The sequence below is a fragment of the Strigops habroptila genome, chromosome 1 (genome assembly GCF_004027225.2).
Source record: "Strigops habroptila isolate Jane chromosome 1, bStrHab1.2.pri, whole genome shotgun sequence".
Lineage (NCBI taxonomy): Eukaryota > Metazoa > Chordata > Aves > Psittaciformes > Psittacidae > Strigops > Strigops habroptila.
In genome coordinates, this window is record NC_044277.2 from 110,758,740 (window position 1) to 110,830,828 (window position 72,089).

General features: G+C 38.5%; 1 long non-coding RNA gene across 1 annotated transcript; it reads right to left on the reverse strand.

Moving 5' to 3' along the window:
* Nucleotides 1-3,998: 3,998 nt before the first annotated feature.
* LOC115617612 lies at nucleotides 3,999-35,529 on the reverse strand. Its single transcript, XR_003994639.1, has 8 exons — nucleotides 35,127-35,529; nucleotides 34,292-34,382; nucleotides 28,711-28,821; nucleotides 23,123-23,210; nucleotides 20,496-20,667; nucleotides 16,113-16,220; nucleotides 7,948-8,044; nucleotides 3,999-4,328 (listed from the first exon to the last, which is right to left on the reverse strand). It is a non-coding gene; the product is annotated as an uncharacterized LOC115617612 (long non-coding RNA).
* Between the last annotated feature and the right edge of the window lie 36,560 nt (nucleotides 35,530-72,089).

The following is a 72,089-nucleotide window of genomic DNA, read 5'->3' on the forward strand; positions in this document are numbered from 1 at the left end:
GGGAAACGGGAGCAGTGTTAAGTGTTTTAGGAAAGTCACTGTAGTGCATTGTTTATAAATACACAGCTCAGACTTTTACAGATTAAGTTCAACACCTGAACTGAAAGTCACTGAGTAGGCTGATCAGAAGATATAACATTTAATTGCTCTCCTTACTGGGTAGATGCACATCATCAAAAATTCTTAAAATATGGAATACATCCAAAGCCCTTCTTCTCTCTATATATTTTTTTTTCTTTTAATGATCTTTTAAAGGAAATCACTACTCTCAAAGAACTGCAAAGTGAGATTTATATATTTAGGTTCACTAAGCTTAATATAAAAGTATTCCAAATGAGAATATGCACTAACAAAGATTGTCCTGTTTTCTGAGAAGGGAAGTTATGTCTTTCAAATGTGCTTCCCCATGCAGATAATTCTGTGAGTGACCATAGAGGTTCCTGCAGTTGTAAATAATTTGAGACCACCTGGACATGTCTAATACATACAGCCTGGGGAAATAAGTCATTTGAAAAGAAAAATGAAGTCTTCTTATTTGAGTCCTTCAGTACAGACCTGTAGCTCTACAGCTAATCAGTTAGCTCCCAGAAGAATGGATGGCTCTGTTCTGGAGTACCAGCTTCAGTGCCTTTCCAAACAGTGGAAGAGGCCTGTCATCCTACTGTAAATAAGGAACAAGCTTCACCACTGAGGACAAAAATACGGTTTAAACAAATAGTTTATTAAAGGAGCAATTGTAAAAGAAAAGATTAATCTTTCTTTTTAAGGAGTATTTGTTGCATCTGAGAAAAATAGCTACTATGAATTGCCTTTTCCACAACAGTGAGCTTCTAATTATTACAGATTTTTTTTCCTCAAAGGGAAAAAAAAAACAGAAATGAAACCAAAACCATCCACCACTAGAAATGTTGAGAAATGCAAATGCTGGACAGACCATATTCAAGATGATGATTACCACTGGAGTTGGAGAAAACAAATTTACCTGGAAAAGTAGCTCTCTTGGCAGAATAGAAACATTAAGTCCATAAAACTGCAGGCTACTTGAGCTGCTTTTAAACCCTTTAAAAACTGTCCTATTCACTACCCTCCCATTTCTCACATTTGCTTTAGACTTTATTCTACAGTAGGTGTTAACATAGCAGTCAAATCCTTACAGAATCTCACATCTCATGACTTAAGAATATTGTCAAAAGCCTCTGAGGAATTTAGGAGCCAATATTACTGATTTTCAGTGAGTTTTGGGCTCCTGTGACAAGATTCAGAAGTTGGTTTAGAGAATTTCTATTCTGAGAGTCAGAGTTCCCACTGCTCTGTCCCAGCTGGTGATGGCCCTGGAGGCCACAGTTCTCAGTAGCACAGGAAGCATTACTGGCTGCACAAAACCAGCAGAAGCCTAGAGAAGGAATTTGATGCTACAGATGGAAATGCCATAACTTGTCCTCTCAGTTACCGTTAGCATGGTTTGTCTATCTGCAGTCTGCTGCATTTGTTTGGCTACTGTAATAACATTCTGATTCAGTTGCAAATATGTCATTTTGTATATAACTTACAAGTTATACCTAGCTTTACAATTTCAGATTTATTGACCACAAATCTAAAATAGCTACTTAAGTTGTGCAATTCCTTTGTACAATTCCTGGAACAGTGCCTAACATAAACACCTCCCCAGTTAATCAGCAGCCATGTAGAGGAGAAATGTTCCACAAGGCTGAGCCAGAGAACGCTTTGTGAGCTTAGCTCTAACTCACAAGGCAAGAGCAAAGCTCCTAGGTCCATCGGTGTTTCATAGCCATGAACTTTGAAGAAGTAGGGAGCTAAGCCATACACAGAAAAATGGAGAGGAAGAAGGGAAAGGTAGAAGCAAAAACCTCCCTTATAGTGTTATGATTTATTTCAAAGATCCACATTCATATCCCTCTTTGGGTAATTGAATTTGAGCCCGAGCCTCTCTATGCATATGCTTTTGGGTATCTGGGGACAATGCTTCTCAATTCCTCAGATCTTTCCCTTTCTGTTAATTAGGTAGTCTGCACTTCAGGGTAGACGGAGGAAAGCAAGAAATAAAGTGAAGGAAAAATCTGAAGTTAAAAACCACCCCCTAAACTTGCCAAACAGAACATTTTCTTGAGAAGTAGGACACCTGGAGCTGAAACAAAGTTGGACACATCCTACTCTCCAGAGCTGCATTCTCTAACCAGGCCATTCTCCTGCAGCTGAGAGATACTATAAAATATGTAGGAAATTTGAGACTGGACTGAGTGCATCTACCCAGCAGAAAAAAAGATATATTTAAGGATGAGCTACGTGGACCAAAGTACTACTACTGCACAGATTTTAAATAGGTCTATACCAGAAGCAAAACCAGAGAGGATTTTCATAGTGATGCACAGACAGCAAGGATGGTCTCTGGATTTAGAAGAAACAGACTGGTGATGCGGATCTATACTTTAATCATGGGGGTTTAGGCAGGGTCCCTTTGCAAAATGAGCCTCCAAGTACCCAAGTTCTTTTTGAACTGGGACATGGGTGCTTCTGAACTTGCTTTCACTGTGCAGAAGTGTTCTGCAGAGATATCCCAATGAGTGCTAGACCGGTATGTGCTATAGCTGTGCTATGTAGGTCCAGCGATCTTCAGTTCTGACAGCATTGGACTTGGTGGATGGCCTAACTTGGATGAACATGACTCAAATTCTGTTTTGTGTTTCTGATAGTTAATTACTACTTTTTATGCCTATATCTAAAATCTAGCTCTCAGGTGCTTTTTAATTATGCTTCCCCATTGAAAATATTAACTACAGTCCTTCAGTCTTTCATACCCGTCTTCCCTGCAAGTTGTTTATGGTCATTTGGTGCAGTAAGCACAGCTAGTCTGAGTAACTAGCAGAAAATTTAGAGGAAAATGCAATTCCCTTGCAAATAAAACATTTGGTGAAAATGGGGAAAACTCTCAATGTTGTAATATCTTATTTCATACAAAATATTTTTTTATTAGTTATTATTTTAATAGCTAAAAACATAATAATAAAAACCACCAACTCTAAACCTATTTTTTCCCTCAAAAAATTGTAAAACTTTGAGAGTTTTACCCCACTTAGAATAATGTCAAATTTTTGAAAACTTGAAATATTTTATATAATAAAAAGTCAGCTTTCCTCCTACATATAGTAATATGCAATTTAGTCCCCTAGCTGCAGTGAACTATCTGGTTTTATGAGGTCTGTCTAGATAGTCTAGATTCCTTGGTCTGCAAATGTTTTTACCCATGCTCAACTTTGCTGTTGTGTGTGGTCCCACTGAAATCAATAGGACTCTTCACAGTGATTAAATTAAACATGAGTGTGAGTTTTTGAGTGTGAGTGTCTTATGGCCTGAGACTGCATATTCCCAAGGAAAAGCACATGTTATCTGGGGAGAGGGAAGGTCCTCTGAATTACCTTACATTATCTATCACTCTGTGTAAACAATACAAATGAATATAATAGTGTCACATTTTCAACCTCAAACTCCAGATCTGGAGGCTTCCTTATATGATGCCAAGAATCATAATAAGTCAAGAACCTTAGAATAGGCAATGAGTGTTTCAAATTATTCCCTTATTTTCTTAAATTGACTGGACAGGATATTTTACATGGCCCTTAATTTATTATCTTTCATAATAAGGAATGTTACTGCAGAAATACAGCATTATGGAATATTGCTAAACTTATTATTAAATCTAATCGTGGTAAATGGGTTTCCTTTCCAAAATTGTACAGTCCTGTCTATCTTTCTCTAAGATATTTTGATGACTAGCAGTTAAATTCTTCATATATTTCAAGCTCTACTAAATATGTTATGGAAAGGTCTTTACAAAGTGGGTGCTCTGGTGGGTCAGCACTGCTTCTCCAGAGTGGAGGTTAACTAGTGCTGAAGCAGAGGGACCATACTGCTGAGAAATTCTAATGGTCCAGGCTTTTATGTTCATCTTAAATGAGACAAAAAGTCTATTTTTCAAAGAATTATTAGTATCAAGAATACTGTTCCTTTTTATTACTGTTTGAGTTTTAAATAACACCAGTTTTAAAACAGTCACCCTTTTTATTTTACCATTAGAAAAAAAAATTACACAGAATCACACAAAATCAAGTTTAGTACGGAGTAATGACTGGTCCCAAACCTCACATTATACAGAGGAAAATTCTGTAGTCAAATAACAGCTGCCAGATGTGATTTCGAGCCAGAACAACAGCTTTTCTCAGCAATGCGCTGGGAGGTATCCCCAGAGTGTGTGGGATGGTGTACAGTGCTCAACGGGAACAGGCTGTGTCACTTCTGCGATGATCTAAGCACTGCGAGGGAAAGTGGAAGTAGAAAGACAAGGACAAAAATAAAAACCTGTGCCCTGGCTTGCCTCAGTGTAATCCAGAGAATGTAAATCATCTGCATTGCAGCCATTTTTAGGATTTTTGCCTGCCTTTCACTACCAGGCTGGAGCAGCAGCTTATGCAAGTGTGTCTTAGGTCTGAAAGGAGAGAGGAGTGAGAGCAGGGGCAGCCATATGGGCCAGCCGCTAACAAAAATACTTCCAAAAGTCCCCATGAAATATTATCTCTCGCAGGCAGCTGTTCAATACCTCATGATGTGTGCTAGGCACTGCTTTCCTGCCAGCCTACTAGACTGCACAGCACGTTCACCTCATATTACTTTACTTTATTAGATTGTGAATTAAAAAGCATTATTCTCATTGCTCAGCAGACAGCTTCCTTTACCAGTGACTCACTGATGCTCTCGTAACTCCCATGTACCCTCAGCACCACCCAGGCCATAATTTGTCTCAATATATACTAAGTAGTGTCAAGTGCCTGGGAATGTAGTGATCTGTTACATCCAAATAAAACAAAGTTTTGTCTTATGCATATATATGTGCTAAACAGAGAGTAGATCACTTCTGATGAGATGACAAAGCTAAATTTGTCACCATTTTAGCTGGAAATTTCTTTTATCTGCCTGCATGGAAAGTTTCTGTTTGGTGACATTAGGACTTTCAGGGATTTAAAGCCAGATGGAAAAAGTAGATCCTGGATGTCCCTGCTCATTGCAAGCAAGCCCCTCTTACCATACCATTACCCCAGTCTGATCATGTGCTGTTACACAAGCATACAACATACAGAAGAGTGCGAGTCCAGCAGAATCCAAATAGCATCAACAATTGTTAATCTGCTGTGGTTTTTTAACAAAATAATGTTTTTTAACAAAAACAAATCTTCCATGTGAGCAAGATGAATACATAAATAAGACCCGTGAGGAATAATTCAAAAGAAGTTTGCAATAATTTTCTGCTGTTTGGATTAGTTAGTCCAAATAAAAATCTCTTTATTCACAATCTTAAATCCAGGCTATCAGTGAAGGCCTGTTTCATAAGGCTCAATCTCCCATATAACTGGAGTTTGGAGGCTGGGTTGAACAGATCTCAGAGAAAATTTTATTGTTCATCTTTTAGTATGCCAAGCATCATTACAGGCCAAATCTGCAAACTCTCCTTTGAGTAGCCTCTTCTTTTACTGACTATAATGCAGATTGTTTTCACTTGGAGAACTGAAAATAGAAGGCAATAATTCTTTAGTTAGTCAAGCAGAAATTCTCTGAATTATTAAACAGTTATTTAGCCAAAGTCCAAGACCACCTCTGAGTCCAGCAGAAGCTCACACATAACGTGGAGGAAGGGTGTAGTTTTGAGATCTGTGACCTTCTCCAGTTTTTTCAGCTGCATGGTGTAATAGTTACACTTGCTGGTAACAGGGAAAATGAGTGTCCTGAAAAACACAGACAGCAGCAGCTTCTTTTGCCTGTGCTGCAGCTGCTCACCACCTCAGGGGGTCAGAAAGGAGTCCTTATTTCTGCCACAGCCATGACGAATGTGGGGAGACACATACCAGTCTTACCACACAAGTCAAAGCATTAACCAAAAGATGACTATAATGAATGTCGGGAAGATCAAATTAGCACCAAGATAGCTTGATGTTCTGCTTGCTCGCTGCTTACTCAGAAATAATTTCCTGTTTATGTGAGTTATCTGCTCAAATGAGGTTTGTAAGAGCTCTTATCTGACTCAGTCTCTAGGGAATGATGTCTGCTTTGCTGGGTCAAATCAATGCAGCCGCTGAAATTAATGGGAACATTCCTTGTGATTTCAAATAGGGGCAAAGCCTGAGTTACCATCTACTATAGTATATATTTTCCTATACAGTTACTATGTACTAGGTACTCCCCACAAAGAAAAAAAAAATGTAAATCTGCCATTAATAACAATTAAAATTAACTAAAATTATCTGAGCTGCAACAGCTATTTTCTTTGTGAAATGATAATTTGTTCTGAAGAGAAGCCTACCCATATAACTAGCTTTATCTGTTCTTTGAACTGTATTTCCCCATTAAGGTTGAGGACAAATATTGCATTAGCTGCTAAGACAACTATATCAAGAATCTGATGATTTATTGTATTAAGCAGATTGATTCAGGTTTTCACAGAATTTCTGCTGAGTTTTCAAGCCCTTTTAGACTTTCATTTCTCTGGTTTTCCCATTTCAATTTGGAGCCACTTGCAGAAAGACAGAAGGAATCCCGTATTTGCCATGATACATGACATGTAATTATACTTCCATTTGTATCTTAATCTCCTAGTGTCCCACTTGTCCATCATCCTCAAGATGCTTTTAGATTCATTTGTTTGTATATCTCTTCCCTATTTTGAAGAACAGTCTGCTTGTCTTTCTTCATTCCATTCATTTTTGTGTCCTCCATTAGCCTTCAGATATAAGTGCCTTGTTTAATTTTATAAGACTATGCAACAAGCACCATCATATGAACTTTTTTGATTTTTTATATATATAGCATTTTCATTCATTAGTAGGTGTTGGCAACAGTAGGTGCTCCTTATTTCATACTGAAGCCTGTAGTCTTTTATCTTTGTTCACAAAAACAGAGTGTTTTCTGCAGTAAGCCTCACTGAAGCAAACGGTTGGGTCAGTGCCACCCAAAAGAAATTAAGGTGGCAGAAGAGAGCCCCATCTGAGTACGCTGTTTTCTAGCTTGAATCTCCATTAACAAGATTGGTTTCTCTTCCTTACATTCTTGATACACGCCTATCTTCCTTCCACATACAAACCTTGCTTGCACCAGATTCACTGATAGCTCTTGCCTCTATTTAGAATCATAGAATCATAGAATGGTTAGGGTTGGAAAGGACCTTCAGATCATCTAGTTCCAACCCCCCCCAGCCATAGGAAGACCTCACACTAGACCAGGTTCTCAAAGCCCTTGAACAGACTTCACTGATTTCATGCTGCCTCTTCCACTGTCTATGCAATCTTTTTCTTATTTTATGTTTTAAAAGTGCCATGCTTTTACAGTAGTCATGCATGGTGGAATCTTCCCTGGGGGGGACTGTACTACTGGATCATTGGCAGCATAACAGCAGAAAGGAAAGCTACTGGAAAGCTACATACAAAGTGCAACCTCAATAAGAATTCTCCTCCTCTGGGAGAGTTCTGCATTTCTGCCAGGGCACAGATAGCAGTACGAGCCCAGTTCACCTGGTCCAACCAACCTGCTGTCCTGGTTTGATGCAGTTCCTTGGTAATTGTTTCTTTACTCAGAGACAAAAAAGACCACCTATTAGAACCTCAGTCCCTAAAGTGTTAATATAGAACAGATACCATAGAAATCTGGAATTTCTGTTTGGATTTGTTGGGGTTGGGCTTTTTTTGCACTCAGTGACTAGCCATCACTGCAGGAAAACCTCAATTCCTTTTAGCCTCAGAATTTAATTCTTTATTCACCCTATGTATGTTCCTCAATAAATATGTTCATTTGGAGTGCTAGTTTTATCCAGCTAATACCCAACTGCTGCTGAGTTAGTCAAACAGAAGCAGCAAGGAGGCAAAGGCATAAAACAGACCTGCTACTTACACACTTTGCAGCCAGTGATGGGCGGGCACCCAGCCTTGCTTCAGATAAACAGCTCAAAAATTAGATCCTTATCCAGACTACATTTCTGTTTCTTTGTCTGAAAAAAAAAACCAAAAACCTAAACAGACTGAAAAACTTGAGAAATGAGGCTTTGATGCAGTATTTTGGAAATATATTTTTTAAAATAAAAATTAAAAAAGAAAACAAAACTAGCAAATAAAAGCTATCAATCTCCAAGAAAGTAATGCAGAAATGCAAGACATGCATTTTTTGTAAGTTTTCTGCTTTGCCTTTCCCCACCTTCCCTTCATTTCTACCCAACTGCCAAATGATTTTGTTATAGGTAGAACAAGGGGAAAGGAATTTTCCATAGAAATGGAATTTCTTAGGGAAATGATTACTCACTGACCCAAAATGTGTCACAGAAAGACCTCTCTGTGTGTGAAATTCAGCCTGACTATGAGCACACTTCTCGAAGGCTTGCTGCTTCATCTGAGATCCTACTCTGCTGAGACTCACAGATTACACTGCTCGAGCAGCCCTATTAAATCTCAAGACAGTGCTTTCATGTTCCCTGGCCATCTGAATCTCCATCTCACTCAATTTCTAGAACTCTTCAGAGAAGAAATGAAAAGGGCAATATTTCACCCAACAATTGCTACGATCAGATGCAGCTGAAAGAGGCAACTTCAAAAAATGTTGCTGTCACTGTTGTTGAAGGTGCCTCCTTCACAAGCATCTTTTTTGTAATTATCTTCCAAATATTCCTGGAAAAAGATTTACAAATACTGAAGCTTCCCCTGAGCCATAAATTCTAATTTTTAGTCATCTCTGGGTAGAACAGATTCATAGTCAAATGCAAAATCTGTCTGATCTAACTAAGTGATGGATTTTGACTTTCCCTGTTTCACCCTTTTCTATTCAGTCCTGTGCAAGGTGGAAGAGAAAACTTAACTTTAGATGTTGGAGACGAGCAAACCGAATAACTGTTAAAGAAATCAAGCAGGCCTCTTAAAGACACTGATATTCCTTCCATCAGACAAATCCATATGTAACGGAGACCTGTTAAATGAATACCTGAAGAAGCTGGTCTCTAGCACATCCAGCACAATCAATAAAAGAACACTGTTAAATTAATCTGTTTTCAGCAAATAAAAACGAAATATATTTCATATAATGTGATAGCCTGGTTAAATGAGCATCACTCACTCAAGAAAACTGCTAAAGTATTTTGGTGCAATGTAGATGTATATTTAACAGATTTATACTTCAGATGTAATAACTTTTTAGAGATTTACCATGCGTATGGCTTCAAAATCAGGCTTTAAGACTACTGGCTACTAATAGGGACTTTATTGATGTCTTTTCCTGTGTAGAAGAAAAGCTGTGTAGTACACTGATATTGACTTTCACAGCTCTGACTACTTTATGTATGTATTTTTTTCTGGTTTTGAGAGGACTTCTGACTTCACTGTATGTCTTATGCAAAGCCGGTAGAGTTGTCACCAAAGGGACTTTGGGTAATCAAAAGGTTATTTGAAAAAGAAACCAAAAATCTATTTAAAACCCCATAATTTTTCATCTTTTTCCTTCTTGAATTAAATTGTTTGGGATAAAAGGATGATTCTGGTGTGAATGTGATCTCTATAAAATTATTGAGTTTATTAATTTTATAAAATTTGTAAATTACAAGTTCCTTAAGCTCCTCTGCAATGCCCCAAATACATTGTATAAGTCAGGAAAAAATATATCAGTCAACATTCCATCTTTTACAAATTATGTGCATATCTTTCCTGAAGAAAGTTCTTGAAAAGAGAGATTCCCTGAACAGGAGCACTAAGACCTGCTGGAGGACAGCATTCAGATCCTTTCCTGGAAATCCCCCACTGCAGTCATTTATAATGCAAATCACTCAGATGAAATAATGTCAAGTCAGCTGACCTCTACTGTCAACAAGGAATGAAAAAATTATGCAGCCTCTTAATTAAGGAGGCTCCAAATCATATACAAATTCATTAAATCAATGGCAATCACTCAGAAGCTGATAGGGAACCAGGCACTTATCAGTGAATTAATGTAACTCACTTCATTCGGCCGACACTCTTAAACAATTTCTGTCACATACTTTCTACCAACTTTCAGGTATAAAGCATATTGCATGATGCAGTTTGGAAATCCCAGGGCTATGGATAACTGTGGCACCATTAGAGATTGAAGATGCCTTTCACACATACTCACATTAATCATTCTTTCTCCTAACCTTAGCACAATTAAAGGACACAACACTTTTTAAAAGGTATATCTCTCTGACAAAAAACTTTATACCTGCGGGGACCCTGATTTAAAGCAGAATTAAAATTTGAAATATTTTCACAAGAAGAAATTTCCTGGAAAAAGAAATGAAAAAAAAATATGTCTCTGCTTCCCAGTCAATAAAAATTTTCCACAGAAAATGAAAATGCCAAAAGCCTGTTTTTATGGTAAGTCTGAGAATTCTGACTTTTTTTTCTTACCTGTGAAAAATATTGGTTTTGAAAAAAAGAACAGTTCTCTTCCAGATAGTCACTTCCACAGAAAATCCCTGCTCAGCCCCTGTTAAGCACAAGAAGCTATCCAGATTCTCTAAAAAGGTGACATAAATCGCATTAAAAGGTGCCATGAATTATTTGGTCCATTTCATTGTAACTCAAAATGTCTCACTATCTCTCTACAGTGGATAGTAACACTTTCTTTTCTTACTGGAGAAATGCAGTGGAAAAGACAATTCCCAGTCAATCATCTTCAGAAAGTACTGATACCATGAGGTGATATTTCCTAGATGTGCTGACATAAAATACAGTAGCAGTGTGGAACTTCCCATTTCAGCAATGTCAGAAATTTTTCCCTCAGAAATGCTGAAGTTTCAGGAAAATACATATGATTTTGTAGTGTGTTTGTATTTCACTTGAAAAAAAAAATGAGTATGATGAGTGTTTCCAGAGATGTTCTGCTAAAGAGTGAAAATGGTTGGCAGAAGTTCAATTCTAAGGCCATTTCTTGTCCCCTTGGGACATACATCTACCACTACAGAAGCAGACACTCTCCAGATCTGATCTGTGAAAGCAGTAAAAGATCATCACAATGAGAATAATCTGACTTTGCTCCCACAGAGAGAAAACACAGATTCACCAAGCTATATACCACCTGGAACGGCTTTACAGGTCAAACTTCAAATATATTAAATGAGAGAAGACTTTATTTAACTTTTGCCTCCAAGAAGCTCCTTATTAAAACTAGCTCTGTGGAATTTATTGCACGTATACCCATTGACAAAGTCTGCACAAAGCTACTTGTGTGTTGTGAGGCCATTAGGTATGCTGTTAGATGAAGGTACAAAGACATCACCCATGCAATAGATTTCTTCACCCCACCTGATGGCCTTTCATTGGTTCCCCATCTGGAGATAGAATGAATACACCAAGGATCTTAGGAAACAACTCTATGAGATAAGATATAAAGGGGCTTTTGCCAACTTAAGCCAGTACAAGGTGCAGTGAGATTTGCCAGCTGGAAGTTGCTTTTTCTGCCTCTTGTATGAACACTCATAGCCAGTGTGTGAATTTGTCATCAGGCTCTAACAAATTGCTGTTTGTTTTGCAGACTGCCTATGTCATCCCCAGCAGGAACTAGCAGAGTGCAGAGCAAGAGGCACTGCAGCTGGTTCAGCAGCCTCCACTGACAGACATGAGACAACTGCTGGGATTTAGCACCCCCCTTCACCCCACACAGGCTGATCCTGCACTACAAACTTGCCGCCAGCTCGCTTCACATTGTTTTACATGTATGTGCATTATAACCCCAGCTTTGGAATACATTTACATTCCCTGGTTATTGCCACAATTACTCAGCTGAGCAGAGAGCCAGGCAGTGCACTCAGAAATAACCTGAGATCACCAAAACCCTCTCAGTTAAAATCATCCCACATGTGACAGAACTGTGATCCTTACCCTACACACATGTAATCAGTGCCAATTATTCATTTCTTTATAAGGAAGTATTAAGAGATTGCGTTACACAGGTTGCAGGGACGTTGTCACTCTTTCAATTTCTCAGACTACAATGGGAGTAATCTCCAATGAGAAGCAAATGATGATAGATGACTAACCTAAACCAGGAGATTTCTATTTTGTTTCAGGAAGATTAGTGGAAGAGCTTTCCCTAGCTATAAAGGCATAAGTTGGTTTTTGCTCTTTCTCAAGAAATATACAAATTTGTCCCTAATATGTTTCAGGAACATAGCCACAAAAAGGAACTCTTTCTGCCCTCTGCTGCGTACCATTCATCTGGCAGCACTCAGCAGTCCAGTCCTCTCCTCTCCTCTCCTCTCCTCTCCTCTCCTCTCCTCTCCTCTCCTCTCCTCTCCTCTCCTCTCCTCTCCTCTCCTCTCCTCTCTCTTTTGCTCCTCTGCTCTTCTTTCCTTTCTTTTTTCCTCTCCTTTTCTTCTCCTCTCCTCTTTTTCTCCTCTCCTCTTCTTCGCCTTTCCTCTCCTTTTCTGTCCTCCCATCTTCTTCTCCAGCTCAGTATACATGTTTACCTAACAAGCCTCCCCATTTTTAGCATTGAAGGAAAACTTTATCATGGAGGAGTGGAGAGTTAAAAGGGCTCATAGATAGGCTATTCCTCTCTCCTTTTTTAAATCACCAGCTTCTATCTCACACAGGTGAGATACGACGATGTCTCAGTCCAGTCTGTAACAGCCAGATCTCAATGCCTCAAGTGGTCTAAACTTCACCACATTCATCTGACACACCAAGAATGAAGTAGGTGATGATCTCCCCATCAGAACTGCAGAATAAGCACTTACAGACAGGGCCGTAGGTGGAAACATTCTGAAGGTATTCTTCTTAAAATATAAAAATGAAAATATGTTCTTTTTTTCATCAGAACTTTAGAAAATGCTAAGTTCAATGGGAAAAAAAAAAAATCAGTGTGAGTTTCCTGGTGCTCAGTACAAGCTGAAATTAGAGGATGAACCCATAAGCACAAACATACCTTTACCAACCCTGACTATCAGTGAAAATGTAGGGAGAGAAATAATTTTCTGCTGCAAATTAAAATGTCTCATACCTCGCCTTTTAAACCAACAGTTTAATGAACACAATTATGTCACCAATATGAATCATTTCAGTGATTTCCTTAGTGATCCTGAAAGGAAAGAATTAAGTCTGTAAAATAAAATTAAAGTCTTGCATAGACCCCTGAAAACAGCCCTCCTTTTCTCAAGGTGTTTCTCTGCCTTCTCTCCCCAGCCCTCAGGAGAGAGAGGAAGCCTCACCTCAGGTTTGCATCACACGGCAATGAAGCTGTACTGTAGATATGGGAATTCTGAATTTCAGCTCTCTAATAACTTTCTGCAAAATGAATCCATAGGCAAACTCAACAACTTATTTTGAGAAAATGCTTCACAGCAGTCTTTATCCTGGAAGATTTCCAGGCAGCCATAAGAAGAATTAAGGAAATCTTATCTGAGCAGCTAAAATTACCTTCAAGAAACTACAAGGTACATAAGCAGCTCTCTTCTGGCTGTCCACAGGCAGCTGTGACTCCCTTGAGTTGCGATTTACTGCTACCAGAGAACTGAGCACCAACTGGACCCAGCTGGGTAAATGCTTTGTGTAGAAGTAACCTTCATCACTAGACCAAGCAGTGGACAAAACATAATGCGTAGCCTGTCTGCTCCGCAACTAATGCAGACTACAGCCATCAGTTTTATTGTCTCATATCCCACTCTAGAGGAAAGGAGAAGAAAAATATCAGGCTGTCAGGTAATTACCTCATGTTTCTCCTGAGAAGAAATTAACTGCTGAAACTCACAGAGGTGTAAGCGAGTTCTGTCATCTGCCTTTAATGCAGCTATTTTTCTATCTTAGTCTTCATCTTTTAGGCTTTTTTTATCATTGTGAGCTGCCAGAACTTGCTCTGGGACTTGATCAGTTCCACGTCTCTGGGTTTTGGGGGATAAGAAGGATCAGAAAGGCAGAGTTTAGGTCATTGGCTACTGCTGGCTTAATCTTCCTTCTGAAAACCAGAGAGGGCTTTGCCTGGACATAGGACTGAATGTGAGGGTCAGTAAAATGTACATATAGATCTATACTACGTGGATTAAGAGGTAGGATTACCCACAGATGAGAGCCCGCATATTGACCAGCTGCCCTGGCAGCCAAAGAGCGCTGCTGCAGACAGCGAAGTGAATTCCTTCAAAGGCAGGAGATAGATAGAAGAGGGCTTCAAATTAATTTCCTTTAAAGCCAGGACATCCTTTTACTTTGGTCAGGTGAAAGGGAGCAAGGATCTGGAAGCTATTCCTTATCCAAGTTTTTCTCCTAATGAACCGGGTCATCTTGTTTCCATTTTGGTTCTCCAAATGAAGGAGAAAGATTTCTGCCTTAAGGTTCCTTCCTGAGTTATACAAAATGAATCACAATCTTATGCAAGAAAAAAAGTCATTTCTTGTCAGAAAAAAAGAAACAAAGAATGCCAGAGATTCAGCAAATGCAATGTACGGGCTTCATGACTAAAATAAAATAATAAAATAAAACAAAATAAAATAAATTAAAAGAAAAGAAAATAAAGTAAAATAAAATAAAAATCCAGACAGCACATTGTGTCTTGGGTCATTTAAACTCAGTACCATTTTCATTCTCGGCTATGTGCTCTGCCCTGAAGTCACAGTAGCTCTTGTGATGGCTTTTTGTTCTTAAATCTCTGTGAAGCATTGTAAAGGTGGATGTTGCTCTACTTCTCCACCCTCACTGCATTCAGGTTCCTTCTCCTCCCCTCACTATTATTTCTCCTTGGAGTTTTTTATCCACTTCTTGCTTTCCCCTTGAGGTCCTCACTCCTTTCCAGACATTTTCAGCCCCATCCACAGGTCTCTGTTCCTCTTAACTCTCCATATTTGCATCACTTGTCTCTCCCCTTTCCTGCCTTCTCTATTCTGCTCCATGTAGGTCACCTGTGCTTTCTTGCTCCACAACAGCAGTTTTACCTGCTGGAATAGAGCATTAGCTAACACTGAGTTATATTTCACTTTGAATGTAGCACAATGATATATCTCACAGAGACCCCAGGACCTCTGCTGTATGTACAGGCTTGAACTGCTCATGCTCAATTTTGTTCCAGTATACTGTAAGTGGAAAATAAGTTAAAAATTAGTAATTATAATGTGTCAAGCAAACAATTACGTGTGAGATGAAGAAAAAGAGTGGAAGGAACAGATGAAAACAGAATGTCTGGACATCAGAAAGGAAAAAAAAGTAGATTTTATAAGACTATCTTTGAACAGTGGTAAAAGGATGTCAAAAGAAAAGGATACAAAGGGGAAGAAACAAAGAGACAGAAGAAAAAGGTGATACTGGAAAACAATATTTCTTTTTTAAAACAAGAGAAAAATCCACAAAAGAGAGGAGTCTCAAGAGAGGGTTCCCCACAGCATCACTATAATAGTTTGAAAATAGTCAGCCTCCTCAAAGGAAGCAATCTGATACAGAACCAGTCATACTGGTGTCACAGTGACAGGGCCAAAGAACGAAGCTGGAAACCCTTGGCACAGAGGATTATATCAGACAGAAATAGGAGAAGGAAGGATAAAAGTTATTGAATGCAAGTAAGAAGACAGAAAGCAAGGTTCAAAAAGATCTAGTCCTAGGGCTGATTTTATGGGACATTAAAGCTTGAATTTGCCAGCCATGATTCTAAAAAGTGGGTTTTCTTCCTATTAGTGACTTTTGACGTCCAACTACTACCTCAGCTTCAGAAGAACAGTCCTAACAGGCAAGGTACAACAGTAGCTGCCTTATCTTGACCAGCGCTCAGTGAAATCAGATGTTTTTCCACTGGGTTCTACAGGAACCAGATTGGACCCTAAAAGAAAGCAATTTGTGGTAAATGGTAGTACTGCTGGTTGGGTATTTTGCAGGGAAACTGCTTTTTTCAAAAAATGGTGTTTCATCAGAACAAACTCCTTCTGCAGCAACACCAAATATTGAAAAGGGAGCATTTCCAAGGTGAAAAAGAGAAAAATCTTAATAGATTGTTGTTTAAGACAAATGACCACTCATTTCACTCATCCAGACTCAGCTCTTGCTTGACTCCTTAAAACAAGTCATTTGCATCCTCATACTTACCACATCAGGAAGAGCTTGAACGTTCATTTCCCACATTCAGGTACACACAGGTAAAGGTGCTTTCAATACCTTGCTTCACAAGCTTGAAAGAACATCCAGGTCAGGTGGCTGCAGAAAGATTGAACAAAGAAAAAGGGACAGATAATCTATGGTAGTATTTGGGCAGATTTCAGAGGCAATTACAGCAGAAAACTCCTGAACTGTCAGTGAGGCTGAAATTGCAGAGTATTCACCACTTGCTCAAATGTTGTGCTGTTCCTGTTTAAAAATATGCTTATATGGTCACATCTTTGAGAGTAAACACTCTCAAGACGTGTATCTTCTCTTCTCTGAATTGTCTTGGCAGGAATACTAAAACCACATCATTACAAACAGTTTGCTTATTCACATTTTCCATTGAAAGCGTATCTTTGGAGTTTTCCCTATCACATGAATGGGTTCATGTAAGTAACAGCATTTCTTGCGGGCTAGAAGAATATCACAAACCAAAATTATCTTCTCTAACTACAAAGCTGCCTGACCTTGTGCCTGTAGTAGTACCAAGAGCACAGCTTGTTTTTAAAGATACTTTTTCTCATCTTTTCAGTGGAGTGCGATGGCACATGCCAGAAGGAATGATCCAAAGGAGGAAGTTCTCTGTTTACCTACTGTCAAAAAGGTGCAGGGCATTGTAGGCTTCCCTGCAGTATTTTGTAGCCCTGCCCTGAGAGGATTACCTCTAGATACAGAGGGACAATTTAGTCTCTGTGCTCATAAACTCCATGACCTCTCTACTGAGACAATGCTTTGGGTGTACTTACTCTAGTAACACACAAGCATAGATCAAAACCCTCCTTCACTTCCTCCAACTGCAGCTGAACTGTAACCAGTAGGATGCATTTTGAATGGAAATATTTGTGAACATATTGTTTATTTTTTATTATAAAAAGTAAGGGATGAAATTATTGACCCTACTTCAGATTAAGGTGGCATGACTTTGGAGAAAAGCAGTTTGGGCGTCAGGTTCATTGTATGGCACGATGTCACTGGCAGAGTTTGTCAGGAGATACAAATATCCCATTTTCAATGTTAAATCCATTCTCAGTGTCTCTGTTAAAGTCTTTTGATGCATATTGGTCATATACATTCATGCTGGACCACCCAAACTGAAATTAGTCAATATAATACTGTGTGCACATGCACATGGGTTGGAAAAAAAAGCATGCCATGGACTGCAAATATTTTTCTTAATCCAAATCCAGCATTTTTGATGGGTGATATGTTCCACGTTCCATTTACTGAAATTAAACTTGGAACCTAAATTTTCCAAAACCTCTCATTGTGATCTGAATTTCCTGACTCCAGCCAGTTCTGATATTAACTGATCTTGAGGGAAACTCGTACCCATTCAAAAAAAAAAAAAAAAAAGTCAATTCAAATCAAATTATTCACAAACTCTCAAAACGCAAGGAATAGCACTGAAGTTCTGAAGCACATATATCGCACGCACTACAATATAATAATTCTTGGGAAAATTTACAAAACAATTCTCCAAAAGTAGCACATTTCCTATATTTTTCTTCCAGAAAAACACAGGGAAATGGTGACATTTCTTTTGCCACTGCCCTCGATTCATGGTTCAAATTTTGCACTACTAGACGTAAGCATCATTATGCTAACTTCATTTTATACTAGCAAAGACTTTGGCCGAACATGTTAGAGATTCTTATAGTTCTGATCAAATCTGCTGCTGCTGCTGGATAGATATATTTTTCTCAGTAAGTGCATGCATTATGCCGCGTAAAAATAGCCTTGCTTGTTATTGGTAGGACAAAGGGTAATGGCTTCAAACTTAAACAGGGGAAGTTTAGATTAGATATAAGGAGGAAGGTCTTTACAGTGAGGGTGGTGAAGCACTGGAATGGGTTACCCAAGGAGGTTGTGGATGCTCCATCCCTGGCGGTGTTCAAGGCCAGGTTGGACAGAGCCTTGGGCCACATGGATTAGTGCGAGGTGTCCCTGCCCATGGCAGGGGGATTGGAACTAGATGATCTTAAGGTCCTTTCCAACCCTTACTATTCTATGATTCTATGATTCTATGATTCAGTATAGAAGGAGTTAAGCCAGGATAAAAATGTACTTTCTGAATCAGAGAAGTATTTTTGGAGACATTACTTTGAAAAGGTGAAAGCTTGCTTGGTTTTTGTTTAAACTAAACCTAGTGTTGTACTGACATGTCTGGATTAGGTTTTCAATGCATTTTTCCAACCTGTTGGACACCTTCCACAAATTATAAAAAGACACCACAAACAGAAGTGAAGGGAAAGAGAATGTTACTTTTGTTCACAGATTTCTCCCCAGGGGTTTATAAAGAGGGTCCATGCACATTTTTGTGTAAAGATACAGGACAAATTTATTACAACAGAGAGGAGCAGTAAAAGCAAATTTATTATCATTTTTATCATTCCTGGCAGTTCTTCCAGCAGACAGCGCAGGTCCATGAACTGTGTATGGCTTGCCTGTGGCTCAGAGCTTTTGCATCTGAGTAGCTTTGGGAACTGAAATTTACTGCTCCTGTCAAAGTGGTCTAAAAGAATCAGCCACCTCTTCTGGTACATACAGCGTTCCTGCACACAAAATCTTAGGAAGAGAATATCTGGGGGAGGATTGCTTTTTCCAGAAGCTAAATAAATTTTTTTTTTTGTCAAGTTTAATTGAAAAACTAGATAGTTTAGTGTGGACTAGTAGCCTTTCCTCAGATTAAAGATTCTTTTCCTATCTATCTGTTTTATTCGGTGCCAGACATATTAGCTCAATGTCTGAGGACAGGTGCTGGGAGATAAGAGCAGCTTCACAAAAAGCAAAATCCTCTGAGTCAATCATTGTTTCAGAAGCAGCAATCCCAGTGATTCACACTGTTGTATTCACAGTATTTCTGCAATATATTCTTCATCCTTGAAATAAGCCAGTAACTCACTTTGTAAGAACTGAAGGAACATCTTCTGTCCTTGGAATGAGAAAAATCCAGAAAAAACCAGTATTTTTCCATTGCAATTATAGTTCTTGATCTGATCTACAGGCATTTCTGATTTATCCCTTGTCAGTCCAATAGAAAACATGTAACAGAGTATTGCAGCTCACAAAACTGCATTGTTGTGCAGTTCAGGAATACGGGATTTCATTGAAAATGTAAAATGTATCTGTATTAGAAAATAATGTCTTCCTAAAATCAGAACTGTTTCTGTAATAGATCAGAAGACTCAGTCATCTTTTCCATTGACAGATCATATTGACCAAATTCTGCCCTTTTACTTGGAGTAAAAGTTTTGCTTACTCTTTATGATAAAACATCATTCTATTTCAGATTTAGTGCTCCTAAGTAACCACAAAGTATTGTCCAGCAGATCCAACAGTCGCCTCCCATACCTTCACAGCGCCTAGGGAATGATGTAGTGGATTTATTTCCACATCCACAGGCAATGAACACTGTCACCTGTGATTTTGGTCACATCACACAGTAACCCTAACAGAGACACAAAAAGGCCCCAAGATTCAGTTGCTACATCCCTTCCAAACTACAAAAAAGATGAGCCCTCTTTCTGTCTTTTATCATTATGCCACACTGTAAAACCCCCCACTTGGTACTCAGATCCCAGATTATGTCTATAGCCAAAAACTGGTGTGCCAGGTGATGCTTTAAAAAGGTGAAGTGGGTCCGAAAGGAAGGGAATGAGCATAACTATGTATAACTAACTAAATATAACTAACTAAATTTATTACTAAACTCTGACAATTCCAGGATTTACCCAAAACTCCTAATCTTAAGAGGTGCTTTCAATTGGCTTCAATAATCTTTGGATATGTCTGCTTACAAAATTTATTATGTGAGTTTCATTACAGTATTCTCCAGCTCTCCTGAAAAGAAGAAATATATAGAAGCAAATGGCGTCTGACTTGAATCTGCACCAACACTTTCTATCTTCTGGTGGCCTCTGAATGCAGCCATAATATTATAACACTGTTTGCAAGTTCTCTTTGAATTCAGAAAGTATTATTTTTCCAAAGCCTTCTAAATCATCAAGAATTAAGTAAACTTTTATTTTTCAAAACAAAGTCTGCTAGAGTTCACTGAATAACACAAATAAATGCACTTAGAGACATGACTCTGAAACTTCTCCACTTAGCAAACAGGGCGATAATGCTCGCAGAAAAAACAAAAAGCATCAGCGATGCCTGGATATTATGGTATTTTGATTCCAGCTACCAAACCACTAAGATCACAGAGATCTGGATTCATAGAAGTCATCACCTTCAGAAAGCATTTGACTTTTCTCACAGCAATTCAAGTTCCTTTCCCTGAGGATGAAAGTGAAGACAGTGTAGTATCTGCATTGTGATACGTACCTATAACACTTGGACTCCTCCATGCATTTCCTTGCACCTGATAAGCATCCTGCATGAAATTCTGGGGCAACAGAGCACTTCCCTTACATGAGACAATGCTTGAAAATTTTGATGCAGATTTTACTCCTCCTTCAGAAGACAACCTTTGGTAATAATAAAAGTTTTCTCCTTTCTGTGAAGGAGAAAACAAAATCAAATAAGCAAGGATTAAGAAAGTGCATGAGTAAGTGCTGGGTTTCTTTTGTACTTATCACCATGATTGCATGCTAATGTATGCACCAGATATGTAAATGATTTATACCAGTAATTTTATAAGAGAATTTGCAAGGTCTTCGGAAGAGCTTAAAAACTGGGCTAAATTCAGGCAACAGAAAAAATTGCCAAATCCGAAGGATTTTCACAGGCAGTTCATGCATGGAAGGAAAAATATCCCCCCTATAACTTGCTGAAAACATTCAAGGAGAATCCTCATTCTTCTAAGTAATTGCTATTTTTGTCAGAAATGTAAGCCTTTGTCATGGCACATCATAAATTACTGATAACATATCACCAGTGAACATTTGTAAGAGAGATAAATGCAGAAAGTATTTATACTGCTTCCAGACCAATTAACACTCTGCCACCCTTCACCACCCAAGTTTGCTGGTATTTGAGTTATTGATAAATTGAAGCTGCTTGTCTTTAAATAATCTTTGCTCTTGTAGGTTATTATTTTCCCAGATGCACTGCAGAATTCCAAATCTGAGCCAGTGATGAAATTCTCCCCCAGCTCCCTCAAAAGGGGCCCTTGTTGATTTCTCAAGTACTTCGACAGCCAGCACCGCAGTTGCTCTGTGGAAAGACATGACTCATGCCCAATTCATTCATTTAAAATTCTCTCCAGCTCAATAACTTCTGGCAGTCATTCTAGCCCATTCTCTGGGTGTCAGAAACACAGGCTGTTTTAGCTGGATGTTCTCTCTGGCTTGTAAAATGGAGGAGGTGGATTGTCATGACATTCCTGTCAATCAGGTGCTGTTCACCAAAGATTATAGATGAGCCAAGAAAGATGTGTGGGCTTATTTATTTAACACTGAATAGAAATATACTATTTTTACTGCTGTAATGTTGTTATATACCAGCTGACCATTCAGCCATTATGCAGTAATTTACTGGAAATGAGGGAAGTTTAAGGCACAGCTTCAGTAAGTTCCTATAGCACAAACAATTTCTGAACTATTCTAACCCAGGGCCACTCAAATCAACCCTTGCACTTGCATTACAGGAACTCCCCTTTCTCTGGCAAACTCAGATAATGTATCAACTGACATTGCCCAAGACTGCTTCTTGGAAAGGTAAGTCTGTGTCCTCTAGCATCCACACTGTTTCTTAAAACTTTCTTAATGTACACATGGCTTATCCTGAGATTTGCCAGGCAGTGAACAGTTCTTTCATTAACGTTCAAGAGCAACTGCCCTCTGGATCTGGAAGAATTGAATCTACATCTACAAGGCTGCAGATTGGACTGTCTTGAAAAGTCCCCTGAAGATAAAGGCAATGAAGACCAGCCAAAAACTCAAAATGGAGTAAGCCATGTTTTCTGATATCCACACTCCCATCCTGTACTACCAGTCTGTGAAACTGCTCTCTGGTCCAAGGGACATTAGAAGCAGACATGTGAAGATTGAAAGGTATCTGAATGGGGAGAGGAGAGCAAGCCAGAGCTGCTAGATCTGATTCAGCTCCCACTGAAACCATACTTCTGTTCACCACACACATTGAACTACCTCAGAAAGAGTCCATACCCTGTCATCTACAGCAGCAAAATGCCAGACTCACCACCATCTTCTAGATAGAGAAAAATAGTAAAATAGCATTCATCCAAATGGAATGCCTTTAAATTTTCACAGCCTTTGAGACAGCGTGTCCTAAAGTGCTTTCTCCAATCCAGGGACAGGGAATGTTTTGACACTAATTTGAATATATTAATAACAACATTACTAATGCTGTGGAAAAAATACATAAGCTGTAATTTTATTGTGCTTTCTGTTTTCCAATGCCTCTGCTCATCAGTCTGCTAAAAAATTTTAATGGCCCAGGCAAACGTCAAGAGCAAGACAATCTCCCAGATTCAAAATGCAAGATATCTTTTAAGGTTTTTTGTAAGATTTGAATATTTTCACATTAAAAATAAAACAGTTGGATATACAGGAGGAGTACTGAGGAGCCTTGTCCATTTTTTAAATATTTTTTTCAAAAAATTACAATGCACTCTAACCTCTTAGGATGATCCTAAAACCCTATGCAGGTGGCAGAACACACAACTGACCTGCAACCATACTTAGCATAGCCATTTATCTGAATGTGATTTTGACAACCTCTCAGCCACAAATTTTATTTTTTTTTTAGTTATTTACTTAAGGCAATATTTGGAAATCGATCATTAAATCTAGTTCAAGTGACAAGAGAACTTGCAAAATATTTTGCAAAACTACTTTTTAAATATTTGAAGTTCAGCCCTCTCAGTACCTTTAAGCCTAGATTCATCATCTCTCTCTATCTTTAGACACTAAGAAATTGAATGTTTCACCTAAGCTAGGCATCTCTTCTCACTTTTTTTGGTTAATGAAAAAATACTGACACTCTACCTTAGGTTGACAATTCAGTTCCAGATTTTGTATTCTTCTTGAGACTTGCAATAAAATCAGAGGAGTTTTCCAGTGGACCACAAGGCACCTGTAATTCCAAATCCCAATAAAATTAAAAGTGAGCTGGGACCCAGCTCTATTTATTGCTAAAGAGAATCAGGCATTTAAAGGCCAGTGTTCCCTTTTAAAATGTTCCCTTTATGTTTACTGTAGTTTTTCCATTGCGATATCAGAAACTGCACTGCTAAAAGACACAAGTTCTTAAAAAAAATATATATATCTTCTTAAGAGGTACCTTTAAAAGATACCCAGCAATGCACTTTCAGGGTGCAAGAACGCCTTGCTCTAGATAGAACCCAGTAACATTATCTAGAAACACCACCAAGTCATGCAGTTGTCTGCAACTTTTCCCATATCAACCAAAACAAAGCTTCTTAACATGTAAAATTTGCCCAAGACCCACTCATGGCATTTGCATGGCAACAATGATATTGCACTTCAGGGTATTGGTGAGGTAGAAGAAATGTTCAATCAGTAAGTCACACTCAGTAGTGCTTTCTATTAAGCACTGGCTTCCTCTTTCATTGTTTCTTACAGATATATGCCATTGATTGCTTTGCCACCACTCATGTTAGTATGTAGATTTTTGCTTGGTATTACACAGGTGTTAACACTGCCTAAGAATCAGAGCATTGCTAATTAGGAAATCCTAGTCTGTGGGCTGATTTGGATTCCTATGGATTTTGGGTTTAATTTTCCTCCTTTTAGAAGAAACTTGGGTTTGTATCTTGGGTGCAGACGTGTTACAAAAAGACAATGAAGAAAAATCAGTAGTATGTGTTTATTGTTCCTTCTGTACTTTCTCAAGGATGAACTCAAATAGATTGTTTGGAAGAAGGTTAATGAATTTATATCAGGGTTTACAACAGCTGCCAGCAGATGGGGAGGGGCTGGGGGAGCAATCTGCCCAAGGTGAGGAGAGGTTCTTAAAGGAGCAGGAAAGCACATGCTGAGAATTCTGCTTTTTTGACAGGTCAAGTAAAGTGCAATTTATGAGATCAATAAACAGATCTGCCATTATTATGGATTAAGCAAGCTTTTCTTCATCTAGAGACTTCTGCAGTACTGGAGAAAATATACAGAATCCCTGGACCTCCTGAAATAAGCAGTTTTAGGGGTAATGTGCAGGGAACGGAGTTAAAAAGGAGACAGAGAATCGCCACAGAAATTCAGCTTTTCTTACCCTCTGTTTCATTAAAATATATACTTAAGCCTCAATAAGAAGGTTTACTATTTTTCCAATACTAAACTCATTAATCATACAAAGCTTCTAATGTGACCAGCTAACAGACTAAAAAAAAAAAAAAATTAATTGAAGGTCTGGGGCTTGATTCTTAGAGAATTTTCCTGATGACTCTTCATTAAACTTTCCCACCTAACACATAGACATGTGTCAGCCTGTTCAGCTCTACACTAAAACGACAAAACAGGCAAGGACTTCACGCATCTTTATTTTTTATGGTGCTGTGCTCTCCTGCAGGTCTCCTATTGCCTGGTTGGGACCAGTTAGCATGCCCAGTCAGAGGTGAAATCATGCTCCTCGGCAAGCTTAGGACATGGTAGTACTGAAATAATGACTCTGGAGCATTTGGCTGAGCAGCCAAATGATAAACGCATAGCAAATTCCACTAGTATATGTGAAAGCATGATGTTAAAGTTCACAGGAGGAGGGAGGTTATCTTCATCAAGAAGTAGCATATAGGGTGCTGAAACCACTTACCATTGAAATTATAAACTTATAAAAACGACCTATATCTTTTGCCTGTTTGTGAAACACTAAGAATCACATAGCATCAGTCCTGACTGGGGTTTCTAGGAGCTACAATAATACTAATAGTAAAGAATGTTATTGATTAATATTTTAGAACATATTCCCATATGAAAAAATAATGCTGCCTTGCCTAAAGCCAACCAAAAAAATTTAAATTCGGAGGATAGGCATTATCAGCGCAAATAGAACAAAATAAAAATGACAGCTCTTGTTTCAGAGCAGAAGACAAACTATCATTGCTTTTAAGTTTGTTGCTAGGTAGGACAATGCATGAAACTCATGGCAGTGTTTGATTTTAAATGTGCAATGGGAAACTTTTTCTTGTGAAGATTTTGGTTCAAGAAAAAAAGCCAAAGCCTTCCATAAAATAATAAAATAAACCCCTACTTTGAAATCCTCTAAATCATACATTTTATGTATGTATATATATATATGTACATATACACACATTTAATTTTGTGCTCTGAGATTCTTGTCTATGTGTATTTATGAGGAAAATTCTATTTCCTGAAAAGAGAAAGAGAGAAACAATACGTAATTTTTACAGTTATTTTAAGTAAGTATTCTGTGCTGCTGAAATGTTAATTTGTTTCAGGAAAATGAAAAATAGTAACTTATTTAATGAAATAAATTTAAGTTTCGAAAAAGATCAAGATCACACACACCATCTGGCATATCTTACTCAGGTATCCTATTCATTCACTTTTATGCAAATTTATCTGAGAGATCAGACGCCACTATAATCTGAGTCTAAAGATGAGTATATAAGTATACTTGCATATTTGCATACTTTTACAAGTGCCAATACAACTATTGTGGCCACCTCGTGGCGTAGCCAGTCCTTTATTTTTGGCCCTTCTTCTTGAGGACTTCGAGAGACCAAACATCAAGAAAATAAAATCTGCAATTTGAAAGGGTAGCATAGTTTTATGATGTAGTATTTCCTTGCTATTTTTACGATAGGCATGTGGGCTACTACAGTCATCTCAAGATGCTGGAAGGAGGCTTCCAAGCTTATAGCCAGGTGATGTACTTTTATACTTCTTCTATTCCTAGCCCCAAGGCTCCTAACTTCACACACTCATGTTCCCACACCTGAGATTTCGGGTAGCTACTTTCCTTGTCTAGTGCAATATTCATGTCTCTTATTTTCCCCACAGAAAACCTCTACTCAAAAACCTTTCCACACATCAATCCCCAACTTTCAGTTCCTTCGTTCCCCATCACAAACCTAATTATTTCCTCTACAGACTCACCCATATGCAGAACACCAGTTTCCATCATCTAGAAAGGATAAGTTTGGACAAGACTGAACATGCAGAACAGAGGAGACTCGGATGGGTTGCTGTCCCCAAGTCAGGTATAGTTCATCAATGTTTAGACAGTTCTCTAGTGCCGGAGGTGTGACGGCAGATTTGAGACAGCTTTAATCTTTTCTCAGTATTGTAGTGACAGTATGGTGACATAAATTTGAGTGTAAGCTGGCCACCAGCTAAAGGTCTACAGTCCTAGTGGCTATCATATCCTTGTTTTAATGAAAGGAATGTCCTACACAGTCTGCATCATATTCTCTTTGTGGTGTTACACACTTTGCAAATCCCAGTTTGCAGGCATTAAGTCTCTTCAACTTCCTGCAGTTCAAATTGTGATTTCTGTGTTACACAGCTTAGGGTATGCCATCGTGCATTCAGAACAACAATATACTTGTACACATATTTAAACTGTCTTTGTTCTTGGCACAAAACTAATTGTGGTAATACGGAGCTTAGCAGGGTAGCACAAACAATCTGAAAACTACTCCAAGCTATTTGCCTCTCCTGACTCTCAGATCACTACACCTGCTGCAAGTATCCCAGTGAGCTAATCACTGTGAGACAGACTCTCTATCATGCACAGTTTGGAAGCTTACTGTATAACAGGAAAAAAACGAAACACAGTTTATTCCACAAAATACTTCTGAAGAAAAAAAAATATTAGGAACAGTACAATAAGAAAAAAATATATCATCACAAGTAGCACTGGTCTCATTATAAGTCATGGGCACTTATGTATCCCACAGTTTTAAAAACTCGTTTTTAAATGTATTTGCTAGAAATTCCACATCTCAGGTCACTCAATGATAGCCTCAAACATAGCTGCAGCAAGGTACACTGTCGTCTTATAGATGGGAAATTAATCTGAAGAAAAAAGCTGATAGTCTTTTGGGGGTTTTTGTTTTGCTGGTGGTTTTTTTCATAATGTAGGCTAAATAATAACCTACCTCCCTACCTGTGCTGGTTCTTTATATCTTTCTGAGATTTCTGTGGGTTATATTCCCTGTCTTTTCCATTGAGTTATTTTTAAAGTTGAGCCAGTCGCAAATCACATTGTTTCAAGTGCAGAAATATGGTCTCAATTATATGTGTTTTCCCAAGTGGTAGCTAGTGTTGCTCTTAGTTATTCATGCACGTGTTTCACAACAAGTTATTGTCTAAGGCTGAGGGCTGCAGGCCTGTTTGTTCTTCGTGGTGTAAAGCCAAACTTCTTCAATGAGTGATCTTATGACATAGTTTGAAGGGCTAATGAATTGTGAGGAGGCAGTTGGTGGTGTGAGAAGAATTGGGCTATCCTTCATCTAAATATGCAGCACTGCCTGTCTAATAGATTCCTGTATTATCTATTTAGACTGTCACTTCAAACCTTCCAAAACTAATTTCAGTGTGTGCAATTTCACCAGCTTGTGAATTTTGGAACTGTGGGAGAATGAGAGGGAGAACCTGTAGAATGTCAAGGCAGGCAGGAATCCCATCAGAAATTTGGTGGTGGAAGTTGCCTCGCAGCACTGAGATGCTAATGAATAGGAAACAAGAAGTCATCTCATCTCAGGCTGCTCCTAGACTAGAACAGCCACCATGAAAAGAGTTCAGTTGCTGTGTAGTTAGATAGCAAAAATGTCTGACAATTAGAAGACTAGAGACCCGTTCCTCTCTTTTCCACCATTATTTTACTCTGCATTTTGTTTCAACACTTTCAAAATAGAGTGTTTCGGATTCAGAATTTGAAATGGTTTTCCATTTCGTAATTAAGCTGCATTTTAAATGAGTTGTTAAAAAAGTCATGGGGAAAAATTGTCAGTGTTTCATTTAATCCAAACCACTTTTCTCTGATTTGATGTTATGTCATTTATTGAGAAGAATTGTAAAGATTTGTTATCCAAATAAAAAATCAGTTACTAATAAATATAAATACATGTGGAACTAAAAATAACTAAATGCAAATAAGCAACGATCTTTTTGAGTTAAAGAATAAAGGTTTTGCTACATAATCCATAAGTTTTTGCTACATAATCCATAAACTTTTGCTACATAATCTATAGTTAAAACTACAGCTGCAGACAACATTTCATAAATTTAGGTAGATAAAGGAGGACTGTCTTTATTGGTCTGCTTTTATGCACTCCTAGAAGCTATTATGAATAAAGTTTCCCACCTCAGGGAGCTGTTTTTCCATTATTATTACACTCTACAGCTTTGGATAGTCTGCTTCCCTAATATTATAGAATCATAGAATCCTAGAATAGTTTGGGTTGGAAGGGACCTTCAAAGGTCATTTAGTCCAACTGCCTGCAGTGAGCAGGGACATCTCCAACTAGATCTGATTGCCCAGAACCACATCCTGCTTTGCATTGAATGTCTCCAGGGGTGGTACCTCTATCCACAATCTTCCTACCATGTATAGTCTAAAATGTATGAGATTAAAAGAAGGTGGATTTCCTCACCAGTAGAGAAGAGCGTTCCTTCAGGCTTCACGTTTTTTGGGCATATGAAAAGTCTACTCAAGAGAATCCCCCAGTACCAGTATAAGCATCTCTGGAGTGAGATTCATCCATCTGAAGCAAGAGATCCAAAGCAGGTCATCTGAATTATCCTCCATTCATTATAGACAAGCCTAGATAATGCACTTTGAACTTCTGGAAAGCAAACTTAAGATGGAATTAATTGTTTCTTGCTGTGTAATGTTTATCTTCAGCAACATGAAAATAAGCATGAGATTTAAGCAGCAAAATCCTTCCATTTTCTAGAAATGTTTAGAGTTCCTGGGCTAAAAAGTGTTGCCAAAAGTTAACAGAAGTATTTATCAGTGATGCTCAGGGACCTTTTTATATACACAGTTCGTGTCAATGACTGGGTTTCTAGGTTGCAAGTGGTAAATTAAACTATTCCCTTTATTATTATACTTGATTCTTAACTGCAAGGTTTTTTCTACAATTCCAAGAATTCAAAAAGTAATACTAACTTGTCAGAAACATAGAACAGTACTTCTGTTCTTACAAATTTTCAGTGACAGGATATGTGTGCTGCATCTTCTTACAGTAAACAAGTGCACAAAAAATAGCCTCCTGGTACTCCACTTTAAAACACAAATATTTCCAGGACACTTCCTTTTAGAGGCTGACAGTTCATAGCCCTACTTAAATCAGCCATCCTGTGTAGGTTCCACACTACCTCCCTGTCTTCCTCTACTTAGAAAAAAACTGCTCTGCTCACTGAATTGTTAAGACTTCCAGATCTGTCCTCTATACTTACAATATTATTACATAATTGGAAAATGATTTAGCAACAGGCTGTGAGTAGAAAAAATCAATATACCTTGATAATGAGATCTGTCTTACATGTTCCTAACCAATTATTAGAAAAAAAAGTATGTTACAAGAGGTGCTGCACATGTTACTAATCTTGCAAGCTGATGCTTTGTATTCCTATTTTCCTAATAAGGTCTTGTGAGGAAGGGTGAACTCTGTTTAAACTATCATTCATCTTCATTTCATTTACTGCCAAGTCCCTAAGCAAGGCCAGAAGGGCATGAAGCTTTTATAAAATAATAAACTATTCCTCACTCAGAGCACTGATGACATTATCTGTACTTCACTGATAGAGCATCTGCTTTCTACCTCGTTAATCATAAACATTAAAATGCTGTAAACCCTGTTCTTGAATCTAAAAGAAACAATATTTAGCTTATTTTGGTCTTACCCTTTCGACAAGCTCTGCTCTGCCTACTGTAATGGCAGAATTGTTTTCCCTTCATGTCCTTATAATTCAGCGTATCTACGTATAATTCAGCAATCTATACAAAGTAATTTTTTGCTCATCTTTTGATCAGATTATTTTGCTTTTGATGAAACGAACTCCATTGATATGCAGATTAGACAGATTCTCTGTGATAATGATTTTACTTTTGCTTTGTGAAGTCTTTTAATACACAGGAACACCTAGGGTAAAAATATGCCATTTAGATCTTGACCTGTGCTGGGTGCATTGTAGCTGCACTGCCTCAAGAGAAGTAACAGTAGGAGGAAATTCTGAAACCTCAACCTGAAAATTATGTCTGATTCCCCTTTACTCTGGTGTCCCCGTTAACAAAGTTAGAGTTGTATTATTAATTTCTGCAGTCCACAAGATAGTTCATCTTCCTTTCTCAAAATGATAGAAAGTAATTCACAAGAATTTCCAAGAAACACAGGCAATTACCATCATGAATACAAAGAGAAGAGACTTTTCTAACAATTCAGTACCTTTTTCTCTCCATTCCTCTATATTGATGCTTTTCTTTTAGTCACATTTCAATAATACAAGACTTCATGTATGATACCTGTGTGATACTTGACAGAGAAGTAATAGATAGCATGTCAGGTTTCTGAATAGGTGGTAGTGTTTATTCAGATGCATAATATGATTTTAAAAGTTCTTAGTATGCTGAATTTGAAGCTGTTATTCTTCACCAGCACAATGATAGATATTTTTAAAGCTTCCTTAGAAGGTCAGTGATAGAGATTTTTAAATGCCTTGAAATGTCTATTAATTTAAGTTACAATCTAATGTCTAGAAGTATTTGATTACTGAAAGCTATAACTACTGTAAGAGTCATGTTGTCAGTGGTCACCTCATATTTCTATGAGGCCTATGTCTTTTGTAAGGGAAGGCAAATGATTTATGATAGAGGTGAACAGCTGAAGAATGAAAGTACTCCTTTTTTTTTGCCTTTTCTTAAACTGTGTTTCTTCACATTTGTTTTTATATCAATGCTTTGCATATAAAGGTACACCAACAAAGACACAAAAGATATGGAGTGATTTGCAATTAATGGCAGCCATAGGAAATGTCATGAAAGATGGTGCAAGGTCAGCCTTGAGAATCAGAGAGACTCGATGAAAAAAAAATCAAAACCACAACTAAGATTGTAGCTGATTGAGCAATTGCAAAATCACATGACTGATGCTGGATGTTTTGGGGTGGTTTAATGGCAATCACATTTTACTTGTCTTCTAGATTCACAATAATTGGCATGGATTTGGATGGGTCTTTCAAATTTTCTCCACAAGAAGAGGGCTAGAAACTAGCTTTGCTAACAATATCTGCAATTCAGCATATGCCATGGGAGTTTATAAAAACCATCAAATACTGAGGAGACAGCAAGAAAAATCAAATGCGTTTGCAGAATCACCTACAAAAAGCTGTTCTCCAAGTGACCAAAGCTGATATTTCCATTAAAAAAACATTAAGTTCTGAACTATCATTTTTGTGGAGCCATTCTCACATATTCACAGTTTTATAGCCAACTCTTATTTTATTTGCATCAAGTCTGTTCTTGTCATTTTGACTGAAATGAACAACTGACCTCATTATCTTTATGATCACTAGCGTGCATATCACAGCTTGCAAAGTTCACAGCAGTGTTCATGTCAATAACTAAAGTTGATTAACCACTTTCAGAGAGCATCTTCCTTGTGCTCTTATCTTTTATTTTGAATGCTGGCCTTCTTGATTAAATAATTAGGAACTTTATGTAGTCAGTGATTGAACTAGTTAGCAGTAAGTTCCTAAAGTAATTAAAGATGACCAGGACAGGCTAAGTCATTCTTTCAATACAAACAATTCTGTTTCCGAAAGTCAATCCAACCTCAGGAGTTGAGTCAGAAGGACAATCCAGGCAGAGATAAATATGTATTTATTTGCCCATCTAATGTATTAGGACAGTGATAAGCAAGACTTGTATCTGTAACATAGTCACGAACAGGGCCAAACATAACATTGGGGGTAAAGGGAATTCTGTTCCAGTTCAGATCCTCATCTTGTGCCTAGTGCTGAGCTTTATAAAAACCATTTATGCTGACATCAATTGCTACAGTATGCCCTCTCTCATGTTGGGTTGCTGAGTCTGTGCATGAGCAGACCAAACAGGCTTTCACATGGGACTGATACCATTCCCAACACTTTTCAGCAGAGAGCATACAGGTGCCATAATGATGCATTAAGGTGAACAGTCCAAATTTTGGTGAGCTAGCTAACACAGCTACTACACTATTGTATATTATGAGGCCAAATTAGTTGTTTCACAATGAAGGAAAAGGGGGTTCCTTTTCTTGACTGTGTGGAAAGCAAATAGAAAGGCATAGCTTTACAAGTTAGAGTTCACTCACAGTGTTGGACCACAGAAGTCCCTTGTTCACATCATAAATTACCAAAACTGAACAAACAGCTGATGGTGGCTTCAACCTCAGAATCTTTAAGAAAAGCTCCAGATGTCTTATCTTTGGCTTTTCTTTCTGTGTATCTCTCTGTTGGCATTTTAACCTCACAGTGTCATCTCTGCTTTGAGGAAGGCCACAGCAACACACCTGTCCACAAGCTGGGAAATCCTTGGGCAGTTAATGATCATCCTATTTTTGCTCTTTCAACCCACAGTTACACCCAAAACGAATTAGCACATGAACAACTGCAGAGATCTTGAACACATTTGATTCACTACGCACACCCTAATCTGGCTCAGGAGCGCACAGCTGAGATAACACTTTTAAAATTACTAAGTGCTTTAACTGTGGTCTGTGGTACAGAGAAGATGATGGAAATAACTTTTGTTGATAAGTAATTTTGATTATCATTCTCTTCAGGCAAGTACCTAAACTGTTGGGGACAAGAATAGGTTGCTACATAGGGAGATCATTTTTCAATTAATTATGAAGCCAGACAGGAAGATTAATAGACTTTATGTAAATATTTGACCAAGGCCATTTAGAAAGCCCCAAGGTATCTCTGAAACCAATAGTTGGATATCATAAAATCAAAACTGCAGAGTGCAATTGATTTGGTTCTGGAACCATTCCCAGACTTGCCTTGATTAACAAATTGGTGTAGCTAATAGCACATGTTTACACAGTGGTTTATAGCTTAAGAATGCAAAGTAATAATGAATTTTCCTTTCCAATAGCGCAGAAAACTGAGCAGTTTTTAGGCTTATAAATACTGATAGATTGAGAAGATCGCCCAAAACCCTTAGAAAGATATGGAAGAAAGAGCTTGAAAAAAAGTCTCATTTATGACAATCAAGCATGGAGCTTTTAATATAAGTTGATCTTTTTTCCTTAGTTAGATGTAAATACATACTCCTTTTAAAACTGTAGTGTATTCTAAAACTCTTCCTACTTCTTTAGGCCTTCTGTTACTCAACATTGGAGAATATCTCTAAAAGAATGGTTTTTGACCGTAAAGTGCAAGAATAGCAAGGCAGGATTGTTTGTGTAAATCTGCTCTAGAGCTGGATGGCCACATTAGCCTACAGCATTACACCATAGCAAATCTCTCCTGTCTTACAGAGCTTTGATAAAGCTGCCATTTGCAGACAGGACAGATACGCTGCCAGTAGCTCACACTGGAGGATCACAAAGCTGCTCTGATCCACATGCTGTTCAGCCACACTGGCATGATGAAGCTAATCTGCACATCCTCACTGCAGTGCTTGAGTAGCAGGAACAGCTCTGTGCAAACCTGACCACAAAGTTTCTAGTTGAGTGCTGCCTTATGTCCTGAGCTGCCTGGGCAGGGGTCTACACAGCTGTGTGGTACCTCTGCTTTGGATAACCACATGAGAATGTGTTAACCACAAGGACGGTGCTCCCTAGATCATCCTTTAACTCATTATACACAAAGTTTTCTTGTTTAATCAATGCTTTCTACACCTGTCCTGGCTTCCTCAACGTTTTTCTCTTCCATTTGTTAAACCAAGGTAACATTAAAAAACTGTGTAAGGCCCAGGATCAGTATCCTTGGATTCATAATCTCTATTATATTCTTTATTAAGTAATGCTGAACACGTCTATAAATGCAAGCTCATGAAAACGGGAACTCCTGCCCCACTACATATATCCAGATTTCAGCAAAGCTATCATTATCCCACTGAACATTTTACATTGCAACAAATGTTTCTGGCTCATAGCAGTTTCTGGAACAAGAAACAACATGTAGGTGTTGCGAAAGTCTCTCAGTGTTTTGTTCAGCTAACAAAGAAAGATGTCCACTTACTGAAATCTCTGTCCCATGCCTGGACAAATAGCCCTTGCACTCCAAACATTGCAACAGCTGGAATCCTACAATATTCCTGTCACCACCAGCCCTACAAACCAAAACCAAAGTAAAAATGAGCCTCCTTCTGGCTAAACTATTCTGAACTGACAATCAGTAGTACCCAAATGCAATAAAAAGAGTGACAGTAACAACAATAGAAATAATAATAATTACAATTATAATAATAATGACATAGCTACATATCTCAAGCTGTATTTACAATAGCTTAAAATGAATAAAACTGATTAAACCAGATTCAGCGTGTCACCATCTAATGCATCCGCCCAGGAAATTCAGAAACACTTAGCTCACCACAAAGCAAAGAGAAAACAATGAAAACACTTGCAACAGATTCTTGTTAGTGGGATATTTATGGGCCAGTGCTTACACTGGAAAAAAGAAGAAGCTAGAAGTGCTGATTATCGTTCTTTAAAAGTTGAAGTGTTGTTTTTCAGTGTTTCCAAATTCTGACACTGAAAAGTTTAGAGAAAGCTATAATCCAATAATGCTCAAAGAAATGTGACATTAAAATAAACCCACCAAACTGAGGGAAAGCCTCAGCCCGTGTGAATCAGCACAGTTAGTTACACTGACATCAATGGAATATCAAATTACATTCACTGAGCATTTGGCAAAAAGAGCAAGGAGGAAAGAGAATGCATTTGTGTATACAGGGATGCCTGAAAGCTAAAGAAAGACAATGAAAAAGTACTGTATGGGAGGAAAATGTAGGATAAAAGTGATGAAAACAGAAATGGTACCTAGGACTGTTAGACAGAATTCAGGTTCTTACACTGGCTGCTGAGGTGTGGATAATATTTTCTATTAGATGAAAGTTATGTAGTCCTTTCACTTAAATATACAGATCTGCACCCAGATGAAGCAGTCGAACTGGTTTTCTATAATTCTGCAAGCAAGCTTCTGGGCCCCAGGAATCCCAGGATCCACTCTTGCAGAACATATAAACAAATGTTCAGGAGAATTAAAAAATAAGAAAAAGAAATTGCTCTATTAAGCTACTTACACAACCACTATCAAGACACAGTATCTCTTAAGCTTGAAAGACAGCTTGCTTCTTCAAAATGTTTTTCTCAACAATTTTCAAAGCATTGTATGTTCACTTAATTGTTTTATTGCTAGATTTTCATCAGGGTGAGATTCATTCCACATGATTTTCAATGTCTACACTTTATATATCTAGCGTGCAGAGTGTCCCACTCAGCCTGACATGGTCAGTCCAGAAAAGTACAGTTCTTCCAGAAATACTCTGCAATATCAACCAGCCTCATGTGGATGTCCTAAATACCCTATAGCACCCGAAACAGAACCTGATATTTATGTTTAGCAAACTAAACTGCACTCCTATGGTCAGATCTAACGTGAGGATTCAGACACCCATATTTAAGGGTAGGTGGGTCAGTTGTGCATCTAAGCTCCTGGAAGTCAGGTAAAGCACCCTTTTTTGTTTGTATGTGCCATGAGATGCTAGTTCTACGTGTCTGAATCTTAACTCAAGCCTGTGCAGTCAGTAGAGACTTGAGGGTGGTTCATCTGCTGGTGCGTAGGAGTCTGCCTTGTGGTGATACCAACCAACTCCAAAGCTTCATGCCCTTCAGATTAAAATTGCATTGTCTGTAATAAAGCTTATAAACTGATCTTACAGGTCAATACACGCATGCACCTAAAATTTGGTGCCTGAATCTGCAAGGTCATTCTCATCCTGCACGCCACAGCTAATGGAGTAAAATAGGCAGTACTCCACAGTAGCTATCTGATCTCCTTTAGACCATAAAGCAGCATTAAAGGGAACTTTTTCAAGCAGAAACATTTTAGTGGGAAATTCTACTCAGTTAAAAAAAATCAATATTTTCTTTTTAATTCAGAATGGAGCCAAATTTCTAATTCTTAAGCCCTTTTCCAAAATGGAACTTACATATTTGGCGCATTCATTTTCAATATGCATTCATTTAAGCAATATGCTTAGATGTTCTATATGTTATTTGAACAGGTTTTTCTTGTCTTCAATTTCCTTTTCATAAGGGGATATATACCTCCAGAAATGTTAGAAATAGCTTTCTTTTTTGTGGACAGATACTTTTCAAGTCTCCCAGTATCTGTGAGAAAGAATGTATTTTCATAGGTAATGGGCTGGTACTGTGAGGAGGCAGCCACTAAGGAAGACTGAAGTGCACAAACACTATGGCTCACAAAAATACGTTTCCATTTACATCTGACTGAATATCCCATTTGTCTGCTCTTTTTCTTCTGAGATATCAGATTCTTTACTGTGTCTCAATACTTTACATCGCAATACCTTTTAGCATTAAAAATAAAGGGTGTCCACAGATGCCTTTTCTTTTGTGCCTTTCTCTGAATTCTGTTCGCTTCCCGCATCCCCCTTCCTCATTTTCCCCCAAACCAAATCCTACCTAATGGAGCCTCATTTGTTTCAAATGCTGCCTGCAGAAATACGTTTCACACAGGTGAACAGGAGCCAAGTACAGGTATCTTCTCACTTTACACAATGACATAATGTCGTGGTTTGAGCCCAGCCGGTAACTCAGAACCACACAGCCGCTTGCTCACTCCCCCCACTTCTTCCTTCCCCCGCTCCCGGAGGGATGGGGAGGAGAATCAAAAGAATGTAACTCCCACGGGTTGAGATAAGAGCAGTCCCACAACTAAGGTATAATACAAAACCACTACTGCTACCACCAATGATAATAATGATTAGTGAAATAACAAGGGGAGAGGATACAATTGCTCACCACCCACCGACCGATACCCAGTCCGACCTGAGCAGTGATCTGGGCCTTCCGGGTAACTCCCCCCGGTTTATATACTGGGCATGATGTGCTCTGGTATGGAATACCCCTTTGGCCAGTTTGGGTCAGGTGTCCTGTCTCTGTTTCCTCCTGGCTTCCCCTCCTCCCTGGCAAAGCATGAGGCTGAGAAAGTCCTTGGTTGGAATAAACATTACTTAGCAACAGCTAAAAACATCAGTGTTATCAGCGTTGTTCCCAGGCTGAAAGTTAAAAAACACAGCACTGCACCAGCTACTAAGAAGGAAAAAAATGACTGCTATAGCTGAACCCAGGACAGTATCCACCCCTTATTCCATACCATTCACGTCATGCTCAGATCCCACATCTCTCAACACACCATCGCCCCTGTCCCATATATACACGCATATATACACCCACACCCACACACAGAGAAAGATATCATTCCCTAGTCCATGGACCAATCTCTGTAAAATTGCTGAACTCATCCAGTCCATGATGTCAGGCTCCATCTCTTGTAATAGTCTTTCAGGGCAGGAGGGACGGTATGTAGTGTTGGATTGTTGCCTGCTGATGATACCGCCAAACTCGTCTGGTCACTGCTGAGCCCGTCTGGTTTCCTCAAAATTCATTCTTTGTTGAGGTGATGATCAGAGGGAAGTCAGGGTCAATTGCTGGCGACCTGAAGATATCTAGCTGGTGGGCTATAAAAGTGTTATAGAGCAGGCAACAGCGCACAATTGAGTTCATTGGCTGTTTTCCCCCAAAATCAAATCCCCTTGAGGTACACATCGGACTTCCCCATCTTCCCGCATTACCCACCAAGTATATCCAGGTCCCTGAGCAAAAGCAACCCCATAAGTGGGTTTGCCTTTACCTGAAGCAGGAATAACCCAGGCTGTCTTCCCCAACAAACTCTTTATGTGCACCAGGACACATAAAGGCAAAACTCATGTGTTTTGTGATGCCTGTACATCTCACACAGCTCTAGCTGTGGCAAGATGGAGTCCCCCATACCCTTGTGCTTACACAACTGTTTGAATGACACAAAACTGTTAATAATTTTGCAGCACTGCAGATGACTGGTTCCTGAGGCTTCTTTTAGTTTCTTTCTCTTAATCAGTGCCACACAAACTCATCCTACCCCTCACAATCATGGCGCTGGGTTCTGTTTTCCCTCGTTTCCTGTACACCAATGCTCCTCCATGCAGAGGTCCTTACACCTCCCTGAGACTGGAGGAAAGAGCTTGCTCGGTGACTCTGGTAGCTGCTCCAGAGGCCCCTGAAGCTGCCAGGTATCAGTGTGGCAGTGCTCCTTCATCACACCTCCATGCTGCCCAGTGTCCACTCACCACACTGTCTGAAGAACCCAAAGGTACTGCAGAGCCAGACACAGGTGTGGTGGGGGGGGTTTCCTATATTAAGGTCTTACCTAATGGAGTCTGGAGTAGACTCCTAAGTCTACTCTTCTTTCACAATTCCTCTGCATCAAGTAACAGGATATAAAGATCTTGTATAACAAGCAAACAGGTCATTGAAGAGAGTCCCTCTTTTGAGTCCAACTGCACTTCCACAAGTCCAGCTAAGAGTACAGGAATTTTACCTAAGCAAAAGAAAGAGAAAGAGAATTCACTCCTTTCTTCATTTTCATCCACTTTGAATTGTCATCTCTGCTTGTACCATGCATATTTTTGCCTCCTGTCACCACTTTTCCCTGGTAGTTTGCATCCCTCACAACATGTAGAGGCTTGCTACCAGCACTCTCCAAAATGTTAAGGTGAGCTAAATTGACTCGTGTTGTTGTGGTTACACACTTGAATAGTAAATTACAAGTAAGTTTTTCTTGTAAATATACTTGTATTTCCTGCTTTAAGTCTTGGCTGCCACCCAGAAAAACAGAGGTATATGAGAAAATGGAAAAATTACATGTTTAAGGAGAAGGAAAAATTACTTTTCAGTATTTAAAAAAAAAAAAAAAAAAGTATGTATCATTATTCTCACATTTTACGTTCTTTTCAAACTGTTACAGAGTTCTTTACTGGGAGATAGCTTGTTTTTCTCTCAGGACGTGCCACTGACCAGGAGCAATGAGATTTGGAGCACCATGGTACTTAGAAGTCACAGTCCTGAAGCAGTACTGTTTGTGCCAGGTGATGTAAAAAGACTTTCAACACACCTTGCCCCAGCAAGATCATGAAGCAGATCCTCATGGAAACTGTGTTCATGCACATGGAAAATAAAGAGGTGATTGGTGACACCTAAGTGGCTTCACTAATGGCAAATCATTCCTAACAAATTTGGTGGCCTTCTACAGGGGGCTATGGTGTTGGTGGATAAGAGCAACTGACAACATCTACCTGGACTTGCATAAAGCATTTCGCACTGTCCTGCGCAACATTTTTGTCTCTAAACTAGATGGATGGACCACTCAGTAGATAAGGAATTGGCTGGATGGTTGCACTCAAAGAAATAGTTGTGGTCAATGGCTCGACATCCGGGTGGAGAACATTGATGAGTGGCATTCCGCAGGGGTTGGTATTGGGACCAGCACTGTTCAACATCTTTGTCGGTGGTATGTAGAGTGGGATAGAGTGCACCCTCAGCAAGTTTGCCGATGACACTAAGCTGTGTGGTGCATTCAGCACACTGGAGGGAAGGGATGCCATCCAGAGGGACCATGACAGGCTTGAGAAGCGGACCCATGTGAACTTCATGAAGTTCAACAAGGCCAAGTGCAAGGTTCCACACCTGGGTTGAGGCAATTTCAACGACAAATACAGGCTGGGCAGAGACTGGATTTAGAGCAGGCCTGAGAAGGAGGACTTGGGAGTGTTGGTTGACAAGAAGCCAAGAGACCTGGCAATGCGTGCTCGCAGGCTGGAAAGCCAACCGTATCCTGGGGCGCATCAAAATGAGCATGACCAGCAGGTCAAAGGAGGTGGTTCTTCCGCTTCACTCTTGTAGACCCCACCAGGAGTACTGTGTTCAGCTCTGGGGTCCCCAATATAAGATGGACATGGACATTTTGAAGCAATCTATAGTCTAACAAAGATGATCAGAGGTCTGGAGCACCTCTCCTATGAGGACAGGCTGAGAGAGTTGGGCTTGTTCAGCCTGGAAAAGAGAAGGCTCTAGGAAGACCTTAAAGCAGCCTTCCAGTACCTAAAAGGACCTACAAAAAAGCTGGAGAGGGACATTTTACAAGGGCATGTAGTGATAGGACAAGGGGGAATGGTTTTAAACTGAGAGTAGATTTAGATTAGGTACTAGGAAAAAGTTCTCTTCTGTGAGTGTGGTGAGTAACTGGAACAGGTTGCCCTGAGAAGCTGTGGATGCCCTATCCTTGGAATTGTTAAAGGCAAGGTTGGACAGGTCTTTGAGCAACCTGGTCTAGGTGGCAGGGGGATTGAAACTAAGGTTCCTTCCAACCCAAAGCATTCTATGATTCAATATGACTAGCAAGGAGTAATGTAGCCAGCTCTATTTCAACTGCTATTTTAGCCACTCCATAAATTAACACAGAAAAGCTCTTTGATGGTAGTTGCCAAATTTTAATCATTTAATAGTTGTAGAGGAAACCTAGGGTGACAAACTGATTCCCAGTCTGTGCTGTAAAGGTGAAGACCCATCCACAGGGCCATTCCCTGTTTCATGGCACAGACTATGCTATACGAGGTGACATTAATGCATGGAGCTATGAAGCTCCGTGAAGATAGCCAGACAGATGAAATTAAACTCCTACTTTTCTGCTTTAATTTACCCCAAGCAAATTAAGTTTGTGACCCATCATCTTTGATAGCAGCTTTTTTTCAATTTGGTCATCTGGTAATCTATGTAAAGGGTGGACAACTACAGTATTTATCAGCACTTAACCTCAGAGTTCCAGAGGATGTAAAGAAATCAGAGCAGAAGACAGGGTAGACAATCTGAACACCATGTTGTGTTGGAAATACTTATGCCAATCATCAGAAAAAATCCTTCTTTGCTCAGTGTAAAAATGAAGAGGCAAAAAGATTGGTGTCTCTTAAAGATTCGTCAAAAGACACTGCATACTGGAAAAAGAAGTCCTTCCAAACACTCTGTAAATGATAGCATTTTATTTACCATCTTTGATCGAGTGGTCTTGGTCATCACTCTTAAAGCTTATTCTGTTAGAGCATTTGCTATTAATTTTGTTGTCTGCTTACTAATGAGAACTATATTTAATCATATTTGCAGTCACATTGTTTGGGAACCGGTCTTAAATAAACTATTTCACCTTGGTCTCAGGAGGCTAAGTTTGTGCAGATTCATTAATTTAATATCTTCAAGCAGAAACACTTTTTTTGTCATTTTTATACTTTCTTCTTTTCTCATTAGTAGCTTCTATGTTCCTGCATATTTCCTATGCCACTCACACCTTCTTTTACTGCATAAATCTTTCTTTAAAATCCCTTGCTCTACATTTATTATTTAAAAAAAATACAGTAGAGCCTGCTGGATATTTCCTTTTCCTGTGTGAGTTTGCTTTTTTGCTATACTGATGTTGAATAAGGGCAAGAGGAAGCATGAAGTGCTTAAACTTAGCCTAAATAACATATTATGGAATCCATTATGAGACTTATACTGGAGAAGGTTTTATTCTTATATTAATAGATCTCATTACCTCTCCAGAAATTCAGTGTTCTTTATTAAAGTAGGAAGAACAAAGTGCACAGAAATTAACTGGAACAATGAAAGAACTGAAAAAACAAATATAGAGAAAAGATACATTTTCATTTAAAAATTGAGATGGGTACCTTACCTTGTTAAAGTACTGTACTGCTTGAAAAGCAAAAGCCTCAGAGGGAACAGAAAAGTTAATGAGAGAGGTACCTGCATACATATTGTCTTTTACAAAATGTTTGTAAATATTATCAGATTTGCCAGTATCAAGATTTTCAGGGTTTCTTAGCCAAATAATTCACATTTACCTGTACTATTTATTTATCCTATTAATAACTTCTCTACTAGTCTTTGTGATGTATATGTCTTACCAGCATTTATTATATACTTTCATATAGCCAACAGAAGCATTAAATAATATGTGACCTAGAAATGTGTCACAGGGTGATGAATTCCCATACATAACAAGGGGTAATGTGTTCAAACTTAAACAGGGGAAGTTTAGACTAGATCTAAGGAAGAAGTTCTTTACAGTGAGGGTGGTGAAGCACTGGAATGGGTTGCCCAGGGAGGTTGTGGATTCTCCATCCCTGGCGGTGTTCAAGGCCAGGTTGGACAGAGCCTTGAACCACGTGGTTTAGGGCAAGGTGTCCCTGCCCATGGCAGGGGGGTTGGAACTAGATGATCTTAAGGTCCTTTCCAACCCTTACGATTCTATGATTCTATGATTCTATAACACTTGGAGATCTATCAGTAAACCAGTTTTTTATTTCGTTTACAGAGTACTATATTATTCTAATCATTCTTTCCTTTTTGACACTTTCCATACTTCTGTGTACTGTCTACATCACTTTCACCTTCATTTGTGGCTGGACAAACCTATAAATAACTTCTGTTTGAAAGCCCCGAGTCTAAAAATAGAGTGGTATGTAGTTGAATACTTTAACACACAATGCACCTTGTTACTTTGCTAAATGGGTGGGGAGGTGGAGTATATGTCTAACATGAACTTTTTCTCAAAACTTCCTGATTTAAAGGAGATCTGAAAGCCCTGGAGGATTTGTGAAATATCCAAATGTTCAATCTACTTAACATAAGATTCCAGTTGGTGTCTAGTAACCACTAATTCTACAGTGCCTTCATAGTCATTGTAGAGACAGTACCTATGAAGGAAGGGAGATCCTGCCTAAATCAGGAGCTAGATTTCTCTCTCAAAACTCACTATCTATCTAGACTAAAAGAGTTCTTCGGGCTCCCTAGGCAAGGAAGGAGAGATGTGCATCGTCAGACCATTTTAGATACCCTAATTCAGATAACAATTTTAGAAAAGGATTAATTGCCTTCTGAAGGCAACAGTCTCTCTCTATAAAAGCCTAGATGATTAGCTTGTGTTAAATAACTAATTGTTTACTAAAGTTGAGATGAATACATATGTAGGCGTTTAAACTTTGATGGATGACAATTCCTGCCAGTGCCTTACAAAGAATTTCACTTCTTTCCGCTGTTACATGGAGAAAATAGATAGGTGTTCAGTCTTCACCAAGCATTTCACTATATAATACACGCACAAGTGAGACACCTACATTAGACAAGAAACTTACTTTTATCAGGTACCGCTGCAATCCGATTAAATAGATTTCAAGTTTTATATGTCCTGTTTTTCATGAAATCCTGCTAATTGCATTTCTTTACTATCACTTATTATTATCCAGATTATCTTTTCTCCAGTTCTCCCAAAGACCAGTGACTTCTTTCTCATTACCAATCAATACCAGCACATTTTGCTGATTTCTGAAGGATTCTTGAAGTTCCTGTGTTGCAAGATTTGCAAATAAGTAGAACAAATTCAGTCTCCTCACTCTGACTACTTTGGCACTCAAGGGTTCCAGTCCTGCTGATTTCAGGAAAATATTTAACTTCCATTGTTTATATTTATGGTCCTCCCTATCTGCTGGCTCAGTAGAAAATATTTCCTTAATACTTTATCATAGGAATACATCATCCTGCTTTTCTTCAGGAACAGATAAAAAAATATTTGTTGAACACTTCCTTTTCTTGTTGTGCTTACTACTGTTATCTAGTGTCAAACTGATACTGTTGCTGAACTATTGTTTGTTCCTGACACGTTTAAAAAATTCTTTTCTGAGTTTCCCTGATTGGTTGTCTGCTTTTTCAGCGATATTTATTTACATTTACTAACAAAACAGCTTAAACATATTTTCTTCGCCTGTCTGAAAACTAGAATATTTTGAGCTGTTGGATCTAAATATCTTATTGCATGGGCACAGAAATGGTAATGTAGGGAACCCCTGGTAAATACAGATGTAACAGATGAAAAAAAGCCAAAACACAGAAGAGACAAAGGGACTTACCTTGTAACTCAGCTACTCTGCAATTTTCTGTAGTACCTCAGTTGCTTTTGACCTGAAACCTTGTGGCTAGGATTGTCTCTCTGGATTTATAGCACATACATATTTGTTGCATAACTACAGTTGAACTTCAATTGCAACCATAAAATATAAGTAAGTAGCACAAAAATACAGGAGGATTGCCGTTGAGCCTCCCTTAGTTTCCTCTATGCTTTACAGCATCTCTTTTTGCACACCCGTATATTACAAACCTATTGTCCTTTGACTTTTCAATCAGGAATCTTTCTTCCTTTTTATTTTTTTTTTTTTCTCACTTTTGGCCATGGCAGCAACAAAACAGAACACTGAACCAGAAGTTTGTAAGGCTCCTCCTGTTTATTTTTTTAAAAGCAGATTTTGCTGTTATAACAAGCTGGTACAATGCTGAGAAACAGTCAGCAGTTTGCGTTTCAGTTTTTCCTTTCAGTTTATCAATCACAGCTGCTCACATGTCAATCAAAACCACTTGTTATGAACAGATTTGATGCCTGCAGAGATTAACAAATCCAGACCCCATGATGAAATCCTGATACACAAGTGGAAGGATATAACATATGGGAGCCAAGTTTTGGTGAACCATATTAGCTTTGCTTACTCCATCCAGATGTTTGCAGGGACCCGGATATGTCAGACTCTTCCATACCTCAGCTTATCACATTGTCAAACAGAAAAATCAAAACACTACAAGAAACGCTAGGCCCATATGCCTGTAACCTTTAAGAAGCCAGATAATGCCAAGAATACCCAGATCTACAGCCCACTTTCTAATTCAAATACAAAGGAGTCTGCCATTCATTTTACTCTGTAGGACTACATGAGAATCTGACTTTCATATTCCAATGACAAAAGAAAATGTACATTTATTTTTAAAGGGCTAATTTATAAACAACTTCTAACCCCCACCTACAATTACTTGTCCTTCTAACAACACCCTTTCTCCTGTGTAAAAATCATATTTTTTTAAACTTTCATATTCAGGGGAAAAAAGTGACAGCAAGGAATACAGGGAAGATACATTACAGAAGAGAATTAGGATGCTTTTCATAGTACTAATATTTTTTTTTTTTTTATTTTAAAAAAGCACAGTTCTTTTCTAACCATCATGGATTTATAAAGTTTAAAATATACTAAGAATAATACAACCTTCTGATGCTGATGTGAGCCTCTGTAGGGAAGTAGTCTGCACTTAAACTCCTGCCTTTCATCAATCAGACACAAACTCAGGCAATCTGGAGCTGAAGATGGAAGACTTCTTAATTAAACTGCAATGGAGTGATAGAAGCAGACAAAAGGATGGTTAGTTAGGGTTGGATGGAGATTTATTAGAAAAGAGAAACTATAAATGTTGCTGCCCACCATGATCTTAAACCTAAAACTAAACAATAAGTACTGGGTTTGGTAGTAATCACATGGAAACCTTCTCAGGGGTTGGAACTACATGATCTTAAGGTCCTTTCCAACCATACCCATTCTATGATTCCATGATGCAGGTGCATCTTACTTCCATTACTTCCAGTGAGACTGCATTGCAGCCCCTATATGAAGTGGTCTTATAAGAAAGATGAAGAGAGTCTTTTTACCAGGGCCTGTAGTGTTAGGACAAGGGACAATGGTTTTAAACTGAAAGAAGGTAGTTGTAGATTGGATATAACGAAGACTATTTTTTTTTATTATAAGGGTGATGAGACACTGGGACAGCTTGGCCAGAGAAACTGTGGATGCTCCATCACTGGAAATATTCAAGATCAGACTGGACAGGGCTTTGAGCAGTCTCATTAGTGAAAGGTGTTGCTACCCACAGTGGGGTTAGACTAGGTTATCTTTAAAGGTCCCTTCCAAACCAAGTTATTCTATGATTCTATAATTTGATGTCTGGTCCAAATGATAACAAACTCCTGGTAGACCTGCTGGTAATGGTAGGTTTACCAGCTTTACCTGTGTTGCCCACCTGTATGCCTCAGACCTTCCAGTGACCAACAGAGCAGTTACAGAATTCGTATTTCAGGTTGCCTATTCCCCTTCAATTAGCTGCTCTGATGACAGAGTCTTGAGTGGTATGATTTCATAACATTTTCCATTCAGTGGATGAATTAGCAGTATAAATGAGGCAATATTTTCTTTTTCTTCTCATCGTTCATGGTGCGGTTTTAAGCCCCATTTACTGGGAATCATCCAAACCTTGCACAGCAGATAGAGTCACTCATATTATGAGCATTGTTATGGGCATGCCTACACCATACAATGAAGGGTGGTGTTCAGACTCTTGGAGACTGCTGCCTGAGCCAGCTCTTGCACTAGATGCTGTTGTGCCACATCAGTAGGGTGCTGCAACTGACCTAATTACCTTCATTGGAGCCAAAACTAACTAGTATGGGTGCAGTATTGTATCAACACGGTTTTTTTACTTTTGATACCTGCATGGCTATCCATGGTATGGCTATTTAGCAAACTCTTGGCTAGCTGGAGCAGCTTTGCACCATACTCTGTTGTGGTCTAAATATGCCCAATGATACTTATCACCACAACACTAAATAAGATATGCACATGCACATGGGCAAAGCACTTTCAAGCCTGCATCTTGCCACTTCACCATTTTTTTAACCTAATTATTAGAAACACTAGCTAATTCTTTGCAGTTGCTCCTTTCCACAAAGGAACCTTAAAGCACTTCTTTTCTGAAAAGAAAAAAAAACAAAACCTAATGTAGAAAGTCTAGCCCAAGTCATTCTGCAGACCAAAGAGTAAGTTAAGAGCATCTTCAGAAATGCTAAAGCAAATTTTTAAGACATGATGTTTTCACAAAAACAAATGTTTTCCTTTTTTCCTTATTGTAAGTTAGATTAATTTTGCTTTCAAAAATTTTAGTGATATCATTTTCTTTCTGTAAGAAGTTGGGGTTCTGAGGACTGTGGTGATTGGTGCTTTAACTATCATTACTCTATAACTTATAAGAAAACCATACAGCCAAATATACGAAGATAACAGTCACTAGAGAGAATGCCTGTGCTTTGGATTTTAGTATTTATATGGCGGATAGATATAGTGTGAATAATAGACTGTGCCCGTTCCCTATACTAGCAAAACACCTTAGAGCTTTTCTATTACAGACCCAAATTAGTCATGAGCCAGCAGGTTTGAGAAACACAAAGAGGTAAATTACAAAGCAATGTGCAGGGATTTAGCTGCATGACTCCCATTAACATCAATGGGATTTAACTGTGTGACTCCCTGTGCAACACTTTGCAAATTTACCCTAAATTGACCAGCGTGGTAATTCCTGGACAGCATGCAGTGGGGAAGTGACTGCTTCTGTAAACACAAGGGACTGTTGATTCTCAAACGCCTCCATGCTGCACTCAACAAACATTCAACGAAACATTTTATTCCCCACATCACAGGAGGACAGGAAATAAAGACACAGGCTCAGAACTCTTACTCCATAAGGAACTCCAGTTCCAGAAATGTCTTTTAGGGAGAACAAAACTCTGTTAATGATCCCTGATACTGTCAGATTCCTGACATGCTGAGCCTAAAAAAATCTGATCTACTGGTACCACATAGGAACTGAGGCAGCAAATAAGAGTAATTCCTTAGTTCCTAAACTAAACTATGCTGAGAAATGCAAAAAAAAATTTAATTCCAGTATTCTCTTTGATATTGCTCCTCCTGAAAAACTTTTTTATTTGATCACATGGATTTTTATTTGCTTTCTGCTAAAAAAGGTTTCTTCCTTTGCTTCCTTCTGCTTTCATAAAACTTCTCTCATTCTTTCATTATTAGGTAGCTAAAGATTTCATTATTAGGTAGCTAAAGCTACATTTTATTATCTTTGCATACTAGCTTGAACATATGTATTCCCATCTGAATAAAAGAGTACGGATCTCATTTACATTGTATATTTCCCAAATTAAAACACAAAAGTTAAATAAATACAAGAAACACTGTATGTGGGACAGCAGAATATTAGCATGCAGGTGCTGCTCATTCAGGAGTTGAGGGGGTTAAAGGCAGTCAGTGGAAAATTCTGGAAAAATGTTAGAAGTCATGTTAGAAACAAAAATTATGTCCCTTCTTAGTGAGCAGTTAATTTCAGATTTTCAGAGTTATCTTTAGTTTTCTGTTCTATAAAAACAAAACCGTATCCCTCATTGTCTTTTCCTTCACCTCCAGTAACGACACAGACAAAAGCAGTCTCACAGCTGTTTCATTCCTCTGGCTTTATGTTTTCCAAGTGTTCAACAGTAGCTGGATTTTTCAGATCTGTCTGTTGGAGAGGCACAAGAGTCTTAAAGCATCCGAAAGGCCTATTGACATGGTGGGGTTAATCATATATGTATATGCCTGTAATGTTACAGTAGTATGTGTATATCCATCTGTGTAAAACCAAAGTTCAAACTAAGATTGTGGCTTTGCATATGTGAGCTGGAAATGACCATAGCAGCCATTCAGTTCAGTTTGAGTCATGTTTGCCAAGACAGTCCCTGGTCCATAATTACTCTTTAGAAGAACGTAGTAGTTAAAAGTCAAAGTCTGAGCTAGTATAAATTGACGTAGATTCACTAACACTTGCTTCCCATGAGAACCTTCCCATGAGCCCTGTATTTGACTCACAGTTCATGCCAAATAATTGTGACAAAATCCACCCAAATATCATTGTCAACCTGACCATATCAACTTTCTGTTTGAAAATATCCTTCTAGCCAAATCTTGGTTCCAGCTAACTCTAGCACAAAAGGCTTTTAAAAGCTTCCTCTTCAAAGAAAGAACAAACTTGAAGACTGAGAGGTCAAGCAGACAGAATTAACTTAGATAGCATGAAAATGCCCTTTTTTGCTCTGAAATTATGGTAAAAGAAGTAGATTTCTTTGCATTGTTTGAAACATATTTTAAGACCTGTAAAATTATATTTTCAAATATATGCAATTTGATTTCCATATGTACTCTTTAATTCATTGCTAGGCAGTACCCAGGCATTTCAAACAAAAATCAAATCTGCACCTACTTTCCCTGAGGAAATTTGGATCTCCATTTTCTGTTATCAGTATCTCTGTCTTTGCTGTGATATAGAAGGAATATGAAGGAAAGATGTCTGAGTGAGGTGGATATTCATCATCTTCATGTGTGTTTCTGACCATTCCACAGGATGAATCACAGCTTTTCAGTCAGCCTAACCTGCTTCTGCTTTAAACTCTTTCTTCTGGTCACCAGGCAAACCAGTGATTAAGAACTAAAAAAGAGTAGCAAAAGAGAAAGAAAACAAAAAGCAAAAAAAAAAGAACATATTGAATATGAAAAAGAAAATGATTGTTGCATAGTTCATGGTATGCAAATATTCTTTTCTGTGGGAAGAAAGAAGGATATGAAATTGATGATACCTCCCCATCTTTTAACAAACAACCTGTCTGATTCATAGCAAGGACATGTTTTACACAAAGTGAACCACCTGTGCTCTTCTACTGTAAGTGTAAATGTTGTTGCTGCCAATGACACCGCTCCTTAATAGATAATCTGATAAAAGTCAATTTGGAGATAGTACAGTTGTTGGAGAGGCAGTACTGTAAATAACAAACAGAACTGAATCCAAGACTTCATATTATTTATTTTAAGAGAGCAGTTTCAATTTTGTTACTTCCCAAAGGCAGAATTTTTTAGGTCGAAATTTCCTGAAGAAAGTATCAGAGAGGGGTTTTTTAATTTTTTTTCTTTCTTCCAGGAGAATTTTTTTCAGCTACTTATGCAGCATAAGTATCACTGCCATAATTCTCATTCTATATAGAGCTTGCTGACCACTCGTGAACTGCATTGGGTACTTTCCAGTACCTTTGGTATGAACCAGCAAATGCACATGAGGTGAGAACTTTCTGGTAAGTTATCAATATGTTGCTGTTTATATTATGCCAGTTTCCAAGAATCCCAGTAACAATCTGGCTCATCTCTTGGGTGCAACATTAAGGCATGTGAAGCCAAAAAAACCCAAAAGGGTCTAGAACTGTGTGACAAAATATACAGATGTAAAAAGCAATAGACATTCAGACACATACAAGCTATGCCTAAGCATGCATCATTACTAGCCTGTTGCACATTTTACAGAGCTCTCCACTTCACAATCCAGTCCAATAAATTGTTTCAACAGGAAGCCCCAATTTCCTCTTACAAGAGATGTTCTAGTCCTTCAATATTCTCAGAGTTAGAATATGGAGTTCAGGTCCACTGGAACGAATGAAGAAAAGCTGATAAAGGACAGTCCTATACGGCATCAGCTTCCTTCCATACTCTTCATTCAGGTTTTTTTGGAGCCTGGGGGAAGATCAGCAGGTATCTGTTTCCACCCTGTATTATCTAAGGATTCTCATTTCATCTTCCCATTTGAGGAGTAAGTAATACTTCTGTATCACTTAGCTCCTCTATTAGCACTGAATCTCCTGAGCCCCTTTAAAGTGGATTCTCAGATTAAAATCAGCTGTCCTCACAGTCTCTTCATTCAAAATGCACTGAAAAGCACTGAGAGGGAACTGTATGTTGGATAATTATTCTGATAGCACAATGAAAGGATACATGCATCCATTTCATGTCTGTGTCATTCTAAGGGGTTAGCAGTTCAAGACTGCTCGCTCTTATTCAGATACTAAAAACAAACCTATTTCAGACTTCCTGGTTTGGTTTTGGTTTGGTTTTGTTGTTTGAGTTTTTTTTTTTTTTCCAGTATTACTAACAGTGTATTTTTATTAGTATAGCATCGCTGAGAAAAATATATAGAAACAAAACCAATTCATCCATCAAAGTACTACTACTGTTGAGAGAATACTCCCTTTTTCCCAAGCATCTTCCTTCCCCAATGAGAACACTCCAGCTCATACTGGAATGACCAGTACAAACCCCTGCTGTCACTTCTGCTAATGAACTAGGGAGTGTGGGGTGTGTGCAAGCACATGCACACACATATATGTTTATGCGCGTGTATACCCAGGGACTTCAGTGTCACTTTCCATTCTGATCTTTACGGTGCAATATTGTGAATATTTACTCACTCTCAAGGTTTTCTATAAAATCAAGCTGATTGTCACTGTCAGCAAACCCTTCTGCTGCCCTTCATCTGGCCCACAATGTACAGACAAGTGCATTAGTTTTAAGGCCAAGCTTCATTATGATTTGCTTTTTACCAAGAGCACCCATTCCTGGATTCATGAAGTTATTTTAAATAAACTTTTAAGTAAAGTTTCTTTATTTCTTTATTTTTCCTGGGTGTTTCTAGTCCTCATGCAAAGAACAATTACCAGGAAAAACTTGAAAATATGTTTTCAAGAGGCTGAAAATCATAAACATGAAAATCACCTACTTAGTTGAAAGTAGTCTTTGAAACGCTGTGATTAGTTGTTATTCTTAAAACAATTAGCTTGTTATATTGAAAGATTCATTCTTCAGCAATGCTATGATCTCTTGAGAACTTGGCCTCTGACATTTGAACACTTGGGGCTGCAGAGTATATAGAAAACCCTATGGAAGCAATATCAGTCCAGAACATCTTGTGTTAAACTGGCAAGCAAAGACTCCTTTCAAAGAATTTCAGCTGCACTCAGCTGTCTAACTGATGAACAAAATCTATATTGATTTCAAATGTCCCCTCTCTTCTTTGTCACTACTTACTACACCTTTCCTGTGTAAGAAATATGCCCACCTAAATCTGGCCACAGAAGAATAACACAGACAAAAATAATTTAACTGTACCATCACACTGATGTTTTGTTCCTTGTGGTGAAGAACTTGCACTGCTTGCCCGTGGAGCTGAGTACAGTTAAAGAATACTTTTTCACCACCTGATCAGCAGCAGGTACAAGATAAGCTGGCTCCCTACCAGCTTCTTCCTCTTTATTTCCTGCTCCCTTCCCCATTCCCTCCCCTCCCCACTGTCTATTGTCACAAGGAATTGAGTAGTTTCCAAAAAAACAAGCACAGAAGTTTCCAGCGGGAACTGAACTCAAGCATGGGTGAGAGCTTGAGCTCCCAACCTCACTGTAGCAGAAGGATGTTGGGGACCTTACGTTGTATCAGCAGCAGATAGCCCAGCCACTTGACACCTAGCTTTGATTATAGTTGTATAAAAGTCTTCTGACATACAGAAATATAAACTGAATATACAGTTAACTTACTGATTGGGATTAGCAATAAAGGTACACTGAGATACCTTCCTAAACACCACTGCTCCTAGATCTACAGACCAAAAGTTTGTTTCTCAGTTAAAGCTATTGACACCAAGAAACTACATGTATTTTTTAAAAGTAATTTGGGAAAGCAGGACTGATTTTTACACCCACAAAACAAATGTAGTATGACATAAACCCATCCTTGAACTATTTATCTTTTAAATTTGTTTCATTCTTCACAGGATACATCTGCTTTCAAAAGTGAAGAGTTCAGTCTGTTATTAAACTGTGAAAGTATTTTATATTTTCCCTAGTAATACTACCACAAAGTACAGGACACCATGTGTGGCAATTGTTTTGAGACACAGAGACTTGTTGACTAGAAATTCCAGAAAGATATTTTAAATTCTGACGAAATCCATCCGCGGGTCCTGAAGGAGCTGGCGAATGAAGTTGCTCAGCCACTGTCCATCATATTTGAAAAATCGTGGCAGTCAAGTGAAGTTCCCGATGACTGGAAGAAGGGTAATATAACCCCCATTTTCAAGAAGAGGAAGGTGGAAAACCGGAGGAACTGCAGACCAGTCAGCCTCACCTCTGTGCCTGGCAAAATCTTGGAGCAGATTCTCCTGGAAAACATGCTAAGGCACATGAAAAACAACGAGGTGGTTGGTGACAGCCAACATGGCTTCACTAAAGGGAAATCCTGCCTGACCAATTTGGTGGCCTTCCATGATGAAACCATGGAACTGATGGACAGGGGCAGAGCAGTTGATGTCATCTACCTGGACTTGTGCAAAACGTTCGACACTGTCCCGCATGACATCCTTGTCTCTAAATTGAAGAGACATCAATTTGATAGATGGACCGCTCGGTGGATAAAGAACTGGCTCGATGGCTGCACGCAAAGAGTTGTGTTAAACAGCTCGATGTCCAGTTGGAAAACTGTAATGAGTGGTGCCCCTCAGGGATCGGTGTTGGGACCAGTCCTGTTCAACATCTTTGTTGGCGACATGGACAGTGGGATTGAGTGCGCCCTCAGCAAGTTTGCCGACGACACCAAGCTGTGTGGTTCGGTTGATATGCTGGAGGGAAGGGATGCCATCCAGAGGGACCTTGATGTGCTTGAGGGGTGGGCCAATGCCAACCTTATGAAGTTTAACCAAGCCAAGTGTAAGGTCCTACACCTGGGTCGGGGCGATCCCAGGCACAGCTACAGGTTGGGTGGAGAAGAGATTCAGAGCAGCCCTGTGGAGAAGGACTTGGGGGTGTTGGTTGATGAGAAGCTTAACATGAGCCGGCAGTGTGCGCTTGCAGCCCAGAAAGCCAACCATATCCTGGGCCGCATCAAAAGAAGCGTGACCAGCAGGTCGAAGGAGGTGATCCTGCCCCTCTACTCTGCTCTCGTGAGACATCACTTGGAGTACTGTGTGCAGTTCTGGTGTCCTCAACATAAGAAGGACATGGAGCTGTTGGGGCAAGTCCAGAGGAGGGCCACGAGGATGATAAGAGGGCTGGAGAACCTCCCGTATGAAGACAGGCTGAGATAATTGGGGCTGTTCAGCCTGGAGAAGAGAAGGATACATGGAGACCTCAGAGCAGCCTTCCAGTATCTGAAGGGAGCCCATAAGGACGCTGGAGAGGGACTCTTCCTTAGGGACTGTAGTGGTAGGACAAGGGGTAATGGCTTCAAACTTAAACAGGGGAAGTTTAGATTAGATATAAGGAAGAAGTTCTTTACAGTGAGGGTGGTGAAGCACTGGAATGGGTTGCCCAAGGAAGTTGTGAATGCTCCATCCCTGGTGATGTTCAAGGCCAGGTTGGACAGAGCCTTGGGCCACATGGTTTAGTATGAGGTGTCCTTGCCCATGGCAGGGGGGTTGGAACTAGATGACCTTAAGGTCCTTTCCAACCCTAACTATTCTATGATTCTATGATTCTATGATTCACCAATCTATAAATTTCAGATAAGAATTAAGAATAAAAATAAGTGGTCACTATTGTCAATAGATTTAGATCTTCCACCTTGGATTTACCTATCCTTTTTTATTACAGCTATGCTGATCTTTCATCAAGGACTTAGAAAATCTCTTTCTTTTCAGTTCCTGGAGGCTTTCAGTAACATCATGAAAGCGCCAAAGCAAAGCCTTCTGTATCATCTCCCTTTTAAAAACTTACTTGGCAAGCATCTTTCAGTAGCAGGAAATAACTGTTAGCTGATAGCAGATAATCAAAATGTGTTCTGCTCACAGAAATTACTATGGTATTCATCAGGTAGGAGAAAAAGAACTCATTTGTGTTCATAACGATGCCAAAAAGAGTTGATACTGTAAAGTCTGAAGGAGCACATACTGCATGCATAGCTTTTATTTTCCTGGAAAAGTTACAATCAGATAAAATATATTCATTGGCTTTAAAGCTCAGAGAAAGCTATCCAAGACAGTCATTGTAAATCTATCATTCAGTGATGTCTGCTATATTTTACTGAGCCTTTGATTTTCATTTCTATATACAGCTTCAGGTGGAGACATTTTGGCTAGCATTAATGTGATAACATTAAGGGCCTTCTTGCACTATTTTTGACTGCCTAACAAAGTAATTTATTACTTAACTCAGGAAGTTATAACACAGAGAACAATCTTGTAGGTTACAATCCATTAAAACTTTGTACAAGTGTTTGGATTTCTCAAATGATGGGCTGAGTATCCAAAGCAAGGAAAAAGACAACCTAGCTGCTTGAAACAGAAGAACTTTTATTGTTAGAATGAGGTTGAAATTTCTAGTATGGACATCTCAGATCACTGCTCTCTTCACGCATTTCAATCCAAAAGAATAATAAAGAGAGTATGGTAGGAAAATAAACCAAAAAGAATTTTCCCTGACTGACACTCATAGTAATAAAATGATAAATAATAATGCACAGAGTGTGTTGACAGATTCCTGTAATATTCAGTGCCATGTATGCTGCCTTCAGCATAGAAGTGGGCCAAAAGCTATGAGGTGCAGTGTATTGGTAGCCAGGTATTTATGTCCTGTGCTATTGATGGAACTTTGGAGCTGCCTCCACTGCTTTGAGACAAGCTTTGACAGATGCAAGCCACAGCTGTACACAGAAGTGCTGCTACTGAGCTTGGAAATTTTTCTAACACAGATTCTGCCAGCTTAAAAAAAACAAGGTTCATTTATGGAGAAAGAAAGCCATCTGTGCTGTGCAGTGTACTGGGGCTGGTCTGCAAAGTTTTCTTCATTCAGCTACCTCAGTACAGAATTTTTAAACTAGTCTCTAGAAAGACTAACCTCCTTGCCAGGGTTACATCTTTGTAAGAGAAAGAAAGATTCCTTTCACTGCAAACTGTCATGTTTTGCAATTGCTAATTTATGACTCTCCTGGGTATGTTGCAGTAATTCTTCCACCCCATATTTGCCTAATTTAGCACTCCTGATTTAAGCAAATGTTCAGTTCTACTCCCTGTAGGAGTTCTATTCCCTGTAGAAGTTCAGCCTGAGAAAAGAGTAGGTCCCAGCAGTAAAAAAAAAATAAGGTAAACCACTCTATAGTGGAAAGGCTACTGACATTCCTTCCACGCTAAAACTAAATCATCTGAAAACTACGTTAGCATGTATTGCACTTGAGGGGGTTTCATGTGTGAACTTGAAAAGCTGCCTGACAGTGGTCAGAAATATGTTTTGAGACATCAGCTCTATGAAGTAACAGAAGTATGTGAAATTGTGGCTGGAACAGTAAAGCAGATAAGAATACCCTTGAACTTGGCTAACTTTTGAAGTAGTTATTCATTCCAAACAATCCCAGCTGGTTTTACTGCTCCAGAACTATTGTAAAATGTATATTTGAAAAGTCTTCAATTAGGGAAAAATTCCAACTAGACAATGGGGTTTGCATTTCATGACGTTTAAATCTCTTGGTGTTGCTCCTGGTCTCTCAAATGAAGAAATCCCCAGCATATTTATATCTGAGAGAGAAGATAATCATGGAACTGCCAAATTTTAAGTTCATTTTTAGTTAGTCAATAGTTTTCAAAGCTCATTTTTACTAAGACACCTATTTAAAAAAAATTAAAAGAAATCCAAGGAAAATTAATCGTATTTCAATTAACTTAGTTCTGATTCTTCAAGACAGCTATAGTGTAGATAAAAGTTAAGGATTTATTTTCTAATTATAAGATTGAAGTCATAATTTCTGTCAATTATGCAGAAATATTGAAAAGTTTAAGCAAACAATTTCAGTGACATATTCACTCTTTATTACACTCTTATATCTCAACAGGTTACAAGCAAACAAACATAGCCTCCGCCAAAACGAAAACTTAAAAGCCACAAAGTCACATTTCAAATCTAACAATGTCCTTCACAGGGAACAGTTCCTGTAACAGCCTCTAACATCAGCCACTTGGCACAGGCTGTAACACTATGCAGTGGCTTATTTTACACAATTTTGAATGAAAAGACAGCACTCTCAGACTCCCTGGCTCTGAGGGCTCGGGTTAAGGCTGTCTGGTCCTCTAACAATTACCAAGAGCTGACAAAGGGCTAGAAAATTATTTCTTACAGCTTGTGTTACCATTAACTCCATCTCAGGATATGAGAAGGATAGTAATATTGAGGCAAAATAAAGATAGGTAAGGTGGATTATGCAGAAGAAAAAGCCCTGGAGAAACTAAAACAAAACAATATTTAGGCTAAAGTTTAAATTTTGTTGCAATTTAAATCAACTGAGCAAAAGACTCACTAGGACATTGATAGTAAGTAGAAGCAAGTTCAGAACAAGCTCACAGTATATTTCAATAATAGTCTTTTATATGCTTAGAGATTACACTAGGAAAATTTTAAATTCCCCACTTTTAAAAAAATTGAGTGTCTATTGGAGAACATATGAAGCTTCTGATTTCCACATCCACACTTACAGCTGGTTGCAGAAATGTTTCGTTTGGGGGTTGCGGGGTGTGTTTTTTTCCCGAATGCTTACTTTTTTAACTGAATAAGATACCTTTCAAAAAGAAGCCCTTATAAAGAGAACATTGGTTACGATTAACTATCAGTGAGAACTGTTGAGTCCAGAAGGAGATTCCATTGAAGAGTGAGAGACCGCAGAACTGGCTAGCACGTAAGAGGTGTGGGCTTTTTCCACATACTCAGTTTGCACTTTTATTTGCCTTTTTTTCCAGTATATTTACCAAAATTTTTTTTGCAGCAGCCATTTTCTTCTTACAAATCCTGAGGAAAATGTCAGATGCTCACTGAAGCTTTACTTTATTCTCTTCTCATTATCTTCCTTAATTCAAAATACATATTTATCATGAGAAAATAAAAGCGTATCACAGCTCAAGCAACATATCTGAGCTCCATGGCAAATGCTTTTTATCATAGCACTAAAGGCACTCACCAAAGGTTAAGGAAGTAATTGATGCCTCTGTGGGATCCATGTATTCAACATCCCTCCAGGAACAACTGGAAGGCAGGTGACCACCACTCCAGTGGGTTTTGACTGGTCATAGCTATTCCAGGAAACAAGATAAAACAAGGAATCTCTTCCTTCCCAAACTTCTCTGAGAAAAAAAGATTGGCTATTATCTTCAAACAGAAGCAAATATTTGGCTTAAGATAGGCACAATGATGCCTACTACCTTCACAAGGAATAATGACTGTTCAAAACCACCTACATGTCTATAGTTATTATCTACATAGTATGAAATGATGCAACAGTTTTTTCATAAGTTCTTTTCCCAGGGAACCAAGAAATCTGACTCAGTAAATTGCGATTCAATTAAATCAGTCAAGATCACAGCCACTGAGTGTTAAATGAGAGATCTGGCTAGGATCTTCAGATTTTATTGGCCTTTCCTTGCCTTTCCTCTCAACTTCCACTATCACCCTTTTCACTCTATATAAAAATGCACAAGAATTTGTGCACCTAAATTCATATTTTTGCATGCTTATCTTTCTTAAGGAACTGATTTTAGCCAAACTTTCCACAGCAACAAGATTTTAATACTGCCAATCTTTCTGAGGACAGATACTGTGACACGAGGGTAGATAACGGCTTGGCTGCAAGCCCACTCTGTCTGGGTGGTGAGAGGCAGAACTGCTAAGCAAAGATACACCCTGCAGTGTGATTAACAGGAATACGTGATATAAAGATAAGCTCAGTCAGTCAAGTATGCAGACACTTGGAGTTGCAGGATTTGTTCAGCTGGGGTCAGAATCCTATGCTTGTTCAAATGTACTCACTGAGAACAGAATAATACAGAGCACCAGAGAGTGATCTATCTGTGTAAGAATACGAAACCACAAAATTTCTCATAGGCATAGAGACAAGTCATTTATTAAAACAGAACTATCATGATTACCTGCCAAGAGATCCACATCTTTCCTAAGGGGTCTAGCATCTTTTCACATATACAGAGAGAGCCATTTTGAACAACATTTCCAGTAACTGTTGGAGATCCACAGCATGCAGTACTGATCCACTCATTCTCTGGCATTACAAAGCATCAGTTGCCTGAGGTTGCACCCTCTACTTTTTATGCCAAGCTTGCAGTAGTACTGTGGTTCCTTATAATTCTATTTTATCAATACCATGGAAGTGCAGACAGAGTATCCAAAAACCCCAAATGACACTAGTATTAACATGTTTATATAATGATTCTAATATGCAAGTCTTGGATACATGACAAAGTTGTAATCACGTGCTCTGTGGTGACTGGCCCTATGCATATTCTTAAAACAGAAGAAATATGAAGTTTACCATAGCTCCCAGCATGTTATGCTCAACTAAATCACCTGACATATGCTGGAGGTTTTGATTGTACAGACTATCTAGGCTAAAGCATCCTCACCTGATGTATGTTTGTTAAGCCATGTTAACTTTATCATGAGCTTTAAAAACTTGGCTACAGACCATGTTGTGAAGAAAACTGCTATCTTACAATATTTAACACTTTACTTATAAAGGCATGGCAATAACACATTTAACAATAGCAAACAGATTTTTGTTCTGTGATTAGTCCCCAAAATTCATTATAGCAAAGCATAAAGCAAGATACTACAGATAGCAAAGTGTAGCAGAATCTAGCTCACTAGATAAACTGACTAAATACAACATCATTGTAAGTCTGCTCCAAAGCCATCTAAAGAGGGCTGGATTTGCTGCAGTCTGGCAGATTATAGTTTTTACACTCATGAACATAAGCCATGGGTCTTTCTGTGATATTGTCTCTCACCAGGAGTTGCCAAGAGCACTGCCAGTCCACACTGTTAGCTGATTCTCATCAAGCAGCAGCCTGACCTTTTGTTCCTTTCCCTCCCCCAGGGAGCATCTTGTGCCCCCATGCAAAGAAACACAGGACCCCAAAGGACACAAATAACAAAACATCTTTATTGACCATGGAAGAGCAGACATCAACCTCACACAGTGATCACCTCACTTTGATCAGAGCTTCATGCACCACTTACAGATACCTAAAGACAGTGTGTGTTTCTGACCCCCATATCTCTTCACGATTACTCAGCAGCCCACAGTTTTATCCTGCAATGGTCAAGAGGACAACACATGTTTGCCCACTTTCCCCAGCTCGGGCTTTTGCCTTTATTGATTATGATCAGCTGTAAAGCCTCTGAATTCTGGGTGCTCCAGGGGTTTTCTTGACAGCTAACTAAGCCTGAGGCAAACACAGACTCATGCAGCTCCAAACAATCCTACCTGGGTTTCTTCCTTCTCCCCCTTCCACCATGCACTGCATTTAATGGTAATTGTTTATGATAAGGAGATTGTAATTAGGAACATGCACTGGCATAAGTGTCCAGCATTTCATATGCCAAGCATGTGCTACCAGCACAGTCAAGATACCTCCAAAGATTCTTTTAATTTTTTATGATTTTCTTACAGCAGATAAAGAACCCCTTCCCCCTCTGCGCACACATATTTATGCAGCTAAACTCTACTTTCTTGTGACAGCTGATTCAAATACAGCCCAAGTTACTAACACTGCACAAATTAAGTTGTTGGTTCTTTCCCAGAAAGTCGGAGACAAATGTCACAGAAACCAGTGCAGTGAACTTTTAAAATGGCACTCAAGCAGAGAAATTTAGGGCTGAGCACATGCACAGACAGCTAGCCAATGTCTCCTTCCCAGCCCAGGGAGAGACAATGTGTTGACCTTGCCTTTGTAATTGCTGTTCGTGCTGCATATGGATTATAAAAGGATTTCAGAATATACAGAATATAAGAACATAAGGAGAAGGTATGTAGATTATAAAGTTCACTTGCAAACACACACAGCTCCACATAGACCCAGAGAAGACAACGCTCCTGTGAGAAGGGGAGTTTTGGGTTTGCAAAAGACAGCAGCTCAAATGGTAACTTGAGTCTTATGTTAACACTCTTTCTTTAAAATTTGCTTATTCATTCAGGCTATCAACGTGTTGACTCCTTTCTGTTTGGCTAGAGGTAATAGCTGTACTCTCCCATGCATTCAAGTTTCAACCAAATTAGAGTGCAAGTTAGGATTCTTAGCCCCTGGCTGACAGTCTTGCACAGCTGTCAAGGCAGCAGAAGGCTTTCTCCAGGTAAATGAGAGATCTGCATTGCTATGGCACAGTTCCTGCTAATCCTTTTATCTGGTCCTGCCATCAGTGAGACCCACCAAAGAAGAAATTCATGCCATGCCCACAATTACACATATTCTTCTAATTGAGTTTCCTTGCAAAACAATAAGCTTCTAGGAAAAAAAAAAAAAGAAAAAGAAAAACAAAAACAAAACAAAGGGAAAAAAAAAGCTTTATGTGATCAACAGAATTAATATCTCGGCCTTTTGGATCTCACTGCAAATGTAAAGAACAAAACCACTCCAGTTGCATATTTTACAGGATTTAGAGAAGGAAAAAAAGCCTTTTTCTGAACTACAGGCACTTGTATAAACATTTTTTACAGTTTAGATTGATTTGAAAGATGGCTGCTCCCCTTCATTAAATAGAGATGCAATCACCATTTGGAAGAGGAGAGATTTCACAACAGATTATCAGGCAATTACAACCTTAAAGTTTTATCATTCTATCCAAGTAAATGGAGTCCAGTAAACAGATGTGTTTGAGAACCTGGAAGGCTGACCATGCATTACCCAGCTTTTATCCACCAACGTATTACACATCATATAAAGCAGCCTGCTCAAGAGTCTAGAAATGCAAAGAAGCCTTTTAGCATTGAGGCTTGTGATAAGAACAAGAGAAAGAGCCCAGAAAGGTTTCTAGGCAGTACTGCACAGTCTTCATGGTAATGTCTGAAATAGCAGGTGAGCACACTTCTATGCATAATCATCTTCCCAATTCCATTCCCAGCAGGGAGACATGACCAAACAGTTGGCTTTCAGATGACTTTTCATCATGTGTGAGTTTGGAAAAATGCTGAAGTAGAAGAAATATATCAGGGATATGTTTATTAATTTCATGATGATTACTTTTTTCCTCCAGCAATGTTACTTAAATCATCAACCATTAGCGTGCTGCAATAAAAGGTAATTTTCAGGATAGCAGAAAATGCACGCACCTGTTGAAGCTTATGAAAACCATTTTAATTCACTTATATACAACTCAAAACAACATGAGACGTGTATGACACTGAAATAAGCTGCTGTCATCAAACCAAAGGTTCTCTCCTATCTGCATGTATGATATTCTCTTGAAGCAAATGAAGTGGATTGATCATCTTGCTGTGCAGGGTCTGAGGACGAGATTTCATCTCTTAAAGTACTCTATGGAGGAGAAGATTGAAGTGCACATATGCATAGGTTAACCCACCTAATTTCAAACTCCTAAACTACACATCTAAATTAAAAACTCAGTTATCCCCAACTTTTACTAAGCAAGGAAAAGGCAAGAAACTAATTTCAACCTTATGTTAGCTGACTTCATCTTCTACAGGTACCTGTTTTCTACCTTAACAAGACTCTAATTTAGGCATCTTGTGCTTGGAAATGCATCAAACATCTGGAAACAAGGAGAATGAAACTTGTGTACATTGAACTCATGTTAAAATATTACAAAACTTTTCTTTCCAGCATGTCTTTTCTGGTCCACATTACACAACTTTCTGAAGCCGTGTTTCTCTCAACTTCCAAGGCATTAACAGCAATTGCCCCTCACTTCAGAGCAGAGCTGCAGACCCCTGCTTCTCTATGTGTGCCAACATAACAGTGTCAACCAATCCAGCTCTATACAGCAGATTGTTTCATCTGGTCAGTCAATACAGGTTTGCCTTCCTTACAAAAAAAAGAAAATCAATCTTAGCTGTTATGAGAAGTAATGTCTAAAGCATGATAAGCAGCATTAAATAATAGAAGCAACTCTAATGTTTAGGTTGCTCTTCAATTATGAAGGATTATGACCTTTTCCTGTGATACTTTTTCAATGAAAGACTCTGCTGCAGACCTTTGAAATTCAGCAGAAAAAGCCTTTGAGCTAAAAAAGTGCTTTCCCCTTTGTCTTATGAAATTCCATTCAATTTTAGCTGCAGTCTCAACTGTTAAAAATAAAGAAATAAAAAAATCACATTTCCTTTCTTTCCCTTGCATTCCCCAGAATATAAGAACAGCTGCACTAAGTCAGGCTAAAGGTCCATCTAGCTCAGTTTCCTGTCTTTCTGACAGTGGCCAGTAGCAGATGTTTGGGGAGAACATACAAAATACAGCACATACACACAGTCATATTCCCCTGTAAACTTCTCAGCTTCTGACAGCCAGCAGTTTAGGGACTTCCTGCATCTAATTTAAAGCCCACCATTCTGTATATATAATTAGATGGTGTATTCCCCAAGTGCATTACTTTGCATCTATCAACATGAATTTTGTCTGCCTAGCCATTCAGTATTATCAGATCATTCTGCAGTTCTTTAGACTCCTTTTTTGTTTTTATGACTCTGAACAGTTTTGTACTATCATCAGTCTTTGTCAAGTCACACTTCATCCCTTTCCCACACTATTTAGTAATACCATAAGTGGTACAAGTTCTGGAACAAGTCTCTGTGAGACTCAACAAGTAATCCTATGCCATTCTAAAAAATGACCATTTATGCTTATTCTTAACTTTCTTGATAATTTTTATCCCACAATAGCGTTACTTCTTTAAGGAGATTTAGTAAGGACTCCTAGTAAAGCTTTTTTTTAAATTTTCATACACAATATTAACCAGGACAACCGTAGCCACCCGATCCTTTATTCCTTCAAAGAACTCAAATGGATCTGTGAGGACACACTTTATTTTTCAAAAGCTGTGGTGGTTCTTTCTCACTCATTCTCAGTTTTATTACTATTTACACCAGTTTTCCTAGTATGGAAACAGACTTAATGACTCATAACTGCTGCCATGTTTGCATTCCTTATCTGAGCTCCTTTAGGGGTTGTGCGTGAACGGCCATAACAATTTGCTACTACTGTTCTCACTGTTCCATAGTTAAACATCTCGTGTTAATACATGATTTTCAGGTATTTTCTCCAAGTCATCCTGCATAGCTATCCCTTTCATGCGATTGGTGTCCTGCTCTCTTCTAGCCCTCAGTGAGCAGGGTCCCAGGCTGCACATGCGCCTCCACCTGAAGATTTACTTAGAATAAAGCAGAGTCTAGGCTGTGTCCTGTGAAATTCTGTGATGTATCTCACTTCCAAAGTTACCACTGGGGACTAATTTAGGAGCACTAAGTTCTGAAGGGTATTTAAAAGGTTTTTAATGTCATTCTGAAATACACACCCTGTGATTTTAAAGTCAATTACAAATTAAACACAACTTTTTCAAATTCTGCCTAATTAGGGGATCAAAACCCAGGGATGTCAGTTCTCTAAGCTACAATTAATGTTCATAAACTAGCAGCTGCTATTTATAACCTTTTCACATTGCAAAATGACTCCAGCCATTTGATTCAAGAAATACCTGCAGAATTGTTTTGCGTTCGAAAGCAGCTGGAGGGTGAAAGTTACTTTGGTTTGAGCATGACCAGCCTGTTTAATTCTGCTGCCTGATCGGTCTGTAAAGTACTATAAATCCTTTCTTTTTGACTGAACAGCCTCTGGACACTCATAATACGGCATCTGCCAAATTAAAGGCAGCTTTGGTGCTTCTTGAAGGGAACGCAAAATTTGAGTGTAATAAATAAAGGGGATATTTTTATTCAGACTACTGAGCAGAGGCACTACCTACAGACCTCCTTGGCTCTTTCCTTTGTAGACCAAACAACACAGGCTGCACTATAACTAGTGAGCTGATGCTTAATCTTCGCTTTAATGTGTTAGCTTTTCAAAACTGAATTCATGCACATGGATGACCTTGCAACCAGCACAGGAAAATAAATTATTATTTAGAACTGCATGTCAGTGAGTCCCATTAAAATTCTTACTCTATCATTTAACATTTTCAGCTTACTACATAATCTTGCATTGAAAAGCGTGTTTCTATGCAGAAATTGTCTAGGCAAAGCTGGATGTTTCAGAAAGTCAACAGAAATATGAAGCAGCTGAAACTCTTGATTTAAGGAGCATATGATTACATTTGGCAACTGAAAAACAAATTTAGCTTTTTGGCAGAAATTGGGGCAGCTCTGTAACTGGCTTTAAATTTAGAAGAGAAACACCTATGTGTGCTACATCTCACATCTGTGACAATGTATTATCTGAGAAATCTACTACAACAAGTAACTACTGAATTTATAAAGTCTAAAAGTTCAAAGTAGGAATCAAGCACTTACTTATTTACTAAAGTGTCAGCAAGGTAGATAATTCAGTACTTCTCAATCCATAGGCATTCTGAAAACTACATCAGTCCTTGCAACATTAACGTTTGAGCGTACACAGTTTGCAACTAAGGCATGGGTTTTGCTCACCTTTAACCCAGATCCTCAGTCTTGGATCACACCTAACAGACCCAGACTGTACAGTAAGCACATAGGTAGTTATGATTCTTTATTCCACACATGTTGTTTGAGCATGCAGCAGAAAACTATAATGTCAATCTAATCCTTGTTCTAAATTAGATAAAAATTCAGAAACTTCTGGTCCTTCACAGGTGAAGAATGATGGGAATGGTGGCAGTGCTTAGGCATGGATGGGCAAGAGAAGAGACTATCTTTCTTTACTTTTTTCTTGAGAAGGAGCTGGTCTGCTTGAAGTCCAGGGGTAGGGATAGCTAACATTGCAATCTTACATGAGGGAGGGTCACAGAAGTCTCTAGGGTTTCTGAAAGACAGGTAGCTACTTAGCACATTATAACGATTTTTTTATTGTTATCTAGGGGATATTTCCGCAACTCCTGGTTTCCTAGGTAAAGATTTCACTGGTAAGCAAGGCAACAACTGTACAGTTCATTTGTCAATGACTCCTTATACCCAGAAGTCAGGTTGAAGCTGTTGGGCAATTGGTTGCCCCATATTCAAAAATCATGGAAAAAATGTCTTCAAGAAATTCAGGCAAACACTCAAAATCCGAGCTGAATGAAGATCTGTCCAAACTATTCATTACAAGGTACTGCAAAATTAGGGACCTGATAAATAAATTTCAAGTACAGGGTTAATAATATAGTTCTTACTGTTTAGTTTTATCATCTTTACCTGACTGTGAGAAAAAAAAAAAAACCTAGATCATCTCATTCTACATCCATGATCTCTGAGATAGCCAAATGACACAAAACATCGTTCCAATCCAACCCCAGCTGTGTGCAAAAGAAGAAAGGATGGGACAGCAAAACCTGCATCATTTCTGAACCTGGTTTGAGTAATGAAAAAAAGACCAGGTTTTGTACCCAAATTTTATTTTTTCTCAAAATATTAATTAAATAAATTTATTTAGGTTAGTTGCTGAGGCTCCTAAACTTTACCAGCATTATAAACTTATCTGAGTGTATGGTGCACAGATAACAGTCAGAAATGTTCTTACTCCAAATGATGATGTGCTCTGAAACTGCTATGTTTATATACTGTAAGTTGCAACTGTCAAAATACTGGGTTGCTGGAAGTTTTGACAAAAGTTTCACAGACATTTGTGTTACTATTCACTGTGCTTAACTATTTGAGAGACAGCTTCAGTAACAAAAATCAGTGAGCAGTACAGGAGCAGACAGCCCCTGCAATATACTCCACTTACTTCAGAAACATTGCATGGACCTTATGTACCAAACATACACCAAACCCACCATTCATATGACAAGCTTCTCCGTGCAATAGTGAACTGCTGATCTGTTGCATTTAGGTCACATTGCGCAATGGCCAGGCATCTCAGTGGTTAACATCCAGCATAGCCTGCACTGGCCCCAAGCTCCTGGGCTCCATCAGCAGCAGCTGTTGCTCCTGCTCCCTTCTAGCCCCCAACGCAACAGACCACACTGCACCACCCCTTAGCCAATAGTCCCCTAGGTAGAAGCTAACTGAAATATATACACAGTGCCTGTGTGCCTCTCTTCAGCATTTTCTAAGGGCTACCATAGGCAATTGCATGGCTCCTTTAAGTCCCACACTGAATCACACGTGGACAGGCATAGGTATGTATATGGGAGATGGAGGTACTTAATTAGAAGCTAGAATTCATACAGTGCAGCAACAGACACATTACAACATGCCCAAGCTTACAGATTTAGTGTCAAAATTTAAGAGTAATTTTACCAGGCTTTACATTTCATATCTCTTCAATATTAAATATACAGTAATTGGATAACCTAGTAGCTCAAATAGGTGGCACTGCACGACTGCACAGTTTTTCCAAATCACTTTGGAACCCCAAGGTTAGAAAAGATTCCACTCAACTCCACTTCACCTTCAGTGAAATCCAAGTTACTGAAACACAATTATGCAGCAAATTCAGAAGAGCAACAACACGTGTTAATGTGTATTCAACACACTGACTTCCTTTAAGCTTAACCATTTAAAAATAAATACCAGAGAATTATTCAAATTATGTTTTTTTCAGAACACCAAAGAGAAAAAGTTAAATACTCATACATTCCAACTCCACTTTCCATGGAACACTTCCAATCTTCATTTTCATTGCTTCTTTAATGCTGGCAAGGAGAAATTAATTGCATTAATTCCTTAATTCTTCAGTAAAAGAATCTAACTTTGATTTTAAAGTTATGGCAGTTGCCTAATTAATTTTATTTGAGAACTTTCTTCCCCGAAAAAGAACTTCAGGCAAGGTTATATGTAACTACATATTTTGCCTTTGTTTGGAATCCTTATAGCATTAAGTTTTTTTAGCACCTTCAAAGTAATTAATAAAGTCAAGAAGTCTCTCATGATATCACATTCCAGCCATGCTAAAGCCTCCTGCTTTAATCTCTGCTTTCTGAGCCTGAAGTAAGTGGTACTTAGCTTAGCTTGGTGAAATAAATTAGTGCAAGAAAAACCAGGTCGATGATGTCCTTCATTCTGTAGTCATACACACTTTAACGAAACTTCAAGCCAGCGGTGTACCTCTCCCAAGATAAATGTAATAGTATTCTATACAACTGCACAAAAGGTAAAATAAAGTGAAGCAGAAAAATCTGGATTTTTGCCAATTTCAAACAGCACAGAAATATGTTATTCTCATCCACTCCAGATTTACAAATTTTGCTGTGAGCAAAACACATTTTTGCTGTATCCTTCCCTAAGTAATTTTCCCAAGGTAGAATATGGTTCTTCCTTGAAGAATTTTGTTTTGCAAAAAAAAAAAAAAAACAAAACTGTAACTTTTTTTTTCTTATTAAAAGCAGTTTTGTGGAGTATATTACAATGAAACATCCTCTCCTAACCACCTAATTATTCCAGCATCTATAGAAATCAGACAGGTAGCGGCAAAGTAACAGTTCTAAATTCTTCCCTAAAGGTTTCTTCTCTCTGTACTTCCTCAGCCTGCTGGAGTGCATGTTAGTCACGTTGCTCAGAGACACTCACCTGAGGATGCCAGAAGATTCTTCTTTTTGGACTAGAAGTGAGTGAACAAATCGTAATTCTTTTTGGTGAGATGTAAAAATTCTCAAACCATCTTTCTCAAGTAAAAGATATGTATTAGCATTGCATAGTCTGAGCTACTATGCTATTCTTTACCAACACTGAGACTAGCTCAACAGTCTGGGAAAAGAGAGAAAAAAGCCTTCTGTCTCCTAACTGCTAATTCATTGCAAAGGAGGCACCTCCTGCCTGGAGCAGGCCAGTTACTTGACATTCCTTACATAAAATAAGAGCAGATGCTTTTCCCACTCCTGTGTGAATGACATGAGAAAAGATCCACCTCCGTGCTACTGAGGGATGTCTATACCACAGATCATGTAGTTTTCTTCAAGATAGCTAGTTCAGGTAGTCCAAGTAGCATGGGCATGGTAGTACAGAGGTCGATATGGGCAACAAAAGCTAATGAAATACAAACCCTAAGAAATAAGGCAAATATTCTATAATTAGCCCAAACACAGCTCTTGTAGCTGCTATGACCAAAGTGCTGCTAGGCCTTGGGCTAGGTTGCTTAAAGCTGCTAAGGAATGTCTTAATTTATAGACTATGTCCTTAGCATTCCTTAAAAGCTCTTTTTCCTTTCTGTTCCACCCTGCCTGGCTGCAGATCCAACAAGGAATTGATGATTTATTTTTTGTGTGAAGCTGGTAAAATCATGTATGTCTGGTAGGTAGATTTTTCCTCTAAAGTTCTTTCATTCCATGCCAATGAGGAGGGGTTTTTTTGTTCCCTGATCTGATAAGCTGAAAGGTTTGCTTTCTTTGCTTTTTTTGTTTAGATTACAAAAATTAAATTCAATCAGATCTCATGCTTGTGATCTAAAGTGCTCACTAATATAGCATTTTTCTGTGTATAAAGCACTTTAGAAATGCAGAGAGAGCAGAAAGTAATAGCTGTTATGGAGGCCGAACCTCGTAAATCACTGGCTTAATCTGTTATAGTAAATAAGATGCTTTTCTATGCAGTCCTCAGTACACACACTTAAAAACCTCATTACAGGAGAGGAAAATAAAGCATAAAAATAGGTCTTCTCAGCAGGATAATCCTGCTGCATTTAGGAACAAAAACTAAAAATAAAAATAGAAATAGAAATAAAAATAAAAATAGAAATAAAAATAAAAATAGAAATAAAAATAAAAAAAAGAGTTTTCCCCAAGTGGTCACTGAAAAATAGCACATGCTAATGCATTTCATCAAATGAATAAACAGAAAGAAAGTGTGGCTAAAAAGAGTTGAGGGCCAGTGCTCCAAAGCTGACACTGACTCCTGGTTGTCAGAAAAATTATCAGTGCTGGTGTAGGAGGATTGGAACTGCTAGAAGAGAGGTGAAAGCCAAGCTATGTTTTCTGCTTGGGCACTGGTCTCAGAGTCTTCAGAGGATGTGTTTGGGTTATTTCAGTGTCCTCTTTGTGAGCTGTGAACCTTCTAAGAGTTATTTTTACCTAATTCCACCTCCAACACATGATTTCAAAGGTTTGATCTCAGGCCAACACAGCTGAATGTGCCCGTGCACTCACAAATATCACAGCTCTCTATCTTAAATATAACCTGAGGCCACCAGAACACCAAGCATGCATATATACAGTTAGAAGAACTGGCAAGGTTATGAGGTAGAGACAATTATCAACTTAAACACCCGGAACAGCCAGAATGGGAGTGACTGCACTTCCCTAGGAGACCACCCACAGACATGCAAATATAGTATCAGATCTAAAGTCTTAAACTCATGGCCGACCAAGACATTTTTCTTCTTCCACATGATGGAAAATCAGACGTGCCTTACATGCATATTGAATCCCAGAAGTAAATCCTTTAAGATACAATGTTACTGAAAATTTCAGAGTTGCATATACTCTCGCAAACCAGACACACACACTATATGTACCCTGTGAACTTCCCCCTGCTGAACAAAATCATGCCTTCCAACTATTTCAGAAACAAAAATACCCCATACAGGTTATATTAAAATATGTGAAGTGTATAAAATGTATACATGGTCAAATGAAACGTCTAGCATCAACTGCAGCATTGACATTGCTCAATCAACCACTCAGATCAGGAAATTCCAAAAGTTAATGGTCCATGGTCTTCTCTTCTATAACTCCATTGAAGCTATTTCGCATTCCCAGAACTTACTGACATAAAATATATGAAGCATTTCCATTCATTTTAATTTATTAATGTTTATGTTACTTAATTCGTGGTTGAGACTAGTCAGACTTTCTATCTGGACAAGTTAACATCATGATAAAACTGAGCTAAATCCAATCCGGGTGTATAATGCTTGCATGAGATACTCAAAATCAAGACAAAATGGTCCAAAGACCATCAAAATACTTAACAGCTCACCAGTTAGGTTGATTTCCTATCTCTCCTACAGATTTCCACACAACTTTTGGAAAATCAGCTGAATCTCCATGTAATATTCATTCATTCCTATATTAGTATATTTAATGCAGAATAACTTACTTACAGCTTGAGCTACATTATTTCCTTCTGCAAGGACAATGAAATTAGCCAAGATTGAAGTTGGCATCTGTCACATTTTTTATTAATTTGAACATTTATTCTTAAGTCATATCAAAAGGAGCATACCCTTCTCACACTGTCGTAATGTAAGTAGCCCTATAATGGTTTATGAAAATTCAAAACAGACCCTGGAAAGTGTCAGCTTGAAAGGACTTTTAGAGAGGCAAGACTGACTTAAATAGGATTAGAGCTGAAGTTTGAACGCATAAAGGAAATTTGGACAATTATCCCATTGACTTCTCTGTTGTCAGGATGTCACATAGCACTTGTGTTATGTTAGCTGTCACTGCCACATTGCACATTCCTTGGGAAGAAATACACATAATTTTCTGGAAAAAAATTGAAAATTTTTATATCAGTCACTTCCATTGATTTGTTTTCAGGAAATAAGACATGAAGGTACCCTTTCAGTTGCATTCTAGTTTCTACCATTCTGTTCTGTTACATTTTCCCCATTATTGCAAAGGTTGAGTGGGGAAAGCTTAACGGGTTTAGATATTTTCTTTAATTTAAAATAGATTTTAAATATTATGTAAATTGTGGGTTTAGGTATTTGGAAAATACCTTTTACTTTTCCCGTAACCTAGTTTCCTAGTTAAAAAAGCTGATCAACCTTATTTAAACGAGTCATTTAAACAAGTCATTGTCTGAATTGCTAAAAGATACTCCCCTAAAATTGCAAATTCTTTCATGTTTGCTTACAGAAGTTAACCTGAAACATATTGGCATTGCTGAAAAGCTATAGGCACAGTTGACTTATATCACAATTTTTCCTAGCATTTTTGTTATTGTTTTTATGTTTCTTGCTGATTAAATATTTCATATAACTCCACATATTTCTTTTCACCTCTTCTAAGAGGTAAAATATACATGTGGACTTCTTAGTGTAGACTCTTACTTTTCCAAAATGCAGAATATACTTGCTATATTTAAAGATCGCATATTACCTTCCATGTGTACTCAGAGCCTTATTGAGTTGCATTGCAAGATTATTAAATGGATGCATTTATTACAGGGTGTGGTTGCACAGGTGTTAAAAATATGTCATACAACTGTCTTTTGAAATGGGGCCAAACTTTCATATTGTGTTGTATACTGATAGCCAAAATATGCATATGACATCCCTCTTCATGAAGTATATGACAGATCTAGTTACAGATGTTCCTCTTTCTTTTTCAGAAGCCATTTCTATTCTAGTGTAAACACAGAATTAAAAATGCTATAAAATAAATGGAAAAAAAAAGAAAACCAAAACTGCTATTTCTCACCCTTGAAGTA